The sequence below is a fragment of the Littorina saxatilis genome, linkage group LG9 (genome assembly GCF_037325665.1).
Source record: "Littorina saxatilis isolate snail1 linkage group LG9, US_GU_Lsax_2.0, whole genome shotgun sequence".
Lineage (NCBI taxonomy): Eukaryota > Metazoa > Mollusca > Gastropoda > Littorinimorpha > Littorinidae > Littorina > Littorina saxatilis.
The window spans coordinates 63249443-63321531 of NC_090253.1; the positions used below are offsets into that span (position 1 = coordinate 63249443).

General features: G+C 44.2%; 2 protein-coding genes and 2 long non-coding RNA genes across 7 annotated transcripts in view; all 4 read left to right on the top strand.

The window, feature by feature from the left end:
• Positions 1-1940, top strand: part of LOC138976741 (uncharacterized) — a 3687-nt gene extending 1747 nt beyond the window's left edge. Inside the window, exon 2 of the long non-coding RNA XR_011459133.1 lies at positions 1-1940. This exon is cut by the window's left edge and continues 676 nt beyond it. This is a non-coding gene — a long non-coding RNA (uncharacterized lncRNA).
• Positions 1941-10688: 8748 nt separating this feature from the next.
• LOC138976743 (uncharacterized) lies at positions 10689-13586 on the top strand. Its single transcript, XR_011459134.1, has 3 exons — positions 10689-11627; positions 12415-12505; positions 13486-13586. It is a non-coding gene; the product is annotated as an uncharacterized lncRNA (long non-coding RNA).
• A 6507-nt stretch (positions 13587-20093) lies between these two features.
• On the top strand, positions 20094-50639 carry LOC138976744 (immunoglobulin A1 protease autotransporter-like). Its single transcript, XM_070349627.1, has 3 exons — positions 20094-21028; positions 26142-26353; positions 47319-50639. Exons 2-3 carry the CDS (start codon positions 26251-26253, stop codon positions 48188-48190), a joined length of 975 nt encoding a protein of 324 aa, XP_070205728.1. The 5' UTR covers positions 20094-21028; positions 26142-26250; the 3' UTR covers positions 48191-50639.
• Positions 50640-71246: 20607 nt separating this feature from the next.
• Positions 71247-72089, top strand: part of LOC138976746 (selection and upkeep of intraepithelial T-cells protein 5-like) — a 15075-nt gene continuing 14232 nt past the window's right edge. For 2 of the 4 annotated variants that reach the window (XM_070349632.1, XM_070349633.1), the window contains exon 1: positions 71247-71853. In XM_070349632.1, the coding sequence (XP_070205733.1) occupies positions 71632-71853 (222 nt within the window). In that variant the 5' untranslated portion in view covers positions 71247-71631. The other 2 variants (XM_070349630.1, XM_070349631.1) reach the window with 2 other exon arrangements.

Here is a 72089-nt window from a genome sequence, read left to right on the forward strand (position 1 = left end):
GGGACGGATTGTTTACCACCCAAATTTTGACCACAGCTACCTTGCCGAAGATGGGGTGCATTTGAGCACCAAGGGGCTGGACCAGTTCAAAGCTGACTTTGAACTGCAATTAACAGCTATGATTTTAGGCTAAAAGGGGGCTGGAATGGGTACGGATTGGCGAAAAACATCTATAGAATAGCTGTTTGGTGGCGGAAGATAGGCATGGAAAAGGGGAACACTTTACATGTCTGTCTATTTCAGTTTGTTAAAGTTTTAAAACATGTAATTTCTAGTGAAAATGTAACCTTTTTAGAGCTTTTCGTAGCTGTACTGCAGGACCCCAGTGTGAGCCCTAACAAGCCACGGGATGTGGTGCGGTTCGGGGTCCTGTCACCTCCAGATAGCCTGAAAGCCTAGAATTCCTCTGTGAGGAGCTGGGAGCAGCGCACTTACAAAAGCAGCAGCATGTATGCCTAAAGAAAGCACTGGGTTGGTTTACATCACCCACATGCTAGCTGAGGTAGTGCTAGGATGGTCAGAAAGACCTGTTGCTGGTCAGTCAATCTGGGGCCAGCTAACTGGGGGGGAAGGGGTTGCTAATAGTGTTCACTTTAACCATGTCTATCTGCTACCTATCCGTGCCCATTCATATGCCAAATATGTATAATACAAAGATTGCAACATGTGGAAAACATGAATAAATGTGAATTGAACTGTTCATACCTCTTGTGTCTTCAACTTACCTCCCTTGGCATAGTAGAGCGAATTGCTGATCATCACTTTTGTAATTGCATTGACAAAGTATAATTGGCCCAGCATAACTGTAACGGTTATTTGGATTGGTATCCTAACTGCGATCGCCCAGTTGAAAAAAGGTTATGTGTGAGACCACAACTGGAGGATCAGTGGTAGGATAGTGATTGGGATAGAATGTCATTTGTGATGCCAAGGGTGGTTTTTGTGTTGCATGGTTGTTGTCTCGTAATAAATACATTTCGGCTTCTGCCATAAATGATTTTATGACGAGCTACAACCATCTTTTAGCCTAACATTCGATGGAGGCTAAAGAACACACTTATCCCTAAACGGTTCAGTTGTATGCAGACTCAGTGTCACGTGGGAAGAGTCTAGCTTTAGCCTCTTCGGATCCTGAGTCTACACAGAGAACAACGCTAAACGAATTTGCTACAAGGAAAAAGCCCACCCTCCATCCCCTTTGTCATGTAGTAATGTGTAATAGTCGCGTACTTAGTTTAACACTCATTTGGATAAATATGCATAGTTTGAATGAAAAAGCCCACCCACCATCCCCTTTGTCTGGTCTTGGTGGTAATATTTACTTAATTGCTTTAACACGTGTTGTAGAAATGTATAATTTGTCGTTCTTTAGCGTATCATCATGTTTTTTGCATGCGCGCGTGTGTGTATGTTGTCTGCTCGGCACGAATGGCGGAAGATAGGCATGGAAAAGGGGAACACTTTACATGTCTGTCTATTTCAGTTTGTTAAAGTTTTAAAACATGTAATTTCTAGTGAAAATGTAACCTTTTTAGAGCTTTTCGTAGCTGTACTGCAGGACCCCAGTGTGAGCCCTAACAAGCCACGGGATGTGGTGCGGTTCGGGGTCCTGTCACCTCCAGATAGCCTGAAAGCCTAGAATTCCTCTGTGAGGAGCTGGGAGCAGCGCACTTACAAAAGCAGCAGCATGTATGCCTAAAGAAAGCACTGGGTTGGTTTACATCACCCACATGCTAGCTGAGGTAGTGCTAGGATGGTCAGAAAGACCTGTTGCTGGTCAGTCAATCTGGGGCCAGCTAACTGGGGGGGAAGGGGTTGCTAATAGTGTTCACTTTAACCATGTCTATCTGCTACCTATCCGTGCCCATTCATATGCCAAATATGTATAATACAAAGATTGCAACATGTGGAAAACATGAATAAATGTGAATTGAACTGTTCATACCTCTTGTGTCTTCAACTTACCTCCCTTGGCATAGTAGAGCGAATTGCTGATCATCACTTTTGTAATTGCATTGACAAAGTATAATTGGCCCAGCATAACTGTAACGGTTATTTGGATTGGTATCCTAACTGCGATCGCCCAGTTGAAAAAAGGTTATGTGTGAGACCACAACTGGAGGATCAGTGGTAGGATAGTGATTGGGATAGAATGTCATTTGTGATGCCAAGGGTGGTTTTTGTGTTGCATGGTTGTTGTCTCGTAATAATAATCTTTAATTCACTTCCTCATATATAGAATTGTCGACTATTCTCTTCTTTGCGTATTTCTAAAATCTGGCTAGACCATGAATACAAAATTGTATACACAAAATTTTCCCCGAAATTCGGCAATCGTATCAACGTACAGTATTGTAGGCTACATGCTGATTCTGAGACAGGTTGCTAGTGTTGGAGTGTCAAGCTCCGTCTGGTTCCATCGACAATCTCAGTCTTTAATTATAGTGTCCGACGTTATTAGCTTTAAGGACACACACACAGACACACACACACAGACACACAGACACAGACACACACACACACACACACACACACACACACACACACACACACACACACACACACACACATGGCTGTCGTTCATTCATATTCTGCTAGATCTTGACCTGTCCTTGATGTCCGAAGAAATAAAAATGACGAGAACTTCATGGGTCCTTATACGTAATTACTGTCTATTTGACTTATATTATTATTATTAACGAAGAAGTTTCTCGTCAACAGCAAAGTGGCTGCCCACCTTTACGCACAATCGTTCTGGTAGTAGTAACAACTTTGGGTTCATAGTTACCCCCTTTCCCCCATCCACCGTCTCCACCACATCTAGTGAGCGGGACGTTATACTCGTTAGACTACTACTGTATTATTATTATCATTATAACGTCACTTGATAATTATAACGTCCATGGCTTTCCAAGTAGAGTCACAATAGTGCTTTAAGAGTGCAGTATCACTTTTCTCAATTTGTCGGTTCACTGCACTTAGTGTTTACCTTTGCAATTTAGCCTGAGCGACCTACTCAGCCTGTCGACAACGACCAGTTGAAAGTGAAGCTCAGCCTCCTCGTCGTGGGCAGTTGTAGTCAGTATTCTACGGACCAAAATCCCGCAGTGGGGCACTGCGGTTATGAAATTAAAGGCCCCTCCTGTTTTTGGAACTGCAGGAGCTTTCTAGTTTGCTGTTAGGTAGATTTTTGAGTCACTTGAGAAAAAGTGACTATGTAATCGGTCAGTGTTAGTCTGTCCGGCCGGCCGGCCGGCCGTAGACACCACCTTAACGTTGGACTTTTCTCGGAAACTATCAAAGCGATCGGGCTCATATTTTGTTTAGTCGTGACCTCCAATGACCTCTACACTTTAACGATGGTTTCGTTGACCTTTGACCTTTTTCAAGGTCACAGGTCAGCGTCAAAGGAAAAATTAGACATTTTATATCTTTGACAAAGTTCATCGGATGTGATTGAAACTTTGTAGGATTATTCTTTACATCAAAGTATTTACATCTGTAGCCTTTTACGAACGTTATCAGAAAAACAAGGGAGATAACTAGCCTTTTCTGTTCGGCAACACACAACTTAACGTTGGGCTTTTCTCGGAAACTATAAAAGTGACCGGGCTCAAATTTTATGTGAACGTGACTCATTGTGTTGTGAATAGCAATTTCTTCCTGTCCATCTGATGCCTCATATAATATTCAGAACTGCGAAAGTGACTCGATCGAGCGTTTGCTCTTCTTGTTGGTTCCTCTTTCCTGTCATGCTCTCTTTTTCTTCATGAATTCTTTTCTTTTTTCTGCCTTCTTGCTCATTCACCTGTATTTTTTCCAAAAATCTCTTCTCTTGCCGCTTGTCTCGCGATTCATGTATAGTTTAATCTGTTAGTGTTCTGATGTAAGTCCAGCAGTAGATAGGTTAAGCCTATTTTAACATACTGGAAACTGGTAATCTTCCAGTAGGTATTAATTTAGTTTTACTAAAGCCTGCTGGGACACAAGTAATGGGTTAGTGCATTTGTAAACAGGAATCGCTTGACAAGTGGCCCCCTTCATCCCCCCCTTCCTCGTCCTGATATGGCTCTGCGTAGTCGGCTGGACGTTAAGCAACAAATAAACAAACAAACAAACAAAATACGGACCAAAAAACAAACAAACGTCGTAGTCTGTTCTCGACCTTCTCCTACCGTCATTTCAATAATCGAGTTTTTTTTTATATGCGTGATTGAAGGACAGAAGTAGACAGATCCATTCGCACGCGCTCGCGCAGGAGCAACCATGTATGCTCGATATGAAACTTTTTTTATTTTATTTTTTATTAAAAACCAAGACAGGAACTTACAAAACGAATGAAATGCAACATTTTTCTTTTAATTAAAAACCTAGAACACTGAGGAACCTAAGTAAGGAACTCACAAAGCGAAATGAAATGAAATATTTTTCATTACTGACTAAAAACATAGAACAGGAACTCACAAAACGAAATGAAATAAAACATTTTTCTTTTGATTAAAAACCTCGAACAGGAACTCACAAAACGCATGCAGCAAAAATGATTATGCCTTGAACCTAGTTTTCCTTGGGCCTCTAACAACGGGAAAACGGAAAAACTTGAATACCGTTAACACACAAAACTTGTGACACGTGTAGGGTAAATGAACATGCCTTGACAGTCGTTCACCATGCAAACTGCTGCATATGGGGATTGATATGACGTTATAACCGACATGGATGAGTGACGTTATAACTGGGTGACGTTATATCCGGTGACGTTATATCCGAGGTTAAAATAGTCATGGAAAGAAGGAATGGAGCCGGGACCGGTGTTTGGGTGACGATATAACGGGGTGAAGTTATATCCGGCGACGTTATAAACGAAGTAGACTGTATGTGTTCAGACAGTTTCAAGTATGTGTAACAGGCAGACAACCCGGCACCCTCCACAGCAGGCTGTGCAGAGTTGTCTGCTGGCAAAGGGCGTGGGCAATTTTTATTGAGAATTTTGCCTATATTTTATTATTATTATGCTCATGTTGAGAATGTTGCCTCTAATTTCAAACAAGTTGTATTATTATATTCATAACACACTAAAGTCACAATAAATGACATATCACTGTAAAAGTCATTAATCGCTCTATCTAAAAACCACATACCACTTGTGAATTGTCTCCCTTTGGCTATAACCAGACGATTATTGCCCTTGGTTGCAAAAAAGGGCTTTTTTCCCACAACTTGTAATTTTTGACATGTGTCACTGCAGAGTGGCAGTCAACATGGGTCACCCTGTATAATGGAAGTCAACATGGGTCACCCTGTATAGTGGCAGTCAACATGGGTCACCCTGTATAGTGGCAGTCAACATGGGTCACCCTGTATAGTGGAAGTCAACATGGGTCACCCTGTATAGTGGCAGTCAACATGGGTCACCCTGTATAATGGAAGTCAACATGGGTCACCCTGTATAGTGGAAGTCAACATGGGTCACACTGTATTGTGGCAGTCAACATGGGTCACCCTGTATAATGGAAGTCAACATGGGTCACTCTGTATAGTGGCAGTCAACATGGGTCACTCTGTATAGTGGCAGTCAACATGGGTCACTCTGTATAGTGGCAGTCAACATGGGTCACACTGTATAGTGGCAGTCAACATGGGTCACCCTGTATTGTGGCTGTCAACATGGTTCACCCTGTATAATGGAAGTCAACATGGGTCACACTGTATAGTGGCAGTCAACATGGGTCACCCTGTATAGTGGCAGTCAACATGGGTCACCCTGTATAATGGAAGTCAACATGGGTCACCCTGTATAGTGGCGGTCAACATGGGTCACCCTGTATAGTGGAAGTCAACATGGGTCACACTGTATAGTGGCAGTCAACATGAGTCACCCTGTATAGTGGCAGTCAACATGGGTCACACTGTATAGTGGCGGTCAACATGGGTCACCCTGTATAGTGGAAGTCAACATGGGTCACACTGTATAGTGGCAGTCAACATGAGTCACCCTGTATAGTGGCAGTCAACATGGGTCACACTGTATAGTGGCAGTCAACATGGGTCACCCTGTATAGTGGCTGTCAACATGGGTCACACTGTATAGTGGCAGTCAACATGGGTCACCTGTATAATGGAAGTCAACATGGGTCACACTGTATAGTGGCAGTCAACATGGGTCACACTGTATAGTGGCAGTCAACATGGGTCACCCTGTATAGTGGCTGTCAACATGGGTCACCCTGTATAGTGGCAGTCAACATGGGTCACCCTGTATAGTGGCAGTCAACATGGGTCACACTGTATAGTGGCAGTCAACATGGGTCACTCTGTATAGTGGCAGTCAACATGGGTCACTCTGTATAGTGGCAGTCAACATGGGTCACTCTGTATAGTGGCTGTCAAGATCGGTCACCCTGTATAGTGGCAGTCAACATGAGTCACTCTGTATAGTGGCAGTCAACATGGGTCACCCTGTATAGTGGCAGTCAACATGGGTCACCCTGTATAGTGGCAGTCAACATGGGTCACCCTGTATAGTGGCAGTCAACATGGGTCACCCTGTATAGTGGCAGTCAACATGGGTCACACTGTATAGTGGCAGTCAACATGGGTCACACTGTATAATGGAAGTCAACATGGGTCACACTGTATAGAGGCAGTCAACATGGGTCACCTTGTATAGTGGCAGTCAACATGGGTCACACTGTATAATGGAAGTCAACATGGGTCACACTGTATAGTGGCAGTCAACATGGGTCACACTGTATAGTGGCAGTCAACATGGGTCACCTTGTATAGTGGCAGTCAACATGGGTCACCTTGTATAGTGGCAGTCAACATGGGTCACCTTGTATAGTGGCAGTCAACATGGGTCACACTGTATAGTGGCAGTCAACATGGGTCACCCTGTATAGTGGCAGTCACCCCCCACGGGGTAGGGGGAAGAATTTACCCGATGCTCCCCAGCATGTCGTAAGAGGCGACTAACGGATTATGTTTCTCCTTTTACCCTTGTTAAGTGTTTCTTGTATAGAATATAGTCAATGTTTGTAAAGATTTTAGTCAAGCAGTATGTAAGAAATGAGTCCTTTGTTCTGGAAACTTGCATTCTCCCAGTAAGGTAATATATTGTGCTACGTTGCAAGCCCCTGGAGCAATTTTTTGTTTAATGCTTTTGTGAACAAGAAACAATTAACAAGTGGCTCTATCCCATCTCCCCCCCTTTCCCCGTCGCGATATAACCTTCGTGGTTGAAAACGACGTTAAACACCAAATAAAGAAAGAATAGTGGCAGTCAACATGGGTCACCCTGTATATAGTGGCAGTCAACATGGGTCACCCTGTATAGTGGCAGTCAACATGGGTCACCCTGTATAGTGGCCGTCAACATGAGTCACCCTGTATAGTGGCTGTCAACATGTGTCACCCTGTATATTGGCTGTCAACATGGGTCACCCTGTATAGATGCAGTCAACATGGGTCACCCTGTATAGTGGCAGTCAACATGAGTCACCCTGTATAGTGGCTGTCAGCATGAGTCACCCTGTATAGTGGCTGTCAACATGAGTCACCCTGTATAGTGGCTGTCAACATGGGTCACCCTGTATAGTGGCAGTCAACATGGGTCACCCTGCATAGTGGCTGTCAACATGAGTCACCCTGTATAGTGGCTGTCAACATGGGTCACCCTGTATAGTGGCTGTCAACATGGGTCACCCTGTATAGTGGCAGTCAACATGAGTCACCCTGTATAGTGGCTGTCAACATGAGTCACCCTGTATAGTGGCTGTCAACATGTGTCACCCTGTATAGTGGCTGTCAACATGGGTCACCCTGTATAGATGCAGTCAACATGAGTCACCCTGTATAGTGGCAGTCAACATGGGTCACCCTGTATAGTGGCAGTCAACATGGGTCACCCTGTATAGTGGCAGTCAACATGGGTCACCCTGTATAGTGGCAGTCAACATGGGTCACCCTGTATAGTGGCTGTCAACATGGATCACCCTGTATAGTGGCAGTCAACATGGGTCACCCTGTATAGTGGCAGTCAACATGGGTCACCCTGTATAGTGGCAGTCAACATGAGTCACCCTGTATAGTGGCTATCAACATGGGTCACCCTGTATAGTGGCTGTCAACATGGGTCACCCTGTATAGTGGCAACCAGCATGAGTCACCCTGTATAGTGGCTGTCAACATGGGTCACCCTGTATAGTGGTAGTCAACATGAGTCACCCTGTATAGTGGCTGTCAACATGGTTCACCCTGTATAGTGGCAGTCAACATGAGTCACCCTGTATAGTGGCTGTCAACATGGGTCACCCTGTATAGTGGCAGTCAACATGGGTCAACTTGTATAGTGGCAGTCAACATGGGTCACCCTGTATAGTGGCAGTCAGCAAGGGTCACCCCGTATAATGGCAGTCAACATGGGTCACCCTGTATAGTGGCAGTCTACATGGGTCACCCTGTAGTGGCAGTCAACATGAATCACCCCTGTATAGTGGCTGTCAACATGAGTCACCCTGTATAGTGGCAGTCAACATGAGTCACCCTGTATAGTGGATGTCAACATGTGTCACCCTGTATAGTGGCTCTCAACATGAGTCACCCTGTATAGTGGCAGTCAACATGGGTCACCGGCACGGTTGGCCTAGTGGTAAGGCGTCCGCCCCGTGATCGGGACGTCGTGGGTTCGAACCCCGGCCGGGTCATACCTAAGACTTTAAAATTGGCAATCTAGTGGCTGCTCCGCCTGGCGTCTGGCATTATGGGGTTAGTGCTAGGACTGGTTGGTCCGGTGTCAGAATAATGTGACTGGGTGAGACATGAAGCCTGTGCTGCGACTTCTGTCTTGTGTGTGGCCCACGTTAAATGTCAAAGCAGCACCGCCCTGATATGGCCCTTCGTGGTCGCCTGGGCGTTAAGCAAACAAACAAACAAACAAAAGTCAACATGGGTCACCCTGTATAGTGGCTGTCAACAGGAGTCACCCTGTATAGTGGCTGTCAACATGAGTCATCTTGTATAAAGGAAGTCAGCGTAGGTCACCCTTTGTGTGCACCTTGTGTCACATAGTCACATAGTTATGTGGTGCTTAATTGGCTATGGCCACTTCTCAATTGCAATGCAATGCACATTAGATGTAAAAATGTTTATGCAACATCTGCGTCTTTGTATCTATTTTGTGTGCAAGGCTTTTTTTGGTCTTATTGCTGTTTAACTGTAATATGTTATATGAATGTTGCACATGTGATTACTATAGCCAGATAACTATTGGTGGAGAATGTTTAGGATTGCCTTGTTATGTATCAAATATTCTCAAGATGTTTTGCATCTTATTAAAATATACACTGACAATAATCAGAGAGTGTATGTGTTTTTGTCTGTATGGCTGTTTCTGTGTTTGTGGCAACAGTGACAAATCTGCCCAGAAAGGATTTGCACCAAACCGAAAAGAAACACTTCACTATTTACTTCACACAGACTGAAAGTAACAACATGCACTTGAAGTAGACACCCTTCAACCTACCATTTGGGTGAAGTTTGAACAGTTTGAACAGTTTTTATTCACAAAAAGCTCTTTTGAGCCACATAGTGAAAACAATTTACACTTAATGAACATGCAAAAGTACAAATGGAAAGATGGCATGAAGCGAAAACATGGTTATGATGTAAACGAAAAAGAGATTTTGGGAGGAAGAAACAAGTATAAACAGATCAAGAGCAATTTAAAAGATCAACATGCATTTGTGACATCGATCATACATATCAGTGTCAAAATGTTATAGAGAAAAATCAAAGTTGGAGTGAGTGACAAAAACAAATAAAACTAAAATACTGCACGGTAAGACTAGATTAAATAACAAAGAGATTCAAATTGTAAGACGCTGCACACCCCTCACACACACACCTTCCCTACAAATGAACACATCCAAGGGAAGCAATAGCTGAAAAGAAAATTTGTGTCACTGGTACTCTGCCTTGAGGAGTTGCTTCCCTTGTACCGTACTACGAGAGCTAAGACTTTGATGATAGATTCACTTCGTATTTAAAGATGTTGTTGATTTTGTATGCTGATGATACTGTGATTTTTGCAGATACTGAACACAGCCTTCAAAAAATGTTTGATAACCTAGAAATATACTGCAATGATTGGAAACTGAAAGTGAACTGCTCTAAAACCAAAGTCATGATTTTCTGTGGAAAGAAAGCAAACTACCAGTTTCCCTTTAAGTTCCAAAACCAGAAACTTGATCATGTCTCATCGTTTAAGTACCTCGGCTTAACATTTAATTTTAATGGAAACTTCAAAGTAGGCATTAAAGATCAAGCCCGAAAAGCAATGATGTCCCTCCTTAGAAAGAGTAGACAACTGGATCTCCCAATCAAAACCCAGCTGGAACTTTTCCAAACACTAGTCACACCTATCTTGACCTATAGTTGTGAAGTATGGGGTTACACAGGAATAGAAATAATTGAAACTCTCCAACTTGAATTCTGCAAGTACTTACTACACCTGAAAAAGTCCACACCAAACTGCATGGTCTATGGGGAAACTGGACAGTATCCCTTGTATATCCATGTTTACTGTAGGATGGTTACATTTTGGCATACATTGATAGCAGACCTTACTTGTAGTAAAAAATCATCGTGCCAGATGCTACGCACTCTCAATGAGTGTGCCAAATATGATGTCAAACACTGTACATAAGGAAGACGTGGAACTTGCGAAGAAAATGCGAAAAAGTGTTTGTGGGTTATCGTCCCTAGTTACATGCTGACGGCGAAAACAAAATGGCGGATCGCGTAGGTACCGATCGCGTGCGAGGTGGTGGTAAATTGTGCTCGGCTTTTTGTTGCAAGAACGCCCGTTACAAACAGAGCTGCTTCGGGAAAACTTTCCACAAGTTCCCTAAAGAAGAAAAAAGGTGGGTTGTGCAGTGATTATTTCATCAGGTTTACCTTCTTCAGAATGAGAATGCAATGGCTCGAGTCAACTCACTCAGATAAGCCAACTGTCTCTGGGCATTTTTGTCTGCTATGAATCATGATACTACAGTATTTATAGAACTAATATGCAAATGAAATATTACAAACATAGCATGGATCGGTTCATCCTGAGATTTCTGTACTAGCTGTACTATGTACGCGTGTGTCTGCGTGTGTACCTGTGTGTGCATGTGTACACTGTACTTACGACTGTGAGTGTGAGTCAGCAGTCAGTACAAAACAACAGTTTACACTTGATGACAAACTACCCGTGGGCATATTTGCCGAAACCTTTATCAAACCTTGCTTACGGGAAAACTACAGTACAAAGGTACATCACTCATCCGTTTTGCGTTCAGGCAGAGCGTTAGATTTAGACTGAAGATCTGATTTAGCTTTTTTTGTCTTTCCTTTTTGCTTAGTTTAACAATAACATTGTTGTTTTTATTGTCAAACTAGGTGCAGAATATGGATGCAATTCACAAGGCGAGAGGACTTTGAAAAGCTGCAGCCAGCTGATGTTCAAGGTCTCAAGCTTTGTACTGATCACTTTGAGGCCAACCAGTAAAACAATCCTGCAGAGAGGATCACTTGTGTGGAATGCTGTCCCGACATTGTTTGCAGTGCCCAATCCACCACCGAAGGTTATTTATTTATTGGTTTTAGGTTTTTGCAAACCAATGAAGCACACTATTAAATGCAGGCTGAGTAATGACAAGTTTGAGGCTGATGTAAGAATTGAAAAAAACCAGCATTGTTCCCATCAAATAATGCCTGTTTGCATTTAGCGCAAAAAAATGATAAGGCCAACAAAAAAAAGTTACTTATTTTGGATCGACGTCTTGATTATGATGATATGATGAACTTATTTTGCCAAAAAACAGCCCCAAATGGCAAAAAAAGTATAGGGTCGGCGTCAACAACAAAAAAGTTGTATGTTTCTGGTCACCTGACCCTACCTATGTTTTCCTGACGACCCTAGACTTTTATTTTGCATTTTCAAAAATAAAAGGGGTATTCGAAAATCAATTGTTTTCCTGCTTTTCAACAAAATAAGTTAAAAAGATGGTTTAAAAAAAAAAGTTTAGAAAAAAAATCTCCACCTTTAGTCATGTTAGGCCACAAAAAAAGTCTGTTTAAGGTAACATAGGCCCCCCAAAAATAGCGTCGGTAGGTCGGCTTTTTATTTTTGTATTTTAGCCATCTGAATATTTTAATTTCATTTTTTAATGCCCCAAAAAAGTCTAGGGCCGGTGGGAAAAAAATAGGGTTGGTCCGGATACTGTAAACAGATTATTTTTTGTTTTGCCTTACGAGAAACATACACTTTTTTGTGTGGCCTAAGACCAATGCCATGAAATTGGGAGAATTGTTTCATTGTGACTGGGTGTTGGTTGTGAGTTTGTCAGTTAAAGAGCTGTGCATTTGCAGGTTGCTAGTGGGAGGAAGCCACCATCGCAAAGGGTAGCTACAAATGAAGCCAGCACCGACCTGTCGCCTGATGCACAAATTGTTCAACCAGGTAAGAGATTTTTAACCATGAAGAACACCCTGACATCAAAAAATGTTTAAACCCATCCATTACATAGTTGATAATTGCTGTATAGGGTGACGGGCGGGGTGGTAAGACGTCGGTCTATTAACTCGGAAGGTCGAGGGTTCGAATCCCGGTCGCGGCCGCCTGGTGGGTTAAGTGTGGAGATGTTTCCGATCTCCCAGGTCAACTTATGTGCAGACCTGCTAGTGACTTATCCCCCTTCATGTGTACACGCAAGCACAAGACCAAGTACGCACGAAAAAGATCCTGTAATCCATGTCAGAGTTCGGTGGGTTTTAGAAACACAAAAATACCCCGCACGCTTCCTCCGAAAGCGGCGTATGGCTGCCTAAATACGATCATACACGTAAAATTCCACTTGTGCAAAAAAAATGAGTGCACGTGGGAGTTTCAGCCCACGAGCGCAGAAGAAGAAGAAGAAGCTGTATAGGGCGGATGCATGGATGGATGAAATTGTACCTGTAGTTCCAACACGTAAAGATGGGAAACATATCCTGTTAGAGGCATGGTGTAACAAGAAACAATTAAGTGGCTCTATTCCCATCTCCCCCCCCCCCCCTCCCCTTTCCCCGTAGCGATATAAGCTTCGTGGTTGAAAACGACGTTAAACACCAAATAAAGAAAGAAAGAAAGAGGCATGGTGTGTGAGGAGTTTACCTGGTACTGTTGTCCTAATCAATCAATCAATCAATCAATCAATATGAAGCTTATATAGGGCGTATTCCGTGGGTACAGTTCTAATGGCCTCACCCATTCAGTACCAAACAAGGTCAATTCCATCATTGTTCCACATCGTATCCATAGTTGCTAACACACTTCATTTCTGGCCTGCCTTCCTACGCTATTGTTTATTTTCATTTTGTGATTTAATTACACATGTTTTAATTTCTTCCAGGTTGTAACTTGTTATGGTTATGTTATTTTATGTGTGTTTTCTTTTTTAGATGACATTCAGGCGATCCTGGAGGACATAGGATGTAAAGCATCAAAGTCGTCATCCTCCCCATCCCCTCATGAAGCGGAACTTCGGCAGAAGGTCAACAAACTGAGGAGCAAGGTTTTCCGATTAGAAAAGAAAACGATGGAACCCCGTGTAAAACGAGCGAGTAAATTAGCCAAGCCTCCCAAGAAAGACTTTGTAGTAGAACAGTTGTCTCATATATTATCAGGCGAGGCGAGCTATTTTGCCATTTATGCCTGTTACATATTTACCGGTTATCTGCTGCTGTGTCCAATCCTGGCAGAGACGGGAACGCATGTTACCAAGGAGCTGAAGGAGAGTCAATGAGATGAGAGAATGTGATTAACAATTGCCAACTCTCTCCGTACAAAGAGGGTCCAAAATTGTATAAAAAAAAATTGATGGTAGGCAATTCAAAATTAAAAAAAGGACTCTCGGAGCATGGACTTAATGAGTCAAAAATTAAAGAAGGCTCTATGAGCCGAAGTACATGTTTTGTCTATTGTCTTTTTTATTTTGAATTCCCTACCATCTATATTTTGATACAATTTTGGACCCTCCCTGGTGTGTTGTTTCTGATGTACCTTTTAGTCTGTTTACAGTAACATAGGCACACAAAAAGAGGGTCGGTAAATCGGCTTTTCTTAATTTTTTTTTATAACCATCTTTTTAAATTATTTTGCAAAAAAACAGGAACAAAATTGATTTTTTTTCTTTTTCTTTTTCTCCAAATGCCCAAAAAAAAAAGTCTAGGGTTGGTCTAGAAAAATAGGGTTGGTCGGGATACCGTAAACAGGCTATTTTGCTTTGTTTTGCCTAAGCAATGACTAACAAACATTCTTTAGGGTCTGACATTGTATATACTATACAATTTTTGGGGTATTAACTAAATACATGTATACAGTTTTCGATTCCTTTTATACTTTTTCACAAATTAGCCCCCCCCCCTTTTTTGAGTCACTTGAGAAAAAGTGACTTTATGTAATCGGTCAGTGTTAGTCTGTCCGGCCGGCCGGCCGGCCGTCCGTCCGGCCGGCCGGCCGGCCGTCCGTAGACACCACCTTAACGTTGGACTTTTCTCGGAAACTATCAAAGCGATCGGGCTCATATTTTGTTTAGTCGTGACCTCCAATGACCTCTACACTTTAACGATGGTTTCGTTGACCTTTGACCTTTTTCAAGGTCACAGGTCAGCGTCAAAGGAAAAATTAGACATTTTATATCTTTTCTCGGAAACTATCAAAGCGATCGGGCTCATATTTTGTTTAGTCGTGACCTCCAATGACCTCTACACTTTAACGATGGTTTCGTTGACCTTTGACCTTTTTCAAGGTCACAGGTCAGCGTCAAAGGAAAAATTAGACATTTTATATCTTTGACAAAGTTCATCGGATGTGATTGAAACTTTGTAGGATTATTCTTTACATCAAAGTATTTACATCTGTAGCCTTTTACGAACGTTATCAGAAAAACAAGGGAGATAACTAGCCTTTTCTGTTCGGCAACACACAACTTAACGTTGGGCTTTTCTCGGAAACTATAAAAGTGACCGGGCTCAAATTTTATGTGAACGTGACTCATTGTGTTGTGAATAGCAATTTCTTCCTGTCCATCTGATGCCTCATATAATATTCAGAACTGCGAAAGTGACTCGATCGAGCGTTTGCTCTTCTTGTTTTGTGTAGTCTGCCCTGGGGGCGGGAGGTCTCCTAATTTCGGTTTCTAGGGTCACCTTATGCTTCCCCATGAGCTGAGAACTTAATTTAAAATGAGCCTCGATTTTTTTATTTGTATTTTGTAATTGTGCCTTTGTCCAGTCACAGGATTTCACTTTGTACTTAAAAACTTGGCGCTGTCATCATTGTATTTATTGCTATTGGGCATCAGTTGTTCAGTTGCCCTCTTTCGAATGAGCCATGCATGCATTATGGATGTGTTTAGCGAATTGGGATACCTCAAGCAATGTAAAAGAAGAAACAATGTGAAGCAAACATATAGCACCAAATAAAATAACCGAATCAGAATGGAAACTTCTTCAGTGTATGTGTGTGTGTGTGTGTGTGTGTGTGTTTGCTGTTTTAAATACCGAAAATGTGAAAATAAAGCAAGTCACAACATGAGAAAGATCGACTGTACTAGTCATAACAAAGCAGGAGACAGCCTGATCAGCATGCAGCAAAGGGGAATAACTCGTATTTAGCCATTCTCATTTCTAAGCATGCCCAATGAGGAAGTTATCCTTCTTCCCATTGTAGTTTCTTTGATGATGTGTACAAGAGTGAGTGGCTAAAAAAGATAGAATCTATTCTAAATGATTGTGGTTTATCATTTGTGTGGTTATTCCCTAATTCCGTGTCAACCAATTGGCTGGCAAATACTCTTGCGCAAAAGCTCAAAGACATCTATATACAAGACTGGACCAAGGCCTGTAATGAATGCAGTAAGGCTGATAATTATTCACTCTTCAAGATGAATTTTCATTATGAGAGCTATCTCGATAAACTACCTAATTGCTACAAAATCGCTCTAACAAAATTTAGAACGAGTAACCACAAGCTTCCAATTGAGAAAGGCAGATACACCAACCTCCCAAAGTATGAAAGAGTCTGCACAAAGTGCAACCTGAATAGAGTTGGAGACGAATTTCACTTTCTTTTGGAATGCCCTGCCTTAGCTGAAATCCGTGAGAAATTCATTCCCCCTCATTTTAGACAACATCCCAACTTTTTCAAGTATTCTAATCTCATGACCACCCCGAATCGAAAAAAGCTGCTAAACCTGGGTAAATTTGTGGCAGAGGGCTTTAAACTTTATAAGTAAGCTGCATAAGGAAAGACTTTAGCGGGTTTTTTTCCCCCACTGCATGGGATTAAAAATCAGTGTACAATGTGTAAATATATACTTTTTCTGTGAATGTGTGTGTGCGTGTGTACACGACTATACCTAAATGTGCCAACTGAAAATATGTGACATGCAATTGAAGATCTTGTCAGTCAATTTTTCCCCTGTAAAGAAAAAGAGCTAGCAAACATGACTTCCTACTGCATGTGCTTTACGCTCTCGCTGAACAACTGCATGCTACATTCTTTGGTTTCCAGTTTTATGTCACGTCACGCAAGAGGTTGCGACGCTGTGATGCATCAACACATGCAAATTGTTGCGAACAAAGCTCTCGTAGTACGGTACAAGGGAAGCAACTCCTCAAGGCAGAGTACCAGTGACACAAATTTTCTTTTCAGCTATTGCTTCCCTTGGATGTGTTCATTTGTAGGGAAGGTGTGTGTGTGAGGGGTGTGCAGCGTCTTACAATTTGAATCTCTTTGTTATTTAATCTAGTCTTACCGTGCAGTATTTCAGTTTTATTTGTTTTTGTCACTCACTCCAACTTTGATTTTTCTCTATAACATTTTGACACTGATATATGATCGATGTCAAAAATGCATGTTGATCTTTTAAATTGCTCTTGATCTGTTTATATTTGTTTCTTCCTCCCAAAATCTCTTTTTCGTTTACATCATATTCATAACCATGTTTTTGCTTCATGCCATCTTTCCATTTGTACTTTTGCATGTTCATTAAGTGTAAATTGTTTTCACTATGTGGCTCAAAAGAGCTTTTTGTGAATAAAAACTGTTCAAACTGTTCAAACTGTTCACCCCCAAGTGTTCTCAAACACTGGCCTTAGTTAACTAGTAACTTGACCTGCTACTACGTGCAATATCTTTATATATCCGCCAATCATCCATGTTGAACAAAAAATAAAATAAACAAGACAGGTAAGTTTTTGAAACGTTTGTTATTTGACAAAACAATACGTTACGTTCACAGATATTTCGACCCAGCGGTCTTTTAAGTGCACAGACAAACACAATTAATATTAATCAAACAGAAAAAATACTTAGCTCGCAGAAAGTGCAGCTGCTTGGGGAGAAGACACAAGCTGGGTGGAAATATCTGTGAACGTAACTTATTGTTTTGTCAAATAACAACCGTTCGACTGAACAACTTAGTTTTCTTGTTTTTTAATTCTGAATTTTGGAACGTTGGCAGTCTCTTTGTTTTTAGATGTTTTGCATGTTGAATAAGTTATCAGACATGCTTTTGGTGAGGTGATTAACCAAAGAAGTGATTGATTACGTAAGTAATCCGAAACACCCCCTTGTTCGTTTGTTGGGCTAGTGTCACACGTGGTAGTTTTGCCCGAAGGCCGAACTAAAAGATGTTACACGAGTCCTGATGTGTTATTGCCAGTGAAGACAGATGGCACTGTACTTGATTCTAATTAAAAAAAAATCTGTGTTGTGCGGGATATGGACTTTTACGTGTGTTCAAAATGTGTACCTGTGACAGAATGATACACTGTAATTGCGCCCGTGTCTGACAGGGGCTTGGTGACTACCACTGATGTTGACGGTGAGAGTTAATTTGGCAATCTCAATATCCATGCATACAGATATATATGCATCATTGCAAGAACGAATGTGAACTTAATATTAGCATTGCTTACAAAGGTAAAAGTTTACAGTGTTGGTTCCCGGATCAGGGTGAGATTAAAGCCATGCCAGTATACCCTAATAAAAAGTTGGCCTTTGGGACTTCGGGTCAATTATCATATCATAACTATCAAATTATATGGAGTACCTGTAGGCCAGATGAGCATTTTGCCTTCTATGCGATGTTATTTGTACTTTTTTTTTATTACTTTATTTTTGTGTAATAATTTCCAAGCATTGTCAATTTCATTATTTTACCTTTTGGTTATAATTTTATTTCTGTCACGTCCACCTTACTATGAGAGACACATTGTTTCTTTGGTTTAGGAGACACCACAACATTTCCTGAGACCAGGTACCTGTGAGTGTCCTTGTTCACAGACGCTGACCGGTATTGTTTACAGCCACGCAGCTGACATACTCCAGGCGCCTGTGCACAGCGAAAGGTACTGAACTCTTGGCCACACTGATTAAAAGTTGACGGAGAATACAGTCCCCTATTTCTTAGCTCCAATGGCGATCGAACTACCATCAAATGTAAGTTTTGAAAACATGCGGCTTTTAGTGGGACGTCAGCCTGGTTTCTGCCAAAATGAACTCAAGGCTGAATGCTTCCCCGGCAAATTCAACAAATAAGGGTAATGTTGAACTTGAGCGTAGTCAATTCAAAGATCATAATCCATTGCAATTTAAAATTAAAGTCGCCAATTTCGCAGAATTACCTGCTTTGAACATAAAAACATTTCAGCTTGAAACACAGCTCCCCCAAAAGCGGCGTATGGCTGCCTAAATGGCGGGGTAAAAACGGTCATACACGTAAAATTCCAATCGTGCAAAAAACGCGTAGTGTACGTGGGAGTTTCAGCCCACGAACGCAGAAGAAGAAGAAACACAGCCACAATTGTTATGTGCTTGAAACAGCCATTTTGAGTGCGCTTGAGACACAGCCACAACTTTTCTGCGCTTGAAACACAGCCAGTTACGTGCGCTTGAAACACAACCACAATTTTTACGTGCTTGAAACACAGCCATTTTGCATGCGCTTGAGACACAGCCACAATTTTTCTGGCTTGAAACACAGCCAGTTTATGTGCGCTTCAAACACAGCCACAATTTGTAGGTGCTTGAAACACAGCCATTTTGGGTGCGTTTGAAACACAGTCACACGTTTTTCTGCAGGAAACTCAGTTAACCACGTTTATTTCAGTTGCCGGAGCACCAATAGTCTCATGGTGTTAACCACTTTAATTCCAGTTGCCTGGGCACCAGCAGCCACAGCTCCAATCGTTTTGTTTTGTGTGCGCTTGAAACACAGCCACCAGTTTGCTGCGCTTGAAACACAGCCAGTTTAGGTGCGCTTGAAACACAGCCACAGTTTTTATGTGCTTGAAACACAGCCACACGTTTTTCTGCATGAAAATCAGTTTTAACCACTTTTATTTCAGTTGCCTGAACACCAACAGCAGGGTTGGGTTAACCAATTTAATTCCAGTTGCCTGAGCACCAACAACTTGGTTGGGTTAACCAGTTTAATTCCAGTTGCCTGAGCACCAGCAGCCACTGCGCCAATCGTTTTTGGTGGGCGCTTGAAACACAGCCACCAGTTTGCTGCGCTTGATACACAGCCAGTTTATGTGCGCTTGAAACACAGCCACAATTTTTATGTGCTTGAAACTCAGCCACACGTTTTTCTGCATGAAAATCAGTTTTAACCACTTTTATTTCAGTTGCCTGAGCACCAACAGCCGGGTTGGGTTTGTTTGTTTGTTTGCTTAACGCCCAGCCGACCACGAAGGGCCATATCAGGGCGGTGCTGCTTTTGACATATAACGTGCGCCACACACAAGACAGAAGTCGCAGCACAGGCTTCATGTTTCACCCAGTCACATTATTCTGACACCGGACCAACCAGTCCTAGCACTAACCCCATAATGCCAGACGCCAGGCGGAGCAGCCACTAGATTGCCAATTTTAAAGTCTTAGGTATGACCCGGCCGGGGTTCGAGCCCGCGACCTCCCGGTCGTGGGGCGGGCGCTTTGACACTAGGCCAACCGTGCAGCCGGGTTGGGTTAACCAGTTTAATTCCAGTTGCCTGAGCACCAACAGCCTGGTTGTGTTAACCACTTTTATTCCAGTTGCCTGAGCACCAACAGCCTGGCGTGTTAACCACTTTAATTCCAGTTGCCTGAGCACCAACAGCCTCGTTGTGTTAAACACTTTAATTCCAGTTGCCTGAGCACCGACAGCCTGGTTGTGTTAACCACTTTAATTCCAGTTGCCTGAGGTGGCGTCGTAAAAATCAAGTAAGTACTGAGCCCCCCTGAGGTTTGCCTAGTGGCCAGCCAATCTGCGGGCTTACTTGTTAGTCCGTCCCGCAGTCACAGGCGCACTGTTCTTACATTTTAATGGTAAGCCCCTGTCCAGTTACCAGTTTCAGGCGGTCCTGAAAAAAGGAGCAAATACCCTGGGTTGGTCAGCGGATAAATTCACCTCCCATTCCTTTCGGATTGGGGCTACAACTACGAGGCTAGGCCGCTGGAGATCTGCAGTTGTTAAATCATACGTGCGATGTCCTAGTTCGTAAGGGAGTGGGGGTACGTGTGTTGGTCCCGCTGATGATGGTGTGCACCTCAACAGCTGGGGTGGAGTTAAATCATGTTTCACTTGATTAAAATTTTCTTTTTCTTTGGATGCAAGTGTACAGACTGCAGCGGTTGATGGTGTGCGCCTCAACCGGTAGGAGATTTCAAGCTTGTAAATGTTGTATAGCCTTAGCTTACTCATTTTAATCATTTTCTTGACACTAATGGTGGGTTTATATATTACAGAGGTCTTAATCCTGGGGTCCAGCATTGTGCGTAGACTGGAGCGGGACCTGGTGCAGTGGGGACGCACGCTGCGACTTCCCCTGCCGGTGCGCTTTGCCGGCCAGTCGGGCCTACAATTCTCCGGCCTGCGCACGCTGTTGGAGTGTGCAATTGAAGGACCACCCCCAGCCTACCTGGTTCAGCATGTAGGAGCCAACGACATAGGTAGGATCAACACGATTGAATGGGCCCAGGAGCTCCAGTTGTGGCTCACATATATCGGGGCTAGGTACCCCACCACTCGGGTCGTCTGGTCAGACATGCTGCCGCGGCGCGCCTGGCGCTATTCAGTAGACCCAGCAGGGGCAGAAAGCGCGGCACGCGCAGGGCCAGGCACCTGGTGGCAGGGGAACGGGGGTGGTTTATTAAACACCCCCGCATTGTTGCTGACGACGCGTGTCTGGCTGCTGATGGTGTACACCTCAGCAGCTGGGGCACCTGTCTGTTGGTGAGGAGTTTGGAAGAGAGCCTTACGAATATAATTTTGGGGTCACCGGTTTGGGGAACCTGCTGGTAGGCCAGCTGGTTTGTGGCTGAAGTTAGGCATGGTTATGGTGAAGATGTGGTTCCCAATGGGGAACATTTTTATTTGTAGTTATATTTTGTAAATTTTGGAGCTTATTAAGCTTGTCTAGCCCCCTGGACCATGGTTGAGCCCAATACAAACCACAAAAGTGGCCTGGTTCAGTGGTCCAGTGCCTCCAGTTTGTCAGTAGATGTAAAGCAGTGAGTGACGGATGGAGGCCTGGGTGGTAGGACAGCCGCGAGGGCAGTAAGATACTGTGGGTACCGCGGTGTGAGCAGTGGATTCTGTTCACAGTCAAAGTAAAGCCACCATAATAAAGGTTTCTGGTCACGCTTAGCTGGCAGACTGGGGGGGTCGGGAAAAAATTGATATTTTGTCTGATTGGTGTCATCTTCACCTAACCATGCCTTACTTCCCAACCAGTGCCCGTACTACAAGATACATGCCATAACGGAAATTGTTGTAAATAAATAATGAAGAACCTAATTCTCCTTGTGAAGCTTGGCTGTTTCAGTCACGGTATTGTTATGTGTGGAGGTGTCTGTTTTGTATGGCCATAAAAACATTTCAGCTTCTGCTTAAATGCTGTTATGAACTTCAAGGCAGACACAGTTGTCTCGAGTAGAGTGGGGGCGATTCTCGAGCAGACGATTAGTGCTCTATATATGGGTCAATCTTTATTTGGTTTAGCCTCTCGCCAGTGTGTCTAAGTAGCCCGGATGTTCAAGTAACAACGGTCACTCCAAGACTAATTGTTGTGCCTCATCCAGTCCGATTCTTATTTGGTCGAGTCTGGCATCTTAAGACCCGTATCAGACGCCAGGCTATCATCGCTAGCAGCAAGTCACTTTCCAAGTATCCTCAGCGTTTTCAAGAAACAAGTCCTTTCTTCTGAACGGTTTGGGTTTTGCACTGTTCTAATTTTGAATATGTGGTAATTAGACTCTGAGCAATTGTTTACGAGGCCTGGGGAAGTCTGAAGTTTAGTTGGCGATTGTTTGATCTAAAATGTTCGCATCCTGCCTTGCCGACTCGACATTTGGTCAACTTGGTTCTATTCATCATGTTTTGAAAATCTTGTGAATTATTTCTAAGCATAGGCTATGCAGGTTCGCTACCCACCTTTATTTGGCCCAGTAAGTTTGTTTAGTTTTTCCACCCACCATCCCCTTCCTGCTTCCGCTAGGCTTGACATCCGGGCAGCTTGTTCACTTAACGGAATTTTAGTGGTCACCAGTTATCCTTCACTTGTGGGAGAACTAGAATTATCTATGATGTTCTTTGCAGTATGGTCATTTCATCACTTCATTTTTTATTGAGTCAATTCCATCGGAGTCCCTTGTCCATGATTACGCTTACTTCTGGTTCTACCTGGTGTGTGTATGTTTCGATCAGAATTTCTAGTCCATCATTCAGCTCTATCCTAACTTGTGTATATATGTGTGTATATATAGCTTGCAATTTTGCCATCATTCAGCTTAATTCTAACCGGCGCATATGTATTTTTTCTTTGTTGTTGTTGCTTTGTTTTTGGTACAGTTGGCTGAAGTTAGGCATGGTTATGGTGAAGATGTGGTTCCCAATGGGGAACATTTTTATTTGTAGTTATATTTTGTAAATTTTGGAGCTTATTAAGCTTGTCTAGCCCCCTGGACCATGGTTGAGCCCAATACAAACCACAAAAGTGGCCTGGTTCAGTGGTCCAGTGCCTCCAGTTTGTCAGTAGATGTAAAGCAGTGAGTGACGGATGGAGGCCTGGGTGGTAGGACAGCCGCGAGGGCAGTAAGATACTGTGGGTACCGCGGTGTGAGCAGTGGATTCTGTTCACAGTCAAAGTAAAGCCACCATAATAAAGGTTTCTGGTCACGCTTAGCTGGCAGACTGGGGGGGGGGTCGGGAAAAAATTGATATTTTGTCTGATTGGTGTCATCTTCACCTAACCATGCCTTACTTCCCAACCAGTGCCCGTACTACAAGATACATGCCATAACGGAAATTGTTGTAAATAAATAATGAAGAACCTAATTCTCCTTGTGAAGCTTGGCTGTTTCAGTCACGGTATTGTTATGTGTGGAGGTGTCTGTTTTGTATGGCCATAACATAACATAACATCTTATGCGGCCTAGGCTTTCCAGCCTTTTGACTGCTATGTTTTTAAATGATGATTTGAAATATCATTGTTCATAATATGCGCGCTGCGTACGTCCTAGGACGATATCAGTTGAGTTTTAAATTCGTAGAGGACATAAATTGTCTCCAGCAAGTACATTTTTAATTAAACGTATTTAGTGTTCCTGCTGACAGTGACACAATGTTGGTTGGTAAATTGTTCCAGTTATTCAAAACACGGTGCGTAAAAAAAAAGGTTTGCATACAGGTCAGGGTAATCTTGAACTTTAGAGTGTTAAATTCATAGCTCAGAATAACCGGCACGGTTGGCCTAGTGGTAAGGCGTCCGCCCCGTGATCGGGAGGTCGTGGGTTCGAACCTAAGACTTTAAAATTGGCAATCTGGTGGCTGCTCCGCCTGGCGTCTGGCATTATGGGGTTAGTGCTAGGACTGGTTGGTCCAGTGTCAGAATGATGTGACTGGGTGAAACATGAAGCATGTGCTGCGACTTCTGTCTTGTGTGTGGCGCACGTTATATGTCAAAGCAGCACCGCCCTGATATGGCCCTTCGTGGTCGGCTGGGCGTTAAGCAAACAAACAAACAAACAAATAGCTCAGAATCCAGTGACATTCTTCACTTATTTTTGATACAACTACAAGTCCCAAGCCAAAGAACATTTGTCGTGAAATTAATTGACGGATTGAGCTCCAAACTTAAGCACAATTAATTAATTTGGTTGTTCAATCGACGAAAATGGCGTACGTAAAGTCAACCATGCGACATCATTTACACAAGAAGAGTTGTCTCCCTTGTGCGCTCATACGGATAATTCCTTCTTTGACCCATGTACACGAAATGCATTCATACAGGTCATCGGAGTCCATTCCGTAACTTCAAAGGGATCTAAAATGACTTGTTATGATTACAAGTGCAGGACGTTCTACAAATTTGGAGACTTAAATGCCTCTGAATTATGAGCTATATGAATTTAATAGCTAAAGTTCAAGATTACCGGTTAGTCTCAACAGGTTTTTTTTAAATTAGTTTATAATCATGTCCTCTTGAGCTGGAACCCTCATATAACTGCAAGGAGTGAGTTAGCAGCACGTTCATCATAGAGTTTGTGTAGTATTTTGTAAGTCTCGATCATGTTGCCTCGCAACCTCCTGTGCTCCAGACTTGGCATATTAAGAAACTTCAATCTTTGTTCATAGTTTAGCCCCTGGCTGCAAGCAACTTTTTTCAAAAATCGCTATTGTACACTTTCTATGAGTAATATTGCTTCTTTAAGGAAGGTTACCACACTACGTTCCCATACTCAAGAATAGGACGAACAAGTGATTTGAAAAGTCTCAGGGACCATGATGTCTTTTGGCTTGTACTCCATATTATGGACTATCAATATCATGCCAGAGACTCAGAGCTTTTTTTACTGAACTTCGTGTTTGTGGTCCTCAAATCCTTCTCAATCTCAGCATCAATTTTTCTTCTTCTTTTGCGTTCGTGGGCTGAAACTCCCATACATGTACACTCGTGTTTTTGCACGAGTGGAATTTTACGTGTATGACCGTTTTTACCCTGCCATTTAGGCAGCCATACACCGCTTTCGGAGGAAGCATGCTGGGTATTTTTGTGTTTCTATAAGTATAACCCATCAAACTCGGACATGGATTACAGGATCTTTTCCGTGCGCTTTTGGTCTTGTGCTTGTGAATACACACGGAGGGGGATAAGCCACTAGCAGGTCTGCACATAAGTTGACCTGGGAGATCGGAAAAATCTCCACTCTTAACCCACCAGGCAGCCGTGGCTGGGATTCGAACCCTCGACCTTCCGATTAAGAGGCCAACATCTTACCACCCCGCCACAGCGCCCGTCAAGCATCAGTGATTTCCAGATTAAGACCATCCATTATATTAACAGCTATTGTGTTTTCAGCGTAGCGATATGGTCCGATATTTAGACGAGACAAGTATAATGCCGATGAGTCGAAGACAAGTCGCATTATACTTGTTCGAGTATAAATATCGGACCCTATTGCTACGCTGAAAATACAATAGCGATTATATAGCTGTTCTGACCTTGATTTGTTGTTCCAAACTTACAAAATGACAGTTTTTGCGTCGATGCGTTGATCTCAGGTTTTGTAAAATTTAATTTGCTGTTAAATTTAATTTGCCACTTGTCTGTCCACTGGGTTGACTTATTTATACTGTTTTGTAAATGGGCAACATTTTCAGTAGATTGCACCTCGATCCATATGAGCCTTTGTATGGTCTGCGAGAATGTTCACCAGACATTCCACAATATCAGGCATATTATTTACAAAGTAAACAAAGACAGTAGGCCCTAACACACTACCCTGTGGTACCCCGCTGGTTACTGGAGCTTAATTCATCAGAAGTACTTTGGCGGCGGTCACATTAGTAGAAATCTTTGATACGAAAAGTGTGCCAGATAGCCCAATGCAGGGCCTTTAATGGCATATAAAGTTTCAATGAAATGACACGGGAATGAACGTTTTAGTTGGGGTACAAAATTGGGTGCAATAATGTTTTTGCTCAGTTTATATATCCTGGAATACCTTTACCTGCTTTGCTGTAAATGTTGAATCTGACAGTTTTGTTTTTGTTTTGTCACAGCAGTGCCTTGAACAGTGAACAGTCAGGGATTGTCAGGGGTCGGGAACAGTCAGGGATCATCAACACCCTAAAAAGTGAACAGTCAGGGGTCGGGGCTTCTCCTAACAGCATGGAGGAAGGAGACACAGGCGTTGTGTCAGACGTCAAGATAGAGATTGATGTGGCTGAAGACATGCCACAGTGTTGTTACAGGACTGAACAACTTCAATATGGTAAGCTTGCTTCTATTGACTTACCTGAGTAATCAGTGAGTCTTTGTAATGAGCAGTGTCAGTTTGTCCATCCGTCCGTCTGTCAGCAAAGATCTAAACGTTGAGGTTACATATTTCAAATGTTTTTGCAGCTAGAGCTTTGAAATGTTTTGGGTTTGAAGGTTTCTAAACTGCAAGTCTGGCATCAAATTTCAAGGTCACAGTGTGTCACGTTCATGTCATTAAAATTTACTTTTAGGTTTTCTCAGATGTTTAAACTGAGAGCTTTGTAACTTTACTGGCTTCTAGGGTTGGATGACCACCTCCCATCATGATACAGGTCTGGTTAAAATCAAATGCTGAGGTCATAGTGAGGTCGTGCTTGCCCCATACAATGAAAAATTATCAATTTCTTGGATAAGATAACAAGGAAAAAAATGTTCACCAGAATAAACAGCAACACGAACAACTTCACAGTGGGCCGGTTTTGACATGTTCTCTTCTTCAGCACATAAAATACATAAAACTGAAGGGATGACATAGGTAGACATGTACTCTTCTTTAGCACATAAAATTAAATACATAAAACTGAAGGGATGACATAGGTGGACATGTTCTCTTCCTCAGCACATAAAATACATAAAACAGAAGGGTTGACAGAGATGATCTCTTCCTCAGCACATAAAATACATAAAACAGAAGGGATGACAGAGAGAGACATGTACTCTTCTTCAGCACATAAAATACATAAAACAGAAGGGATGACAGAGATGATCTCTTCCTCAGCACATAAAATACATAAAACAGAAGGGATGACAGAGAGAGACATGTACTCTTCTTCAGCACATAAAATACATAAAACAGAAGGGATGACAGAGATGTTTTTTCCTCAGCACATAAAATACATAAAACAGAAGCCGCCGGATGACAGAGAGAGACATGTACTCTTCTTCAGCACATAAAATACATACAACAGAAGGGATGACAGAGATAGACATGTTCTCTTCCTCAGCACACAAGATACATAAAATAGAAGGGATGACAGAGAGAGACATGTACTCTTCTTCAGCACATAAAATACATAAAACTGAAGGGATGACAGAGGGAGACATGTACTCTTCTTCAGCACATAAAATACATAAAACAGAAGGGATGACAGAGAGAGAAAGAGATTGAAGAAAAGAAGAGGACGGACAGTGTTTGATGTTCAACTTGAACATTTATTGGTACAGTGGTCGCCACTTAATAAAGCCACATCGGGACTGACGAAAAATGGCTTTAATATGCGGCGGATTTATTAACCGGCGGTCCAGGAATACGTCATTTTCGAGAAAAAAAATCTTCTCTTTTGTTTACGTCACTCAGTCACTTTCTTTCGTCATTTACACTTGTTTGAATCTAAACAAAACTTCACGAAGGATGTTGAACTTTTGTATTAATTATGTACATACATGTACGTTTACTTTGATCACTTCGGTACATAAATAATTTCACTGTCACCGTCACGAATCATTACACGGCAGAGAAGAACGATTTTATGAGTGTTTGTTTGTTGGTCGTCTTCCACATCAGTTCTCTCACTGAGTCTGCGAATGGTTCAAATTCCATGCGGTAACCACGACTTTCTAGACCAGATCGAAGGCGGGTCATTATTTGCCTCATCTCTGTGTTTGAAGGCGGTGGGGGTGGCATCTCTTCATCCTCCTCGTCATCTTCATCATCACCTGTCAAGTCCGATAGCCCGGCTTCCACATTCGCACGTTCACGCAAATCAGTGACGATGGTGTGAAAATAAATAGGCCTATGACTTGAGCGATTACAAGAACAAGCTAATGTGAGTTTTAGTCACAAACTACGTGATTTCTCTGAGAAAACTGGCTTTAATAAGCGGCGGGTTGGTTTTATTAACCGGCTTTTTCTAATACATAAGATAGAGTGATAAATCCGGACCGTCTGAAATCGGCTTTTTTAAGCGGTGTTGCTGATGAATTTTCGGGTAAGTGTTTGTGTGTATTTATGCTATATCAGAAAATATGCGTGCTCTGCTCTGTTTACTAACTAACTGTTACTCACACACAACACTCAAACAAGGCACAAAGACTAAACACAGTTAATGCCCTTTGCCCTCGTACCTGTATTGTAACATCAACACAATAATACAAATATGTTATTTCTCATGCATTCTACAAATCACTTGCATTCACATATAAGAATAATAATATCTTGAAACACGTCGGAGACCAACCGTCGCACGATTGATGAAGTTCTCGTTTCACACAATTCCTCTAACGTTTTGATTTCCTGTTTAACACAGTTTCACTTTACGCACATTTCACATGTCACGTAATTCTTAGTTGACGACGTCTTCGTCTCACACAATCTTTCTGACGATTATGTTCCTTCAGTGGCAGTTCACACATACAGTGACTCCACAATCTTAAGCGGGTACATACCCTGGATCCATATCACCCACGACGAAATACAGCTCGTGGTGACTATGGGGTGAGGCTCCACCAGTTTCCAGTACTCCAGCGCTGTTACAACCCTGCGCCCACAATCAACGATTCGTAGCGCTAACGAGGGAATGCCCGTCTCTCTCTCTCCCGCTGCCGAGTGGTGCCATTCGTCACTCCGACCGGGGTGCTGCGTAAAAAGTTTAGGCTACCATAAGTCTCAATTCTTAGATAAACTTTTCTACGAAATAATACTGCTATTCTTTCTCAATACTGTTCAACTATCCGTCCACCAACTTATGCTGTTATATTATTTACACCAGCTCATTTACAAGTAACTTCATTACCAAAAGAACATACAACCTTCCTTTTCAAAATGGCTGACACAGCTCACGCTTCTCCAACCCAATTTACAACATGACTCTCACAGTCATTTCACCAGTCAATATTACTGAGCAAAATACAATTCAATAAATACCTGTATCTTTACAGCATAGAACCACTCATGATTCTTCCACAACACGAGTCGTACGGTGTTCGACCTCAGTGTTCGGTGAGCAGCGTTACAGCCCAACGTGGAGACATCAGTCAGAAACACGTCTGTTCTCTGCAACTGTCGGGCACGCTCTACCCTTCACATCCAACAATGCTAACCTCTTTTCTCTCATTGGTCACAGCAGCCAATGGAGATACGCCTAACAAAAATAGGTCACCTCATCTCAACAGGTGCCGCTGGGATCACGCGGTCAAGCCGTGATAACTACAAGTATGGCAAGCCAATCTGTACACATTTGTTTAAACCATCTAATACTGAATTAAATTACATATCTTACCCAACTCACATAGCAATTAACCCATAGTTCAGTGCTGATACCGCTGTACGCGTCCCCTTAGCAACAAGGAAGACGCCTCTAAAAAAGAGTGACCGAGACCCGTAAGGGTATCCAGGCCAGCCCGTAAGGGAGGCTGCCTTCCATATGCGCGCGCATATGCCGCCATCTTGTCATTCTACTCTCAGCGCTCAGTGGAGCTGGTCGTGTTTGGTACGCTCCGGCTGTGTTTTCAGCCTACTTGCTTGGTCTTCCAGACCTGGTTTGTGTTCCCCTTGGTGTCTTCTTGTCTCCGGACTTCGCATTTGCTGTTGAGGTGAGATCTTTCCATTTTTTACCTGAATTTTGGCGGCATTGTTGGCTTGTTTTCGGACTTACAAAATTTTTTCCAAATTTGTTTGTGAGTTGTTTTCATCATGGCCGACAATGCGGACGGGAAGAGGTCAACATCTAAACATGTAGCTGCTTCGCCCTCTCCTGTTAAGAAAAGTTCTAGAAGTTCTAGAAGTTCTAAAACGCACGGCGATACGCCCGTGTCTCTTTCGGGTTCAGAATCCAAAAAATGTAGTGATGTTGTTGTTGGCGTGCCCGGAGTTTCCGGTTCGTCTGCTAAACCTACGGAGAAGCCCTTGCTCGGGGTTAAGCATGTTGTAGGGGATGTCTCGCCTGTAGGTTCTGGGCTTGCATCTGCGGATTTTGCTTCTTTGCTTTTGACATTAAGCTCTCAGGTTTCGGCCTTAGCGGCTGAAGTTTCGTCAACTAAGGCGGAGATACGTGCGCTGCCGGCAGGTGTCGGGGGTACGTCTTCGCTGGCCAGTGTGCGTTTGCCTCCTTCTGCTACTTTTACGAGGGCGGACGTGCATGCGTCTCAGGATGGGATCTCTCAGGCTCCCGTGGGGTCTCCGGCCGGTGTCCGTTCTTCTTCACAAGGTATGTGCACTCCACGTGAGCGTTGTCTTGAGGGAGTAGCCTCGGGTCTCATCCCAGGTGAAAGTTCTGAAACATCGGCTGATATCCACCGCTTAGTCGGGGTGTCAGTGGGTGCTAAGGGCCCTGACAAGCGAACAGATGTTCCTATTCTTCCCGACTGTGGTCAGGTTGAAGGGCATCTGCTTCCGCCCAGGGGGCAGGAAGTTGGTGGTAGTATGGCTGGCTCTGGACTTGACTCTGTTAGTCAGTACGGGGACCAGTCTCCGGAGTGCATGGAAGGGCACGAAGGCTACCTGGATGACGGTGCCGCCTCTCAGGCTGAAGGTGCTGGATTCTTTTTGCCACGGCAGCTGCCAGATGCGGTGGCTCTGGCGGCTGGAGTGGCTTCGAAATATCTCGAGGAGGAGGTGGCGGTGAACAAATCTCAGTTTGTCCATCCTCCTTCTGCCTTAGGGGATTTCAGGAGTGCTAAGGAACCGAAAAGTTCGTTCCGATTCCGGGAGTCCCCCTCTGTGGCGGTCGAGATGTCGAAGGTTTTTGCGAAAGGTCGAGCTATGTCCGATGCCTTTCCGCTGTTGTCACAGCATGGGGAGGCGCCGGAGGTGGTGGGCCCCTGGTTGGCTAAAGCGGGTCAACACGTTCCTTGTTCTGCGCTCTCAAAGAGCTCTAAACTGTCGGTTCGTCCCGTCGCTCTACTTGACTCTTTCGCTTTGCCGAGATCAGTTCTACCGGTGACTCCGGAACTGCTTTCTCTGCGGGAGGACGGGTATGCCAGGGATAGAACAGTCCCTTACACGGAGTCTGCTCTTCAGGCTTTGGAGGAGACGGGTAGATCTCTGCTCGAGTTGGGTTCCGTCTCTAGTTCTCTCCAACGCTCTTTGTCTAGGTCTATCGCTTCATCGTTAGACCCGTTTGAGTTCCGTTACGACGCCTCCCAGGAGGATGTGACAACTCTGTTGGCGACGCTTGCCAAGGTCTCTCAGGAACAATTGAGCTTGGCAGCCAGGCTTTACGGGCATGCTGTACATTCCCGCAGAACTGCCTTTTTGGCGGGTTCAAAGATCCGAGACAGGGGTACCATTGACAGACTTAAGGTATCCCCGTTTACGGAAGGGTCGCTGCTGGGTACTTCCTCTTTGGACGCTTTGCAGAAGGAAACCCAGGACGCTAGGGATCTGGCTATTGCAAGGATTGCTCACCACGGCTTTCAGAAGGTTCAGAGCAAGCCTACCTCCCAGAGTAAGGCTCAGCCTTCTTCGTCTGGGGGGGGCAAGATGCAAAATCAGTCCACCTCTTTTCGGGGTAGGGGGCGAGGCGCGCCTTACCAGAAGAGAGGCTCCTTTGGGGGTTCTCGGGGGTCGGGGCACAAGCCTCACCCCCAATGAGGGTCTCCCGAGCCACTATTCCCAGTAACCCCCGCCATGGTGGCGGCGGGTGGCCCCTCCAGGGCCTTGGCCGCCTGGACACGCCTGGTGTCCAGCCGGTGGATTTTGGGAATAGTGCGTTCGGGATTCCGTCTCCTCTGGGCAGAGGGGAAGGCACCTCTGTCCAGGATACCTCCGCCTTTCAGATATCCCGTGGACCCGGAAGCCAAGTCAGCCGTTCATGCGGAGGTGGCTTCCCTACTCCTGAAGGGTGCGATAGAGGAAGTTCGAGATCGAGAGTCCCTCGGCTTTTACGGCAGGCTGTTCGTGGTGCCCAAAGCCTCAGGGGCATGGAGGCCTGTTTTGGACCTGTCCACCCTGAACAAATACCTACGGGTAGTCAAGTTTGTCATGGAGACTCCTCTCTCTGTAAGGGAAGCTCTGCGTCCGGGAGATTGGGCCACGTCGGTGGATCTCACCGACGCATATTTCCATGTGCTCATGCATGTTCAAGACAGGAAATGGCTGCGCTTTCTGTGGGGCGAGAAAGTGTTTCAATTTCGGGCACTCCCCTTCGGGCTTTCCCTGGCCCCCTGGATCTTCACGCTGGTCGTTCGCCAGCTTTGCTCCCTTGTCAGACAAGAGGGGGTACGCCTACGGGCGTATTTAGACGATTGGTTGAATCTGCATCAGGACCAGTACATGTGCAGATCTCAGACTGCGAGGGTTCTCGACCTGGCGGCTCAGCTGGGCTTTACAGTCAATCTAGGGAAGTCAGAGTTAGAACCATCCCAACGCTTCACTTACCTGGGCATGGATTTCAAAAGAGGGTGGACAAGCTTCAGAACTTGGTTCGCTCGTTGAAAGGAAAGAGTGTGTCCACGGCCCGGGAGTTGTCCTCTCTACTGGGGCAGATGGAATCGATGGCTCCCCTTGTGCCTCTAGGCAGGGTCCACAAGAGGCCGTTTCAGGCGGCTTTGAGGAGGCAGTGGGACCAAGCCTCTCAGGGCTGGAATGTTCGCATAGGACTGGGGAGTTGGTTCAGCAACACTACAAGTGTTTGGCTGCTCCCCTGGGTCTCTCAGGGTGTTCCGATCGTTCCTCCGGCGCCGGAGAACATTCTTGTTACAGATGCATCCATGACAGGCTGGGGTGCTCATCTGGCCGATCAGACAGCCTCAGGTCTGTGGGATCTCTCCCTAGCTCCTCAGCACATAAACGTGCTGGAGCTGGAGGCTGTGTCTCTGGGTTTACAGGCTTTCCTGCCTCTTCTGGGGGGCAGTCATGTTCAAGTCCACACGGACAATACGACTGTGGCCGCTTACATAAATCGGCAGGGGGGCACACGCTCGCAGAAGCTGTCGGAGAGCGCTTGCCGTCTGTTGGTTTGGTGCAGCTCGCACAACATACTTCTCTCAGCGAAGTACCTGAAGGGCACGCTCAATGTTTTGGCGGATGCCCTCAGTCGGGGGGACAAGGTTCTGCACTCAGAATGGACCCTCTCCCACCAGGCGTTGGACCGCCTTTGGGTTCAAGTAGACAAGCCTTGCATAGATCTGTTTGCAACGAGATTCTCCACCAGGCTTCCCCTTTTCGTCTCACCGTTCCCGGACCCTCTGGCGTGGGCGGTGAACGCGTTGGATCTGGATTGGTCAAATCTGCAGGCTTACGCTTTTCCTCCGTTTTGCCTGCTAGGGAAGGTAGTAAGAAAAGTGGATCTGGAAAAGCCAGCGCTGGTGCTGGTTGCTCCTCTTTGGCCCAGCCAGCACTGGTATCCGGACCTTCTGCGGTTGGCAGTGCGCCCACCCATTCCTCTAGGCGTTCGAAGGGGCGACCTGTTACAGCCCAGGTCAGGGGTCCCGCACGAGAATCCGCAAGCGTTGCAGCTTCACGGCTGGATTCTGTCAGAATCGCTCTGCGTCGTGCCGGGGCCTCGGCCACAACTTTGAAACTGGTACAGAAAGCACACAGAGACTCAACTAGCTCCGTTTACTCTTCTCATTGGGCTGCATGGGCCAAGTGGTGCTCTGAGAATAAGGTTCAACATCTTTCCCCAAGGTCCATGGAGGTAGCCAACCACCTCTCTTGGTTGGCTAGTAGGGGGGTCTCTCCTTCTTCACTGCGAGTTAGAAGGTCTGCGATTTCTTCCACTCTTAGACAGCTCGGTCGCAAGATCAATCTTGACGGTGTCATTTCAAGCGTGCTTAAGGGAGCTGCCCTTGACGCAGCTCTCTCAAGATCACAGCTCCCTGCCTGGGATCTGTTTGTGGTTCTCCGTTTCCTTGCATCGGAGGACTTTGAGCCTCTCCGGTTGGCTAGTTTACCTAATTTGACGAGAAAAACTCTGTTTTTGGTCTTGCTTGCCACGGCTAGGAGGGGTAGCGAGGTGCACGCACTTTCTGGTCTCGCTAAAGATATTTCCCTGGAGAGGGATGGCTCCTACTCTTTGAGATTTACGTCTAATTTTCTCGCTAAAAATCAAAAGCCCGGTCAGGCTTCGCCTTGCATTCGTATTCCACCCTTGAGCGATATACTCGCTCCTGGAGACCCCGATCTGTCAAATTGTCCTGTCAGGGCGTTAAGCAGCTACCTGTCTAGGTCTTCGCCGATTCGCTCGGAAACTCAGAAATTATTGTTTATATCCCTCAACACTGTGCGAGCGAAGGATATCTCGAAGGTCACCTTGACTAAATGGGTTTCACTGACCATTAAGCAAGCGTATGGATGGTGGCAACGCCAGTCTGGCGAGGTCAGGGCGGTGCTTCCTCTTACGTCAGCCAGGACGCACGAAGCGAGGGCTTGGGCGTCTTCTGTGGCCGTGCTTCGCTCAGGGCGCCTATCAGAGGTCCTGGCGGCGGCTTATTGGAAATCTGAGGACGTGTTCATCAATTTTTATTTGAGAGACATTGCTGCAAGGCGGCAAGATGGCAGTGCGGCTTTGCCGGCTCTCGTGGCTGCAGGGCAGGTCCTGCGGTCTTAAGTTGGTAAGTACCCTCCTCCTATAGTAGCAATCTGCTATATGTGAGTTGGGTAAGATATGTAATTTAATTAAAAATTTTAGTAATAAATTTTCATTTGATTAATATACTTACCCAACTCACATCGTTTATTCCCTCCCGCCTCCCCGCTGTGGGGGGTATGGGGGTCTAAAAAAGTAGTGAGTTGGGCTTCGTGTAGAATGACAAGATGGCGGCATATGCGTGCGCATATGGAAGGCAGCCTCCCTTACGGGCTGGCCTGGATACCCTTACGGGTCTCGGTCACTCTTTTTTAGAGGCGTCTTCCTTGTTGCTAAGGGGACGCGTACAGCGGTATCAGCACTGAACTATGGGTTAATTGCTATATGTGAGTTGGGTAAGTATATTAATCAAATGAAAATTTATTACTAAAATTTTTAAATTATGTACAAATCCATTTGTCACAAGCGGCTGGCTCTATTAACCACGGTTTTATTAAGCGGCGACCACTGTACTGATTGCCATCCTCTGTTCTGATTTTCTTCATTTGAATTTTAACCTGATAACCCAACAGACTGGATTTGCCTTATGCATTGATAACTCAACAGACTGATGACCTAACAGGCTGAATTAACTTCATAACGCAACAGACTACTCAGAATTTACCCTTATAACCCAACTGAAAGGATTTTTCTGACAACCTACCAGACCTAATCCAACAGACTGAATTAAATTGATAATCCAACAGACTGAATTAAATTGATGACCCACCAGACTGTACATACTTGATATCCTAACAGATGTTAACCAGGGAGTGTGAATAATAGTGTGGCGGGAGAGCCATGTTTGAAAAAGTTAGCATTAGATGAAGTAAATATTGAAGGTTCGGGACAGTCATGGCATACAGAGTTCCCTCTGTCATGCTATCGCTGGCCCCAGATTTTAAAAGAAGTGTATTTAGTATCGAAACCAAAGCTAGACGACGCAAGGGAGGTAATCGAACTTTCGGTTTCTGTTTTGGACGGTACCGATGCGGTCTAGCAGTAAAGATTCATAAACATTGGGAAAATGTGTTTGTTAAATATGATAAATGGTAGAAATGTGGATGAAAGTGTTTAAAATATGTTTTGAAGCCATTGAAAGGTAGTAGTCAGGCAACGCGAAAGTCATAGCGACTCGTCGTTGTGGCAATAACGTTAACCGCTAGTCGTTCAGTGATCTTACTTGGAGAGACAGCATCCGTAAAAGGGAGGAGAGACAAGGTTTCTTTGATGAAGATAGTGTTGTAGGTTGCTTCAATATGGCCAACAGTTATTAAAAGAGCGTTTGTTGTGACCAGCAAGTGTAAAGATAAAGGAAAAAGGACGGACTATATTGTCCGCATTATGTTTTGAAACTGAGTAGTGCGGTTAATGTTCTTTTTCGGTCAGCCAATATGCCTTTGGTTCGGTGTGTTTGTTTACGTTGCTATGCAGATTGGACAGTGTAAAATGAAGTTCCTACACGCATCAGGACAGGCTCTAGGACAGAATAGAATGGGTTAGAATAAGGACATAGACTGAGGGCGCTAGGTTAGGGATTAGAATAGGGAGAGAGAAGAGGCAAGGTAGAGTAGATCAAGATTTAGATTGGGGACAAGAAGAGGAGACTTCTTTCAACAGGATAGCACAGGGAAAAACGTAGAGTAAATGAACTTAGAGAATCGTACCACTTTGTCATAAAGTCAGGACAGCGTAGGAGTAATTCAGTTACAAAGGATAACCCTGCATGCGACTGGCTTGTTTACCTCAAATACCAGTAAAGGTTCAAAAGATACATAGGCGAGAATTCGTAGATAGTCAGAAATAAACAACTGGACTGTTAGAACGTCAGCCTCAGGTGACGTTTGATTGAACGGTCCTAAAAAAGCTAGCTAGGTGGGGAAATTAAACCTAGGTGACCTGCGCACACTCAGATAAGCTCCTTTTGGTGTCCCGTCTGTTTTGCATATGGTACTTCTAAAAGGGGGAAACTTGATTTTGGTGTGGGCCACATAGGTTGCAGCTCACATGAAGGGGGGGTTGGGAACCATCACGCAAACACCAGTTGTCCTTTCACAACTTTATTTCACCACCTAGAACCTAAATGACATAATATATACTATATAAGTACACACGTCATAAAACAATAACATACACAAATTATCAATTGCATTAGAGCATAATTATAAACATTAAAATGACAAGCAATACTAGAAACAACGTTAACCGGAACAAAAGAAATAGTAAGGTAGTAAGGTATCCTACATGTGTCAAAAAAAGGAAAATATTAAGAAGTCAGCATTTCAGGGAAAAGTTTATGAACCGAGTCATAGTTATGAGTCCCTTGCTGCCATGGTTTAGGTTTAAGCACGCTCGACCAAAATTCACGTCCAAAATTACCAGGGGACAGAAATAGTTTGCGGTCGCATAAAGCATGTGACTGTGTACTTCCCTACCATCGCCGGACTTTATACCTAGCATGTTATGTGATGGGGACAAGGGTACAAGTCAAACCAACAATACATTAGAATGATATTACCATTTCAGGGTCACCATGAGTACTTCATTTGGGGAAATTATGAGACTCATGAGCGGGTAATAAAAAACAATAACTGCATGAAAGGACGCAGCGAGTGCACAATAGTACAAGGCATAACCAATAACAGGAAAAAGAATAAAGCTCTCATTACATTGTTTCGTAAGAAGCAGACGAAAAAGGTTAGAGTCCATTGGAGCTACCAAGGGCTTATAACCATTGCATGGAAAGGGGAATAACTCATGGACGAATAACCAGAACGCAATAACTGCATGAACGGATGCAGTGATTACATGGTAGTACAAGGCATACTTAATAAAATAAAACAGGAACAAAAAACCTCATTACATTATTACATAACCAAACAACAGCCAACAAAAATAGAGTCCATCAAATACAGAGTGTGCTAAACCTATCAAGGGCATGTGTCATGCAACTATTTCATAAAAAGGGGAATAACTCAGTAAACACACACTGATGATAAAAAATAACAATAATACACCCACAAAAAACCAACGCGCAACCTCTCACAGAAGGTGCATACCAACTGGGTACTTGAGCCTTACCACAATGAATGTGATCAACAATCAATAAGTTGGTCGCAGGTGTAGATTGTATTAGTTGTTTATTAGTTGTTGTGTTGCGTCATTAAGACACTTCCTCTCCGCAGCCATGCTTGTATCTGAAGGAAGCTATGATTAAAAGGCTCTCAACAAATCCAGCTATCTGCATGTTACCTTGCAAGAATGAGAACCTTACATGGTGTCAGAAGTGACCAGAATCCACGAACTCTACATCGTGCAGCTCATTTTCAACCAAGTAGGTAGAATCTTTGCAAAGAACTGAAACAATCGAATCGACGCGCTGTTCGTTCAATTCGTTATTTCCGTCCCCGACACATACGCAAGCTGTGTGGGAGTGGACACGTCGTTAATTGACAGAACATTTGAAGTCAAGTGTGTGGCGCAGTGGTTAAGATTTAGATCTGAATCCGAGTCATGGAATACTTACGAAAGCCAGACCCACTATCATTTGACGGCAACGTTGCTGAAAACTGGAGACATTTTCAAACTGAATTTGACATCTATATCGAGGCAGCGCATGGCAATACAAACGATCGCACTAGATCATACATACTGTTGAATCTTGCAGGGAGAGAAGCTATTGAAAAAGCAAAGACCTTCACCTATGCGCCTGAGGTGAAGAATAACGATGGTGACGTCATTCAGGCTGCCGAGAATCCAGAGAGTGTGGCAGTGCTGAAAGCGAAGTTCCGCGAACTTTGTGATCCATTGACTAATGTCATAATTGAACGACACAGGTTCAACACCAGATTTCAAGGAGAATCCGAGCCTGTACAGAGCTTCATCACATCACTGAAGATCATGGCTGACACCTGTGAATTCGCAGCTTTGAAGGACTCTCTCATTCGTGATAGAATTGTCTGTGGATTGAGATCAGACTCTCTGAGAAAACAGCTGTTGAAAGAGAAAGACTTGACACTTCACAAGGCAGTCCAGATGTGCCACATCCACGACAGTGCAGAGAAACACAGCACGCAGATGTCACAGAGCCATGAGGTGAATGCTGTCACTCACAAAGCTCAACCATCGCAGAACAACTCAAGGCCATGTTTGTACTGCGGCCGCAGCCATGCACGAAATAAAGAACTTTGCCCCGCACTTGGAAAAAAGTGCTCTGCCTGTTCCAAGATGAACCACTTTGCGCAAGTATGTAAGTCAAGTCGGACTCAAAGGCGACAAGCAAGTCAGAACGTGAATGTTGTTGATGACGAAGAAGATGCTACTGAAGATTGGGAGGTCCATGCCGTCATGCAGACACAGCATCAGAATGAAATACACTGCACAGCAACCATAAATGCACGCAACATTAGACTGAAAATTGACACCGGAGCAAAGTGCAATGTCCTTCCGCTGTCACATTTTCAGAAAGTGAAAGCGACTGAGAAGATCAACAAGTCAAAAGCGGTGAACCTTGTGGCTTATGGTGGCGATCGTTTCTCCACTCTGGGAACCGTTGATCTTCACTGCAGGATCGGCGATACGATGCAGATGATCACGTTTCAAGTCATTGATCGACTGGCCACCCCCATCCTTGGTTTAAATGATGCCCTCCGCCTACAGCTCATTGAGCTTGACAAATCGGTGTACGAGCTCAAGAACGAGGACGAAACTCAGCTTCATGCAGAGATTACTACAGAGTTTCGGGACCTGTTTGATGACGACAAGCTAGGGACACTTCCACCCAAGTACGTCATGAGAGTAGACCCCACCGTCGCTCCTGTAGTCAAACCAGCACGCAAGATTCCTCAGGCCATGGAGACGAAGGTCAAAGAAGAGCTGGAAAACATGATCATGAAAGGCGTCATAGTGCGCGAAACTGAGCCCACAGAATGGGTTTCGCAAATGGTTGCCACAAAGAAAAAAAATGGTGACGTCCGAATTTGCTTGGATCCCAGAGACCTCAATAAATCTCTTCTACGACCACACTATCCCATGCGTACAGCAGACGACGTAGCATCACGCATCGGCAACGCAAAAGTCTTCTCAACCCTAGACGCAAAGGCTGGATTTTGGCAAATCCGGATGGACAAACATTCCTCACTGCGAACCACATTCAGCACTCCCTTTGGGAGGTACAGGTTCCTTCGCATGCCTTTTGGCATCAACACAGCCTCAGAAGTCTTTCAGCAGGCTATGGAAAGACTGTTTGAGGGCTACCCATGCGCAATCATCGTCGACGATATTCTGATTTGGGGCTCAACCATGGAGGAACATGATGCAAACCTGAGAAAGATTCTGGAAAGAGCGCGTCAGATTGGACTGAAGTTGAACCTCAGCAAATGCAAGTTTCGAGCAAAGAGCGTGTCTTTTGTTGGACACAGATTCACCGAGGATGGTCTGAAGCCTGACACTGAAAAAACTGATGCTATCCGGAACATGCCGCCACCGGAGAACCAAGCTGCGCTTCAACGTTTCCTCGGCATGACGAACTATTTGAGCAAGTTCATCAAGGACTACAGCGAGAAGACATCCATATTGCGCGAACTTCTGCACAATGACGTTGTGTGGAACTGGACTGAAATGCACCAGCAGGCGTTTGACCGACTGAAAGATGACCTTGCGAATCCTCCAGTGCTGAAATTCTTTGACCCTGCAAAGCCTGTGGTTTTGTCTGTGGATGCTTCCAAAAGCGGACTTGGTGCAGCATGTCTCCAGAACGAGTCCCCTGTTGCTTTCGCTTCACGAGCTCTTTCAGATGCCGAAACCAGATACGCACAGATTGAAAAGGAGCTCCTGGCTGCAGTTTTTGCTTGCAAGAAATTCCATGATTTTATCTACGGTCGGCAAGTGACCATAGAGACTGACCACAAGCCTCTGATCAGCATCGTAAAGAAGCCTCTGAATGATGCCCCAGCTCGTCTACAGAGAATGCTCCTGCAGTTGCAGCGATACCACCTGCAGTTCGTCTACAAGAAGGGAAAAGAACTGTTCTTGGCTGACACGCTATCCAGAGCTCACCCTGAAGGACCGGCCGAAGGAGCAGAATTTGAGCATGACGTCATGACCGTGCTATCCATCTCGCCGTCCAGAATGACGGAGTTGCAACAAGAAACACTGGCTGACGCGACCATGCAGAAACTAGCAAAGTTCATCACAGAAGGTTGGCCTGCACACGAGCGTAGTGTGCCGCCTGAGCTCAAACCTTACTTTTCTTTCCGCGACGAACTGGTGATTGAAAACGACATCATCCTGAAAGGACAGCGGGCAGTGATTCCGCCAACGCTACGGTCAACATATGTTGCTGTCCTACACAAAGGCCACATGGGAGTTGAGCGCACCAGAAAACTCGCTAGTGACATCGTTTTCTGGCCAAGAATGCGCCAAGACATTGAGCACGCTGTCTCACAATGCTCCGCCTGTAACAGCAACAAAGCCCACCTGCAGAAAGAACCTCTCATCAACCATCCTGTTCCTGAGCTTCCATGGTCAACCGTTGCTGCCGACCTGTTTGACTGGAACAACCACCAGTACCTAGTTGTCGTTGACTCGTACTCTGGATGGTTTGAAATGGATTCTTTGCCTGACAGCACTTCACGCTCAGTCATTGGCAAAATGAAACGCCTCTTCGCGACTCACGGCATCCCAGAAAAACTCATGACCGACAATGGCAGTCAGTTCGTCAGTCATGAATTTGAACAATTCGCAAAAGAATGGAACTTCGTACACACCACCAGCAGCCCTTACTACCCAAAGTCCAATGGCCTGGCTGAAAACGCTGTCAAACAGGCCAAGCAGTTGCTAAACAAAAGCAAGAAAGACGGTTCCGACATGATGCTAGGTCTTCTGAACTTGCGCAACACCCCAAGAGACGCCATGGGGTCACCGGCACAGCGCCTACTATCCCGACGCACCCGCACCACCCTGCCAACCTCAACAAAGCTTTTGAGACCCAAGCCCTTGAACACCACCTCCGTCTCAAAGCAGTTAAAATCCGCCCGTCAGCAGCAGAAATGTCATCACGACAAGTCAGCAAAAGACCAAAGACCACTGAGACCCAGTGAAGTGGTGCGCATGCAAACTAAAAAAGGATTTCAGAAGCTTGCTGTTGTGAAGTCCGCCCGCGGCAGCCCTCGGTCGTATGTCGTCACATCCGACGGCGCAGACTATGTCCGCAACAGACAACATCTCCTGCCTGTCCGTGAACCCAGACCGCAGTGGACCATCTCTAACGACAGCGCTTCGAACAGTGAACAGAGGCAGCTAGACTCATGTCCTCTGCCACAGGCAACTCTTCGTCACTCAGTTACTGTTCATCCCACAGCAACTAACCCAACCCCTCCCATGCCACAAGTGCCCAGGAGAATCTCTACCACCCCACTTCGCCCCGTGTCGCACACAACCCTCTCTTCCAAATCTCTGTCACCTCCACATCCTGCGCCACCAGCATTGCCAGCCAGCCCTGATCTGATGCCTCCTTCAGTACCCAGTCAGCCCAAGGTCCAGTTCGAGGATACTCTCACACAACCCACGGTGACGCGCTGTGGAAGAGTTGTGAAGCCAAATCCAAAATATTTTGACACTTGATCACATTGACACTGACCGATGTTGGCAACAATGCAGTCAGAATCTGTATTCGAACACAGAAACAAACAATCAAGACAGTGTGAAGTCATTGCAAAATCAAAATCGTAATTTACTTGTTTTCTTTGTTTTTCTCAGAACCGTTTAGTTATTTTCTTTCATTCAGGAAGAAAGGAAAGAGACAGTTGACAATTTACTTGTTTTCTTAGTTTTAATATTTTATTATACCTTGTATGAAGAGCAGAAATTAATAACTTTATGTTTGAGTTGAGAGTTTCATGCTACTTTTGTTTTAGTATTGCTTTGTTTTGTTACATCTCCATTGAGAAGGGAGATGTAGATTGTATTAGTTGTTTATTAGTTGTTGTGTTGTGTTGCGTCATTAAGACACTTCCTCTCCGCAGCCATGCTTGTATCTGAAGGAAGCTATGATTAAAAGGCTCTCAACAAATCCAGCTATCTGCATGTTACCTTGCAAGAATGAGAACCTTACAGCAGGGGAATTGGACTTATTCCCACGAAGGTGAACACTACCCACAGATAAAGGGGAGCAACTTATGCCTGTCTGGCCATGTTACTGAACAGGGCATGAAAGGTCATGTCTCAACACAGACAGGGGTCGGCTTGTGCTTGACCCAATGAACTACCGCCCAATTTCTCTCACAAGCGTTTCGTGCAAGGTGATGGAGCACATTCTGGTCAGCAGCATCATGAGTCATCTCGAGTCCAACAAGATACTGTGCGAAGAACAACATGGGTTCAGAAAAGGTCGTTCATGTGAAACCCAACTGCTTGAACTCTTTGAGGAACTCACAACCAACTTAGAAAAAAGCCTCCAGACTAATATAGTTGTCATGGACTTTGCCAAGGCATTTGACAAAGTCAACCACAGTTTACTGTGCCATAAACTCCACCACTATGGTGTCCGAGGAAAGGTCAACGACTGGATCGGGAGCTTCCTCGGTGGGCGCCGCCAGTCAGTCGTCGTGGAAGGGGCAGAGTCTGACTATACTGACGTCAAGTCAGGAGTACCCCAAGGATCTGTGCTGGGCCCATGCCTCTTCCTAGCCTACATCAATAACCTACCGGACAGAGTCACTTCAAGCTCGCGCCTGTTTGCAGACGACACCATGCTGAACAGGCCAGTGACTTCTCAACAAGACCACGAGAGTCTCCAGGACGATCTGCGAAGCTTAGAAGCATGGGAAGAAGAGTGGGAAATGTCATTCCATCCTGACAAATGCAACACCCTCCCAATGACTCGAAGCAGAACAACCAAGCCCCACGACTACGTGCTCCATGACCACCAGCTGGAGTCAGTGGACGCCATCAAGTACCTGGGCGTCACCATTCAGAAAGATGCAGGTTGGGACAAACACATCAACAACGTGTGTGCCAAAGCCAACAGTGCACTAGGCATGCTGAGGAGAAACCTGAAAATCGGATCTCCAAAGACAAAAGAACTAGCCTACAAATCACTTGTCCGACCAATAGTCGAGTACGCTTGCACAGTCTGGGACCCGCACAAGATCAAAGAGGTCAGTCAGATTGAAAAAGTGCAGCGTAGGGCAGCTCGTTTTGTTCTCAACAGACACAAACAGACGGCCAGCGTGGACGACATGCTCAACGAACTAGAGTGGCCCTCGCTAGAAGAACGCAGGAAAGAGGCCAGGCTCTCCATGCTGAAGAAGATCACATCGGGATCCGCACATGTGAGGTGCGAGGAGCTACACCTACTCGCCCCAAGGGCTAGAAGAGGAGTCCCCACAGAGAGACAGCAATTCAAGCGGATCCCAGCGAGAACAAACTACAGAAAGAACAGCTTCCTCCCAAGAACAATCAGGGACTGGAACGAGACCCCGTCATCCCTCCTCCTCTCACACCCCCAGACCCCAGACTCCTGCACTGCGCAGGAGTCGAGTTCCTGCATTGTGCGGGAACTCCCCAGCCCCCAGTAGATTCTAGCTAGGTTGGTTTTTTTTTATTTTTATTTTTTTTATTTTTTTTTATCACTCTTTGGAATCTGCAACCCTCCACAATGTGACATAATGGCCAGCCAAAATGACCGTGGTCACAATATGGAAGAAGAAGAAGAAGAAGAAGAGGAAACAATTAGCGCTCAAACCCTGGGCTTCCCATTCAGTGTACTATCGGCACCACATGTGTGGAAGGCGGGACATAGCATATAAACAAAGCTGGCAATGTGGCACCGAATGGGCAAAGAAAATACCACATTAACAGTTGCCTGGGCATTGAGAGGGGACTTTGTACTCAATATTGCAACGCTCAAGTACATACCATATTCAAAACAACATAATTGTAGTCACTAACTAATAGAATACATGTACACAAAAAATACAACAAACCTCGGAGAAAAGGGGATTTGGCCTTTGCTCATGTCATCACTGGCCGCTGTTACTCCCACGTATCCACCATCTGTGGTATAATTATAAGTTCTCATGAAAATCGGGTTCTAACCACCAAACGCCTATTCTTCATGGCCTAACACATTCTCCAACCGAAATTCAGCTTTCCAATCCAACATTATGAATGTACTGCTGGATCTCTTTTCTTTAATCATAATACCTTTCACTTTCACGGCATTCCTAGTCTAAACTCTTCTGTCTTCAATATCCTGTCTTCTCCACAACTTCAATCATTATCCGGACTGGCGCTGGTACATGTATGTAATGTACAGATCTCTCGCACATACCTTGTGCTCTGAAGTCAGCAAAATACACTTAGTTTGGCTCCACTATTACCCCAACCAAAACAACGATTTCTTCGGCAAACTGACGAGGATTAGTACGTTCAATTATATTTACAGTAATCCCGCCGACTGACGTACACAGTGTTGGGTCCTGGCTTCATCAGCCTTTATCCCATTATGACAACAAACAAAAAGAAGGTTTTTCGTCAGCAAACTGGTAATTCTTAGCACGTCACATAATATACATTAGTAGCAAAAATGAAAGCATCCAGTGTTCTAAATTTAACTTCATGGGCCTTTGTCCCGTTATGCCAACAGCCAAATGAAATAATAGCTTATTTATGTAACACGTGGTCTCTGCCAACCACGCGGTCCCTTTGCGTTAATTCCAACACAATTTACCTCACAGTCTCGGCCTTAACTCCATTATTGTATCCTCACAAATCTTAACATCGTTATACGGCCCTTGTAAAAATACCCACTACATAGAAATATAAACTTGTCTTTCTTCCAGTAAAATCGCCGATCATTGTCTACACAAAAGTCTGGAAAGAACATTATAAGATATGTAATTTATTGAAATGCATTATTGTTGGTAGAAAAATGCGTGTAGACAATTACGTGTACACTGGATGCTTGCTAACTAAATTGCACACCCTGCCTTTTCAAATAAAGTACGAAACCGGTTTGTGCCTACCATGTGGTTCCTGGAGCTCAGCTGCACACCCACGTCTTCCCTCTCTAAAGTCGTGGAACCAAAAGAACGCACGCTACCGAGTTTGGCGGGACTGCGCCGGCACTGACCACTAGTGGCCAATGGGCAGGCAGTGATTTCAAAGCTCGCTGCGTGTGTGGCAAACGGACCCACCGTGAACCAGGTCACTAACTGGGATGGGCGATCGGGGCGCAGCCCGAATTAACTATGGTACCAGCGTGGATGCTCTTTTAAAGGGGCACTCCTGGGGAAATATTTATAATTTTAAAAACAATAGTAACATAGATAAATTGCATTCCTTACAATGGCCGGCGTGAGTTCGAATCCCGGTCGCTACCGCCTGATTGGTTAAGAGTGGAGATTTTTTCCGATCTCTCAGGTGAACTTATGTGCAGACCGGCTAGTGACTTAACTCCTTTTGTGTGCACGGGGTCAGTGTTCTGTATTGTTTCAGTATTGTTGATTTTGTTTTGCATTCTACTCTCTTAATCTTAGACAACATGTGATAACCGGCAAGGTGCTGACTTTCTTTTGTGCATTGTTGATTGTGAATGCATGTTAATTTATTTTTAATATACTTTCTTATGTGATAACCAATGTGCTATATTTTCTCAGGACAAAGAACAAATGTTTATTTTGAATGTTTTATGTATGTTATTATTACGGACACAAACGCTCAGCAATGTAATTTCTCTTTTAGAGATTAATAAAGTTATTGTATTGTATTGTATTGTAAGCACAAGACCAAGTGCACACGGAAAAGATCCTGTAATCCATGTCAGAGTTCGGTGGGTTATAAAAACACGAAAATACCCAGCATACCTCCCCGAAATTGGCATATACATGTACTGCCCAAATGGGGGGTTCAAAACGGTCATACACGTAAAAGTCCATTTTTGCTAAAACATGAGTCCAAGCCCATGAACAAACAGGAAGAAGAAGAAGAAGACAGACTTTGTGTCGTCCATCACCCAGTAAGCACAGTGAATGTTAAACACAAATAAATGGAATGCGCTTTTTCTGAGCTGTTCTAAAATAATTGTGTTCACTTGTTAGAAATTTACATACATACACACACACACACACACACACACACACACACACACACACACACACACACACACACACACACACACACACACACACACACACACACACACACACACACACACACACACATACATACACACATACACACACACACACACACACACACACACACAAAACACACACACAGTCACACACACACACACACACACACACTTCTACCTGCAGATAAGTAATGTCAAACGCATTGCAAAGTTTATATCAAATGATCATGGATTATGTTCAGCACCTTGATGTAAGAGTCTTGCTTTTTTTCCAGTGCCTTTCATGGAGGTTGTGGTCACAGACAACACAGCTACCATGCCTACAGTGCAGACATTGGAAGGACAAGCTGCAGTCAACACTCACAGGGATATCTGGCTGAAACAAGAGATACAGACACCAGTAACACAGACTGCAGTCAGCACTCACAGTGATACCTGGCTGAAACAAGAGATACAGACACCAGAAACACAGACTGCAGTCAGCACTCACAGTGATACCTGGCCGAAACAAGAGATACAGACACCAGCAACACAGACTGCAGTCAGCACTTACAGTGATACCTGGCTGAAACAAGAGATACAGACACTAGAAACACAGACTGCAGTCAGCACTCACAGTGATACCTGGCTGAAACAAGAGAAACAGACACCAAAAACACAGACTGCAGTCAGCACTTACAGTGATACCTGGCTGAAACAAGAGATACAGACACCAGAAACACAGACTGCAGTCAGCACTTACAGTGATACCTGGCTGAAACAAGAGAAACAGACACCAAAAACACAGACTGCAGTCAGCACTTACAGTGATACCTGGCTGAAACAAGAGATACAGACACTAGAAACACAGACTGCAGTCAGCACTTACAGTGATACCTGGCTGAAACAAGAGAAACAGACACCAAAAACACAGACTGCAGTCAGCACTTACAGTGATACCTGGCTGAAACAAGAGAAACAGACACCAGAAACACAGACTGCAGTCAGCACTTACAGTGATACCTGGCTGAAACAAGAGAAACAGACACCAGAAACACAGACTGCAGTCAGCACTTACAGTGATACCTGGCTGAAACAAGAGATACAGACACCAGAAACAAGAGAAACAGACACCAGAAACACAGACTGCAGTCAGCACTTACAGTGATACCTGGCTGAAACAAGAGAAACAGACACCAAAAACACAGACTGCAGTCAGCCCTCACAGTGATACCTGGCTGAAACAAGAGACACAGACACCAAAAACACAGACTGCAGTCAGCACTCGCATTGATACCTGGCTGAAACAAGAAATACAGACACCAGCAACACAGACTGCAGTCAGCACTCACAGTGATACCTGGCTGAAACAAGAGATACAGACACCAGCAACACAGACTGCAGTCCACACTCCCAGTGATACCTGGCTGAAACAAGAGATACAGACACCAGCAACACAGACTGCAGTCAACACTCACAGCGATACCTGGCTGAAACAAGAGATACAGACACCAGCAACACAGACTGCAGTCAGCACTCGCATTGATACCTGGCTGAAACAAGAGATACAGACACCAGAAACACAGACTGCAGTCAGCACTCACAGTGATACCTGGCTGAAACAAGAGATACAGACACCAGCAACACAGACTGCAGTCAGCACTCGCATTGATACCTGGCTGAAACAAGAGATACAGACACTAGAAACACAGACTGCAGTCAGCACTTACAGTGATACCTGGCTGAAACAAGAGATACAGACACCAGCAACACAGACTGCAGTCAACACTCACAGCGATACCTGGCTGAAACAAGAAATACAGACACCAGAAACACAGACACCAGAAACACAGACTGCAGTCAGCATGTTAACCCATACAGGAGAGAGAAAACACGTATGTACAGAGTGTGATGCTAAGTTCACACGGTTTAGTAATTTGAAGCAACACATGTTGAGACATACAGGAGAGAAAAAACATGCCTGTACAGTGTGTGATGCTAAGTTTACAGTGTCTTGTTATTTCAGGCGACACATGTTAACCCATACAGGAGAGAAAAAACATGCTTGTACAGAGTGTGATGCTAGGTTCACAGAGTCTGGTTCTTTGAAGCGACACATGTTGACACATACAGGAGAGAAAAAACATGCTTGTACAGAGTGTGATGCTAGGTTCACAGAGTCTGGTAATTTGAAGCGACACATGTTAACCCATACAGGAGAGAAAAAACATGCTTGTACAGAGTGTGATGCTAGGTTCACAGAGTCTGGTCATTTGAAGCGACACATGTTGACACATACAGGAGAGAAAAAACTCGCCTGTACAGAGTGTGATGCTAAGTTCACACGGTTTAGTAATTTGAAGCAACACATGTTGAGACATACAGGAGAGAAAAAACATGCCTGTACAGTGTGTGATGCTAAGTTCACAGTGTCTTGTAATTTGAAGCGACACATGTTAACCCATACAGTAGAGAAAAAACATGCTTGTACAGTGTGTGATGCTCAGTTTACAGTGTCTTGTTATTTGAAGCGACACATGTTAACCCATACAGGAGAGAAAAAACATGCTTGTACAGAGTGTGATGCTAGGTTCACAGAGTCTGGTAATTTCAGTGAAGCGACACATGGTGAGACATACAGGGGAGAAAAAACATGTTTGTGCAGAGTGTGATGCTAGGTTCTCATTGTCTTCTACTTTGAAGAGACACATGTTAACCCATACAGAAGCGAAAAAACATGCATGTACAGAGTGTGATGCTAGGTTCATACAGTTTAGTGATTTGAAGCAACACATGGTGAGACATACACATGCTTGTACAGTGTGTGATGCTAGGTTCACACAGTCTGGTATTTTGAAGCAACACATGGTGAGACATTCAGGGGAGAAAAGACATGCTTGTACAGTGTGTGATGCTAAGTATACACGATGCTGGTGTTTGAAGCAACATATGCTGAGACACAGGAGACAAAAACAAGAAGTGCATGTACAGAGTGTGAGTGTTGCTTCACACAGACTGATACATCAAAAAAGCACATGTTGAAAAATACAGCAGAAGATACAAAGTGCATGTACAGAGTGTGAACTGTGATGATAGGATTTCAAGGTACGGTGATATGAAGAGACACATGTTGGCACATACATACAAGAGAAGAAAACAAGTCGCGTAAGCACCCCCCGCGGGTTAGGGGGAGTCCCATATTAGTTGGGACGAGAAAGAACTTGACTAAATGTAAAAACGTATGCACGGGGTGTGGTGTGCGGTTGACCCAGTCTGACCCTTTGAAGTGACACATGTTAACACATACATTTCAGCAAAATAGATGCATTGACAGGTTATGATGCTCGATTTAAAGCAACGCATGTTCACCATACAAAGCTCATGCGAGCCTGTTTGCTAAAATGGCTGGTTGATATCGATTTAAATGTTATGGAATAGAAATGGGATTGACTGAGTCAGATAGCATTTAGTAATAGCAATGAAAAAGTGAGTACCATATATAGGGAATTGTCCTCCCTGGCTGGTCAAATGTCTTTAGATAATTGCTCTGGCAGACTTCCCTGAAGATGTATTATCTTCCTGTTTGAGTGACCACAAAACATGTCATAGTTTGGCCATTTGTATTTTTTGCATAGTTGTATATATATTTGTAATATTGTGTGTGTGTGTGTGCGCGTATGTGTGAGTGTTTGTGTGTGCGTGTGTGTTTGTGTGTGTGTGTGTGTGCGTGTGTGTGTGTGTGTTTGTGTATGTCTATGTGTGTGTGTTTGTGTGTGTATGTGTGTGTGTGTTAGTGAATTCAACTTACACTCACGATTGCCACTCACCAAGCATCGAAAGCCAGCAGTCCACACGTACCCTCTGTCACCAGGTCACATCAAGCATAACAAGTCGCGTAAGGCGAAAATACAATATTTAGTCAAGTAGCTGTCGAACTCACAGAATGAAACTGAACGCAATGCCATTTTTCAGCAAGACCGTATACTCGTAGCATCGTCAGTCCACCGCTCATGGCAAAGGCAGTGAAATTGACAAGAAGAGCGGGGTAGTAGTTACTAGTTGCGCTAAGAAGGATAACACGCTTTTCTGTACCTCTCTTTGTTTTAACTTTCTGAGCGTGTTTGTAATCCAATCATATCATATCTATATGTTTTTGGAATCAGGAACCGACAAGGAATAAGATGAAAGTGTTTTTAAATTGATTTGGACAATTTAATTTTGATAATAATTTTTATATATTTAATTTTCAGAGCTTGTTTTTAATCCGAATATAACATATTTATATGTTTTTGGAATCAGCAAATGATGGAGAATAAGATAAACGTAAATTTGGATCGATTTATAAATTTTTATTTTTTTTTTACAATTTTCCGATTTTTAATGACCAAAGTCATTAATTAATTTTTAAGCCACCAAGCTGAAATGCAATACCGAAGTCCGGGCTTCGTCGAAGATTACTTGACCAAAATTTCAACCAATTTGGTTGAAAAATGAGGGCGTGACAGTGCCGCCTCAACTTTCACGAAAAGCCGGATATGACGTCATCAAAGACATTTATAAAAAAAAATGAAAAAAACGTTCGGGGATTTCATACGCAGGAACTCTCATATCAAATTTCATAAAGATCGGTCCAGTATTTTAGTCTGAATCGCTCTACACACACACACAGACACACACACACACACGCACGCACATACACCACGACCCTCGTTTCGATTCCCCCTCGATGTTAAAATATTTAGTCAAAACTTGACTAAATATAAAAACATACAGCCAATACTGTGGTCTCAACACTGTTTTATTCTTTAACGTTATAACTCACTAGAACACTCGCTGGTATGTTATAAAGACGCTAAGTCTAGCTATAGGCCTAGTTTAATGTGGCGTCTTTAGTGAATTTCTTGTCTCAACGTTTGATGGTATTTCGAGAACATTCAATTATGGCTTTGTGTTTATGTAACTAAATAAAAAACTGTTTAAAAAAAACATTTAAAGAAAACCTTAATTATTCTCACAGCGGGTTTTTTTAAACCCACAATGGGGAGAGAAAAACACAGGGATACTTCTGACATCATGAACTGAACTAAAGTAGGGGCTTATTGTCCGTCAGGTCTAATTACCTGTGTTGGACATGACTTTTGAATATGATTGAGCTGACATCATGAACTGAACTAAAGTATAGGGGCTTATTGTCCCTCAGGTCTAATTACCTGTGTTGGACATGACTTTTGAATATGATTGAGCTGACATCATCATACGTATTAAGACCTATGTTGCCCTATAAGGTCTGCATCAGGTGGCTGACCTCTGACCCGGACGTCCCATGACTGACCGAGCCAGGTACCTCCCGCATTGTTCTGCAAAGATATGGTTTATGTTCTGGTTTATAATGAGGTACTTGTACGAGAAGGATGATGTCACACCGCCTCAGTTCAGGTCTGACGGGTCAACATGGGTCACCCTGTATAGTGGCAGTCAGCATGGGTCACCCTGTATAGTGGCTGTCGACATAGGTCACCGGCTGTATAGTGGCAGTCAACATGGGTCACCCTGTGTATAGTGGCTGTCAACATGGGTCACCCTGTATAGTGGCAGTCAACATGAGTCACCCTGTATAGTGGCTGTCAACATGGGTCACCCTGTATAGTGGCAGTCAACATGAGTCACCCTGTATAGTGGCTGTCAACATGAGTCACCCTGTATAGTGGCTGTCAACATGTGTCACCCTGTATAGTGGCTGTCAACATGGGTCACCCTGTATAGTGGCAGTCAACATGGGTCAACTTGTATAGTGGCAGTCAACATGGGTCACCCTGTATAGTGGCAGTCAATATGGGTCACCCTGTATAGTGGCAGTCAGCAAGGGTCACCCTGTATAATGGCAGTCAAGATGGGTCACCTTGTATAGTGGCTGTCAACATGAGTCACCCTGTTTTGTGGCAGTCAACATGAGTCACCCTGTATAGTGGCAGTCAACATGAGTCACCCTGTATAGTGGCAGTCAACATGAGTCACCCTGTATAGTGGCAGTCAACATGAGTCACCCTGTATAGTGGCAGTCAACATGGGTCACCCTGTAGTGGCAGTCAACATGGGTCACCCTGTATAGTGGCTGTCAACATGTGTCACCCTGTATAGTGGCTGTCAACATGGGTCACCCTGTATAGTGGCTGTCAACATGGGTCACCCTGTATAGTGGCAGTCAACATGAGTCACCTTGTATAGTGGCTGTCAACATGAGTCACCCTGTATAGTGGCTGTCAACATGTGTCACCCTGTATAGTGGCTGTCAACATGAGTCACCCTGTATAGTGGCTGTCAACATGAGTCACCCTGTATAGTGGCTGTCAACATTGGTCACCCTGTATAGTGGCAGTCAACATGGGTCAAATTGTATAGTGGCAGTCAACATGGGTCACCCTGTATAGTGGCAGTCAATATGGGTCACCCTGTATAGTGGCAGTCAGCAAGGGTCACCCTGTATAATGGCAGTCAAGATGGGTCACCTTGTACAGTGGCCGGCTGTCAACATGAGTCACCCTGTATAGTGGCAGTCAACATTAGTCACCCTGTATGGAGGTCTCCCTTTTGCGTACTTCGGAGCGGTGTCACGTGATACGCAGAAATGGTTTGGAGGGCAAGAAGCGGAACGGCTAGCGTCAGTGCGCCGCTCGATGATTCGGGAGTGTGTGCATGAGTTTTCATTTTGTTATTATTCAAGAACTTGTAGTTCTATTTCTAACTTTGTATACGTTTATGTGTGAAGCTCTTTAGTTTTAGATTACCTATTATTTCTGCTTCAGTGTGTGTGTTTTCATTTCATTGTTATTCGAGAAATGGTATTTCTAACTTTGTATGTTTATGTTTGGAGAAGCGATTCTTTTTTCCTTTTTGGGATCAAGTCTGGTGTCTGCTTTAGTGCTTACTTTGATATTACCTTAGAACATTTATTGTGAACCTGTAAATGTGTAATGTGTGTGTGTGTTTTTTGTTCTTCTTTTTTATTTTTTCTATTTCGTTTTACTTTAGTGCTGCTGAAGACAGTAGCTAAAAATTTCCCTGAATTCAGTGTTATGTGTTTTTTGTTTTTAATTTTTATATATATATGTTGACAATGACAGTTCAGTTAAATAAAGCGTTGAACACATTATATGTATTTTAATATTTACCAATCTGTCACTCTGTCAATGTGAAGCTGGTGTGAGTGTGATATTTAACACATTACTTTTGATTTGTACCTAATCTCTGCCTTTGTTAGCCTGACAGTTTTGTTCAATTTTGTGAAACGTTACTGTTTTGAGACAAACCAGACACATATTTTTCCGTTTAGGACAGCTGGGCTCAACATATTAACTTTGTTGACTAAACAAAGGAGCCATTACACAGATACACACTCATTCTGACAATCACTCACCAGATTCTTCACAATTAAGAAATGTCTCAGATAAGACACACGCAAGCTTAAAAAAAAAAAGTCTTAAGAACAAAAACGTTACGGCAACAACAATGTATTTATTAGTTCTTACTAAAATCACATGCTTCAATTAAAAAAAGCATAAACTATACAGACATGCTAACCAGCATTGATTAAGGCACACACTTGAGTCAAAAAGCTATGGCATTAACATAAGCCGTGTTGAATCTTGTTTCAAACTACACATTTCAGTCAAAAAGCGAGTGAATCGGTGTTTCAATCATTAGCAAAATTAATACTGCTGTTGAGGTTTGGAATCAATGAACAATAACTGTTCACACATCAAAGTGTAAAAAGAAAAGAACTGTACATGCACCCACATACTAAGCATCATATCTCAAGATCAAATAAGGAACAGTGTTGAGCCCTTGAAAATGTTTTCAATAATACACACTTCAGTCAGAAAGCAAAAACAAAAAAGTAACTGCACACATTCCTGCCAGCACAAATCAGATAGATACATAAGTAAAATTAATACTGTTTTTCTGGGTTGGCATCCACAGAAGTTATGTTTCTGTTTTAAAGCACACACTTGTCAAGGTATTTATTAGTTCTTACTAAAATCAGATGCTTAAATAAAAAATCATAAACTGTAAAGACATGCTAACCAGCACTGATTAAGGCACACACTTCAGTCAAAAAGCTATGGCATCAACATAAGCAGTGTTGAATCTGTTTCAAATTGCACACTTCAGTCAAAAAGCACATCTCAGACAATAAGTGAATTAGTGTTTCCAATCATTAGCCAAATTAATACTGCTGTTGAGGGTTAGAATCAATGAATGGTAACAGTTTACACATCAATACCGTCAAAGTGTAAAAAAGAAAAGAACTGTACACACACCCACACACTTAGCATCAGATCTCAAAATCAAATAAGGAATAGTGTTGAGCCCTAGAAAAATGTTTTGAATAATACACACTTGAGCCAGGAAGCAAAAAAAGTAACTACACACATGCACGCCAGCACAAGTCATACAGATACATAAGTCAAATTATTACTGTGTTTCAGGTTTGGCATCCACATAAACAGTGTTGTTTTTGTTTAAAATCACACACTTGTCACGTTTCAATATATCACTCAAGGTGATTATGAACCGGTTAATTACTACTAATTAACTAACCACACCACGATCCACTCTCGCAGTCATACAATTAAATAGAGTCAACAAAAGTATAAGTTTCAGACGCCTGTTTATGTATAAACTCTCCACCTCCCTCGAGCCTTCACTCAAAATATGTTCCTTTTACGTTCTCAACACGTAAAAAACCAGTGTTCACTGACAAAATGCCAGTAGTATGTAGAAAATTATAGGAACACGCTGAACCCGTGTAAATATAGTTAAATGAGAATGTTCTGTCCGAAAAGCCCTAGTTCGTGCAGGTGTCACACACCCCACGTTGTCACTACTCCAATGAAATCATAGATACGAAAAGACAACGGTGGTCAACGGGGTGCGTACGACATGGTGCACTTAGCTTTATCTCTGCTGCTGCTGCTTAGCCGGTATGCTGGTTAGTCGGTTCGCTGGTTAGCCGGTCCGCTGCCGGTTAGCCGGTCCGCTGGTTAGCCGGTCCGCTGGTTAGCCGGTCTCCTGGTTAGCGTAGCTTCAACAGTTCCCGCCAGAGTCAGCCGTGCAGATGTTACAGGAACGTAACGAAGCGAGGCGAACGAAACGAAGGCTCAAAAGCCTATGATTGTACTCTCAATGGAAGCAAAGTCCGCTTCCTCCCTGGAACAGCCTCTGTTCGTCAACAGTGACCAAAAACGTCCAGAACCCCTTGTCGAATCCTTATGCGAAAGCCATCGCCGACGAAGGAAAGTTGACGACTTGTCCTCAGCAAAATACGTGGCAGAGAGAAGAAATAACTCGTGGAAGTTCCCCTAGAGTGCCGAATATAATACTCGGTGAAAAACCATCATACTCTAGAAACTGTGTATACGATCCTTCCCCTTCTGCCGCTGGGTGTCAAGTGTGCCGTCCTTGAGTCTCTGACAGACCACCTAGCCAAATACACGTGACTGACCTTGTCACCAAACCAGTCCAGCTATACACAATTCTGCCTCCCAAGCAGAAAAAGACACGAGAAACTCAATCCGTGAAAATCCCGTGTGCGCTGTCAGCGAAAAACCGTCAGCCCTAGCTATGACAGCAGAAACCTCCACTGTAAAACTCGTGCGATACAAAACATCCGTGCTCGTAGAGCACCGTCAGCAAACTCTGCTGTAACCCAATATCACGCACAGGCGCTTTCTATCATACACGACCAAGAACAGGCACTCCACTGAGTGACACTTTCTTGGTCTCTGTCACCCGATCGTGACACACCTCCCCTCTTCAAGACGAAACCTCGGTTTCGCTCACAGTCATGTTCTCCTCTACTGCCCGAGAGAGAAAGTCAGCTCCAACATTGTTGGCGCCCGGAATGACGCGTACCGTGAATTGGTACGGTTGGAGAATCAACGCCCAGCGCATAAGTCTGGCGTTTGCCAACCTTGCAACCTGAAGATATTGCAGAGGTTGATGGTCTGTTTCCAGACAGAAAGGTCGTCCTCAAGAACGAGCAACCCCTCGTTTCACCCCTGATGACTGCAACCTTCTCTGTCTTCTTGTCTTTGTTCTTCTGGTCTTTGTTCTTCTCCCCGTAGGCTGTCCTCTCTATGTAGGCGCGCAGCAGGTTGGCGTGGTACAGGCGTGCTTTCCCGTGCATCATGATCCTGTAGTCGTTCTGGCCCACTTTCGCTGTCACCTCAAAAGGTCCTTGCCACTGCAGTTGTAGCTTGTTGTGTTTGACAGGTAGAAGTAGCAACACCCGTTCTCCAATCTTGAAGCTGCGCGGCCGTGCCTTGCGGTCGAATCCTCGCGCATAACGCTGTGCTGCTCTCCCCAGGTTCTCTTGAGCCAGTTTGCAGGTCTCTTCAATCCTGTTCCTGAGTTCTACGATGTAGGTCGCTGTCGTCTGCACCTCCTCGTCGGCTTCTTCGTCCGTCCAAGCCTGACGCAGGATAGCCATGGGACCGCGTACCTGTCTGCCGTACAACAACTCAAATGGGGAAAAGCCCAAGCTCTCCTGAGGAACCTCGCGGTATGCAAAAAGCAATGCTGGGATGTACCTGTCCCACGTGCGTGGCTTCTCCTGAGCTAGTTTCCTCAGCATGGTCTTCAAGGTGCCATTGAACCTTTCCACCAGTCCGTTGCACTGAGCATGGTAAGGAGTGGTGAAGTGCTGCTCCAGTGATAGCAGTCGTGCTGCCTCCGCCATCACTCCTCCCGTGAACTGCGTGCCTCTGTCGGTGAGTACCTCTGATGGAATTCCCAGCCGGGACCACATAGTAACCAGAGCCTCAGCTACTCGCGTGGCTTCAATCGATTTCAGAGGGATCGCCTCTGGGTATCGAGTAGCGTAGTCCACCATGGTCAAAATGTATCTGTTTCCGTCCTCAGACGCAGGCAAGATGGGCCCGATGATGTCCACTGCCACCCGACGAAAGGGTTCGTCGATGAGCGGCATCTTCTCCAAGGGGACCTTCCTCACCCTTCCTTTGGCAACCACCTTCTGGCACTTATCGCAGGACGCACAGAAACGTCGGACATCCGTGCAGATGCCTGGCCAGTAAAAGTGGCGCCAGACACGATCCGTGGTCTTCTTGGTACCAAGATGACCTCCCAGAATCGAGTCGTGTGCCGTTGCCATGACACCCTCGCGAAACTCGCGAGGCACGACAACCTGTTTGAATGTACCTTCTTGGTTGCTGAACTCACGGTAGAGCAACTTCTTGTCCCTGAGGAACCTTGACCTCCCATGCTTCCCGCTCAGCTTCACCTTCCCCGACTTCGCATGCTCCCGAGGAGTAGCTAAGGTCGGGTCAGAATCCTGAGCCTTCGCGAGAAGCGCGGGGGTCACGTTCCCCAGGGCAGCTCGTGCAGCAGGTAGGGGTTTGAGAGGTTTGTCCTCTCGCTCCGCCTGTGCCCGCGTGAGCACTGAAATGACGTCGGGAGCCCGATAAACGGGAACCTCCCTGGTGACGCCGTCCACAAACTGGACCCGGTTTCCAATGAGCAGGTCGCATGGAGGATCGTCCATGACGACGGCCACAATGGTCCCCGTGAACAACGGGGTTACGACCTTGATCACTGCCGTGTTCAAGTCGTAAGCGTGAGATGCCTCGGCCATTCTCACTCTGATGCTGTCTCCTGTGTAGGCCATAGCTGGAACCAGACTCGCCCGAACCACTATCATGTCTGCCCCTGTGTCCCGCAGACCTTCGCCCTTCACTCCGTTAACGTAGACGTTGCAGTGGGGCTGGAAATGTTTCCTGGAGCACGGAACGCAGAGTTGTGGAATTGTGCATGAGCTCGTGACGTCCCTTAACTCCTCACTGCCAACAAAGTGAACGCCCTTCTGGTCAGCCTGTCTCCTGTGGCAGTCCTTCTTCACGTGGCCCCGCTTGTTGCAGTAGTAACACTGGATGTCAGATCTGGAACTCGATCCCTTGTGTCCCTGATCGTCCTTCCCGTCCTTGGGTCCTGAAGAACCCGAATTTCCCGATTTTCCTGGCCGTGAGCCTGAAGATTTGCCGGAGATCGCCTGGGCGTCCTCGTGCACTCTGATCCAGTCGGCTGCCTCCTGAGTAGTCTTTGGCTGGTGTTCCTGCACGAAGGTCACCACCTCAGGTCGCAGGCTGGACATCAGTTGTTCCATGACAATGAGGTCGGCAAGGTCGTTGACGGTCCAGTCCTTTTCGGCCATCTCCACCCAGCGCCGCAGGTAGAGATTAAGGCGTGCCACAAACTGATGACTCAGCTCGCCGCTCAGTCTCTTGCTGTTACGCAGACGTCGTCTGTAGGCTTCAGCAGTCAGGTTAAAGCGCTGGAGTAACGCCTTCTTAAGTGCCTGATAGTCTCTCGCCTCGTCGTCATCCAAAGCATTGTAGAGCTGTAATGCGCGTCCTTTTAAGCAGGTGCTAAGGCGGCTAGCCCACGTGGCCTCTTCCCACTTCTGGTCAGATGCAATGCGCTCAAACCGGCGTAAAAAATCGTCGAGCTCGTCCTTGTCATCGTCGAACGTCGGCAGTCTCGTACGGTCGGCAACAAACGTCGGCGCGCTAGCCTGAGTAAGCGTACCCTTCTCGGCCTGTAGCCTAGCTAGCTCTAGCTGGAGATCGCGATCCGCCTGCTCTTTCTCTTTCCGTTCCTGTCTGTCACGCTCGGCCTGTCGTTCCTGTCTCTCAAGCTCGTCTTTCTTTTCTTGTCTGTCTCGTTCTCTTTCTTGTCTGTCAAGTTCGTCTTTCCTTTCCTGTCTGTCTCGTTCTGCCTGTCGTTCCCTTTCTTGTCTGTCAAGTTCGTCTTTCTTTTCCTGTCTGTCACGTTCTTCTTTCCTTTCCTGTCTGTCTCGTTCAGCCTGTCGTTCTGCCTGTCGTTCCCTTTCTTGTCTGTCAAGTTCGTCCTTCTTGTCCTGTCGGTCACGTTCTTCTTTTCTTGTCAGTCGCTCAAATTCTTCCTTCCGTTCTACTTCTAAGCGTTTTAGAACGCTTCGGGCTCTAACGCGTGCGTCTCGCTCAGTCGGTTGCTCGCTCCCAGGAGTCTCGAAAGTTATTCTCCTCGTAGGAGATCCCCCTGTAGCCATGGTTAGTTTTAGCAAAGCTTTATTACCAAAATAAGTCTAACGCAGCTATAGCTAGAACACGCGGTGATGAAAGCGGTGGATACAAAAATCCAGCAACCGGAAAATGCAGAAGAAAAATCCAAACGGTGTAGAACAAAACGCGTAGCCTACTTTATGGCTGCTTTTTGCGGTGAAACAAAGTGTTTCCCACAGCCGTGGCCTACTTTATCGGCTGCTTTTTGCGGTGAAACAAAGCGTTTCCCACAGCCTTGGTTAGGACAGAAGTCCTCGGACCCTTCCCCCCCAAAATTCCAACAAAGTCAAAATATGGAGAAAAATCCAAGTAAAACAAGACGGTAGAAATGTAACCTGTTACAGAATGCGAAACAACAATGTAGAGAAAACTGAGTAAAACGAACAACAAATCCGTTAACCCCGCTCAGCTCTCTGCAACGGAAAACTCTGAACGTACAACAACAAAGATTCACAAACAAAGGAAAGGGAAGTAATCACAGTTAGCGCATACAATAACTCACAAATTACAATTTACATTTCCTGCAAGATGTGAATCGCTTAAGGTGTGGTATATGATCAAAACTATACAAAAAAGGGTAGCACCAAGCAGAAAATAAGTCGAGCACTGACGAGATTATCTGCTCTTAGTTATCCTTAATTGGTGGGTCTTTATCAGTCAGAAATTAACTGAGTAAATCCCGGACGAGCCCCCATGTGTCACGTTTCAATATATCACTCAAGGTGATTATGAACCGGTTAATTACTACTAATTAACTAACCACACCACGATCCACTCTCGCAGTCATACAATTAAATAGAGTCAACAAAAGTATAAGTTTCAGACGCCTGTTTATGTATAAACTCTCCACCTCCCTCGAGCCTTCACTCAAAATATGTTCCTTTTACGTTCTCAACACGTAAAAAACCAGTGTTCACTGACAAAATGCCAGTAGTATGTAGAAAATTATAGGAACACGCTGAACCCGTGTAAATATAGTTAAATGAGAATGTTCTGTCCGAAAAGCCCTAGTTCGTGCAGGTGTCACACACCCCACGTTGTCACTACTCCAATGAAATCATAGATACGAAAAGACAACGGTGGTCAACGGGGTGCGTACGACATGGTGCACTTAGCTTTATCTCTGCTGCTGCTGCTTAGCCGGTATGCTGGTTAGTCGGTTCGCTGGTTAGCCGGTCCGCTGCCGGTTAGCCGGTCCGCTGGTTAGCCGGTCTCCTGGTTAGCCGGTCTCCTGGTTAGCGTAGCCTCAACAGTTCCCGCCAGAGTCAGCCGTGCAGATGTTACAGGAACGTAACGAAGCGAGGCGAACGAAGCGAAGCGAAACGAAACGAAGGCTCAAAAGCCTATGATTGTACTCTCAATGGAAGCAAAGTCCGCTTCCTCCCTGGAACAGCCTCTGTTCGTCAACAGTGACCAAAACCGTCCAGAACCCCTTGTCGAATCCTTATGCGAAAGCCATCGCCGACGAAGGAAAGTTGACGACTTGTCCTCAGCAAAATACGTGGCAGAGAGAAGAAATAACTCGTGGAAGTTCCCCTAGAGTGCCGAATATAATACTCGGTGAAAAACCATCATACTCTAGAAACTGTGTATACGATCCTTCCCCTTCTGCCGCTGGGTGTCAAGTGTGCCGTCCTTGAGTCTCTGACAGACCACCTAGCCAAATACACGTGACTGACCTTGTCACCAAACCAGTCCAGCTATACACAATTCTGCCTCCCAAGCAGAAAAAGACACGAGAAACTCAATCCGTGAAAATCCCGTGTGCGCTGTCAGCGAAAAACCGTCAGCCCTAGCTATGACAGCAGAAACCTCCACTGTAAAACTCGTGCGATACAAAACATCCGTGCTCGTAGAGCACCGTCAGCAAACTCTGCTGTAACCCAATATCACGCACAGGCGCTTTCTATCATACACGACCAAGAACAGGCACTCCACTGAGTGACACTTTCTTGGTCTCTGTCACCCGATCGTGACACACACACTTGTCAAAAAACATAAAAGTAACTGTACACAGTTCTGTTCAGGTTTAGCATCACTGTAAACAGTTTCAAATCAGGTAGATACCAGTCAAATACAAAAATAACATAAAACTGCACATTGGTCCAATTAAAAAAAAAAAGATTCAGACTTGAGATCAAAAGTAAATAGTGTTGCATTTTGTTTTCAATTACACATTTCAGTCGAATTGCATAAAACTGTACACACATGCTTGGCAGAACATCGCAGACAATGAAAAATGTGTTTCTAGTTGTACATAACAACCCCATCAAATCAAATTAATACTGTTTCAGGTGTCGGATAAAAAGGAAACATTATGCAACAAGTATTCACCATCTTGAATGAAATTTAACCAAATCGTCGACGCAAATACGGAATCGCCGCAGCGAAACTTCGCGATCGGCACCACGCTTACATGTTTTCGCTAAGCGGCGCGGTGACCTCTTGCCCTCCAAACCCCGGTGCGCACGAAGTGATGACGACGTCAATAGGGAGACCTCCATAGTGGCAGTCAACATGAGTCACCCTGTATAGTGGCAGTCAACATGAGTCACCCTGTATAGTGGCAGTCAACATGAGTCACCCTGTATAGTGGCAGTCAACATGGGTCACCCTGTATTGGCAGTCAACATGGGTCACCCTGTATAGTGGCAGTCAACATGAGTCACCCTGTATAGTGGCAGTCAACATGAGTCACCCTGTATAGTGTCAGTCAACCAGAGTCACCCTGTATAGTGGCTGTCAACATGTGTCACCCTGTATAGTGGCTGTCAACATGAGTCACCCTGTATAGTGGCTGTCAACATGAGTCACCATGTATAGTGGCTGTCAACATGCATGAGTCACCCTGTATATTGGCTGTCAACATGGGTCACCCTGTATAGTGGCTGTCAACATGAGTCACCCTGTACAGTGGCTGTCAACATGAGTCACGTACCCAGTATAGTGGCTGTCAACATGCATGAGTCACCCTGTATAAAGGAAGTCAGCGTAGGTCACCCTTTGTGTGCACCTTGTGTCACATAGTCACATAGTTATGTGGTGCTTACTTGGCTATGGCCACTTCTCAATTGCAATGCAATGCAGATTAGATGTAAACAAGTTTATGCAACATCTGCGTCTTTGTATCTTTTTTGTGTGCAAGGCTTTTTTTTGTCTTATTGCTATTTAACTGTAATATGTTAAATGAATGTTGCACATGTGATTACTATAGCCAAATAACTATTGGTGGAGAATGTTTAGGATTGCCTTGTTATGTATCAAATATTCTCAAGATGTTTGCATCTTATTAAAATATACACTGACAATAATATGTTATTCGTTGTAGCCGCGTATGTGTAATCAGAGAGTGTGTGTGTATGTGTTTTTGTCTGTATGTCTGTTTCTGTGTTTGTGGCAACAGTGACAAATCTGTCCAGAAAGGATTTGCACCAAACCGGAAAAGAAACACTTCTCTATTTACTTCACACAGACTGAAAGTAACAACATGCACTTGAAGTAGACACCCTTCAACCTACCATTTGGGTGAAGTACGCAGTCAAATCAGTATACGGGAAGTAACCCAGTGTACATTCTGGGTCGAGCTATTTAGGTAGTTACTTCCCTTGGATATTTCGCTGCTGTCGCCCTCAAGTGTTCTCAACCACTGGCCTTATAGTTAACTACAGTGAAACCCGGCTATATTGAAGTAGGCTATATTGAAATCCCGGCTATATTGAAGAATTTTTCAGGTCCCGGCTGAAGCTCTACTTTTTCTTTGTTAAAAAATGTTGGCTACATTGAAGTCGGCTATATTGAAATCCCGGCTATATTGAAACAAAAATTCAGCCCACGGGACGTTTTTACCTGGCTATATTAAATGTTTGCTCCAAAGATTTGTTTAACTTTTTATTTTTAAGAACAATGACAGCGCGGGCGCCGAATGATATGACACGCCTCTGTCAGCGCAATCAGTTGAGTTAGGGGAGAGGCCAGATCAGCATCAACTTTCGAGTCAGGAGGTCTCTGATAACAATTACAGTCTAACAATGCCGCGGGCCTCTGACAGCTACGCCATGTATACGTCTTGTGGTGCGTAGACTTAATTTCTCTTGTTCATGCGAGTAGTTTCCCTTTGTACACTAGCAAAAATGGCTGCAAAACAAACAAGACTCGTAAGGCAAAATAACAACATTTAGTCAAGCTGTCGAACTCACAGAATGAAACTGAACGCACTGCATTTTTTTCACAATGACCGTAGTCCGCCGCTCGCATAAAAGGCAGTGAAATTAACGAGCCTGTTTAGCGCGGTAGTGGTTGGGCTGTGCTGCAAAGCACGCTTTTCTGTACCTCTCTTCGCTTTAACTTTCTGAGCGTGTTTTTAATCCAAACATATCATATCTATTATGTTTTTGGAATCAGGAACCGACAAGGAATAAGATTAAATTGTTTTTAAATCGATTTCGGAAATTTATTTGTAATCATAATTTTTATATTTTTAATTTTTAGAGCTTGTTTTTAATCCGAATATAACATATTTATATGTTTTTGGAATCAGGCAATGATGAAGACTAAGATAAGGCCCCCACCCCCCCAAAAAAAGTTTACGGTAACATAGGCCAAAAAAATAGGGGTCGGTAGGTCGTCTCGATTCCCCCTCTATGTTAAAACATTTAGTCAAAACTTGACTAAATGTAAAAAGGGTGAGTCTGACAATTAAAAGAAAAATCGAGCTTATTCAGAAGCTGGAATCTGGCTGCAAAAAAAGAAAGGAAGTAGCTGAGGAATTTGGAATGTGTGTTTGTGTGTGTAAGGGAGGGGGGGTGCGTGTGTGTGTCCGTGTGTGTGTGTGTGTGTGTGTGTGTGTGCAGAAAAAAGCAAGGAGGCTCGAAGAACAACAGCCAACAGGTGAAATATTAATGGGAATATATCTCACATCAAACACAATGTGTGGACACAGAAATGAGAACGTATAGTGAAAAAAAGTTCGGTTATACTGAATTTCTGAAGGAAGAAGGAGGGAAATTCAATATAACCGAAAATTGCCTATATTGAAGTTCCGGCTATATTGAAGGTCTTCCCGGGTCCCGTGCCACTTCAATATAGCCGGGTTTCACTGTATATACATATATATATACACATGTAAATAATTTACAAAATATAAACATAAAAGGAGAGAGAGAGAGAGAGAGAGAGAGAGAGAGAGAGATCCGCCAATCATCGATGTTGAATAAAAATTAAAATAAACAAGAAAATTAAGTTGTTGAAACGTTTGTTATTTGACAAAACAATATTCACAGATATTTCGACCCAGCGGTCTTTTAAGTGCACAGACAAACAAAATTAATATTAATCAAACAGAAAAAAATACTTAGCTCGCAAAAAGTGCAGCCGCTTGGGGAGGAGACACAAGCTGGGTCGAAATATCTGTGAACGTAACTTATTGTTTTGTCAAATAACAACCGTTCGACTGAACAACTTAGTTTTCTTGTTTTTTAATTCTGAATTTTGGAACGTTGGCAGTCTCTTTGTTTTTAGATGTTTTGCATGTTGAATAAGTTATCAGACATGCTTTTGGTGAGGTGATTAACCAAAGAAGTGATTGATTACGTAAGTAATCCGAAACACCCCCTTGTTCGTTTGTTGGGCTAGTGTCTAAGCTAGGTGGTAGTTTTTTTTCCTGAAGGCCGAACTCAGTAAATGGTGTTACACGAGTCCTGATGTGTTATTGTCAGTGAAGGCCGAACTAAATGATGTTACACGAGTCCTGATGTGTTATTGTCAGTGAAGGCCGAACTCAGTAAATGGTGTTACACGAGTCCTGATGTGTTATTGTCAGTGAAGGCCGAACTAAATGATGTTACACGAGTCCTGATGTGTTATTGTCAGTGAAGGCCGAACTAAATGATGTTACACGAGTCCTGATGTGTTATTGTCAGTGAAGGCCGAACTAAATGATGTTACACGAGTCCTGATGTGTTATTGTCAGTGAAGGCCGAACTCAGTAAATGGTGTTACACGAGTCCTGATGTGTTATTGCCAGTGAAGGCCGAACTAAATGATGTTACACGAGTCCTGATGTGTTATTGCCAGTGAAGGCCGAACTCAGTAAATGGTGTTACACGAGTCCTGATGTGTTATTGTCAGTGAAGGCCGAACTAAATGATGTTACACGAGTCCTGATGTGTTATTGTCAGTGAAGGCCGAACTCAGTAAATGGTGTTACACGAGTCCTGATGTGTTATTGCCAGTGAAGGCCGAACTAAATGATGTTACACGAGTCCTGATGTGTTATTGTCAGTGAAGGCCGAACTAAATGATGTTACACGAGTCCTGATGTGTTATTGTCAGTGAAGGCCGAACTAAATGATGTTACACGAGTCCTGATGTGTTATTGTCAGTGAAGGCCGAACTAAATGATGTTACACGAGTCCTGATGTGTTATTGTCAGTGAAGGCCGAACTAAATGATGTTACACGAGTCCTGATGTGTTATTGTCAGTGAAGGCCGAACTAAATGATGTTACACGAGTCCTGATGTGTTATTGTCAGTGAAGGCCGAACTAAATGATGTTACACGAGTCCTGATGTGTTATTGCCAGTGAAGGCCGAACTAAATGATGTTACACGAGTCCTGATGTGTTATTGTCAGTGAAGGCCGAACTAAATGATGTTACACGAGTCCTGATGTGTTATTGTCAGTGAAGGCCGAACTAAATGATGTTACACGAGTCCTGATGTGTTATTGTCAGTGAAGGCCGAACTAAATGATGTTACACGAGTCCTGATGTGTTATTGTCAGTGAAGGCCGAACTAAATGATGTTACACGAGTCCTGATGTGTTATTGTCAGTGAAGGCCGAACTAAATGATGTTACACGAGTCCTGATGTGTTATTGTCAGTGAAGGCCGAACTAAATGATGTTACACGAGTCCTGATGTGTTATTGTCAGTGAAGGCCGAACTAAATGATGTTACACGAGTCCTGATGTGTTATTGTCAGTGAAGGCCGAACTAAATGATGTTACACGAGTCCTGATGTGTTATTGTCAGTGAAGGCCGAACTAAATGATGTTACACGAGTCCTGATGTGTTATTGTCAGTGAAGGCCGAACTAAATGATGTTACACGAGTCCTGATGTGTTATTGTCAGTGAAGGCCGAACTAAATGATGTTACACGAGTCCTGATGTGTTATTGTCAGTGAAGGCCGAACTAAATGATGTTACACGAGTCCTGATGTGTTATTGCCAGTGAAGGCCGAACTAAATGATGTTACACGAGTCCTGATGTGTTATTGTCAGTGAAGGCCGAACTAAATGATGTTAAACGAGTCCTGATGTGTTATTGTCAGTGAAGGCCGAACTAAATGATGTTACTGACACGAGTCCTGATGTGTTATTGTCAGTGAAGGCCGAACTAAATGATGTTACACGAGTCCTGATGTGTTATTGTCAGTGAAGGCCGAACTAAATGATGTTACACGAGTCCTGATGTGTTATTGTCAGTGAAGGCCGAACTAAATGATGTTACACGAGTCCTGATGTGTTATTGCCAGTGAAGGCCGAACTAAATGATGTTACACGAGTCCTGATGTGTTATTGTCAGTGAAGGCCGAACTAAATGATGTTAAACGAGTCCTGATGTGTTATTGTCAGTGAAGGCCGAACTAAATGATGTTACTGACACGAGTCCTGATGTGTTATTGTCAGTGAAGGCCGAACTAAATGATGTTACACGAGTCCTGATGTGTTATTGTCAGTGAAGGCCGAACTAAATGATGTTACACGAGTCCTGATGTGTTATTGTCAGTGAAGGCCGAACTAAATGATGTTACACGAGTCCTGATGTGTTATTGTCAGTGAAGGCCGAACTAAATGATGTTACACGAGTCCTGATGTGTTATTGCCAGTGAAGGCCGAACTAAATGATGTTACACGAGTCCTGATGTGTTATTGTCAGTGAAGGCCGAACTAAATGATGTTACACGAGTCCTGATGTGTTATTGTCAGTGAAGGCCGAACTAAATGATGTTACACGAGTCCTGATGTGTTATTGCCAGTGAAGGCCGAACTAAATGATGTTACACGAGTCCTGATGTGTTATTGTCAGTGAAGGCCGAACTAAATGATGTTACACGAGTCCTGATGTGTTATTGCCAGTGAAGGCCGAACTAAATGATGTTACACGAGTCCTGATGTGTTATTGCCAGTGAAGGCCGAACTAAATGATGTTACACGAGTCCTGATGTGTTATTGCCAGTGAAGACAGATGGCACTGTACTTGATTCTAATTAAATATAAATCTGTGTTGTGCGGGATATGGACTTTTACGTGTGTTCAAAATGTGTACCTGTGACAGAAGGATACATGTTGTTGCTGTGTCTGACAGGGGCATGGTGACTACCATGTTGACGTTGAGAGTTAATTTGGCAATCTCAATATCCATGCATACAGATATATGCATCATTGCCGTATTGATCTGGTGAAGACAAACAGCCAGCGTGTGTTCTGCCAGGCCTGCAAGCTTGTCTTTTTTATTCCCCCCTCTGCTTCTTTACCTCTGTAAACTTGTAGGGGTAGTTATTTTTCGATAATCACCCAGCAACCAAACAAATAACGACCCAGCAACAGCCTGAATCCTCGATAGTGCAATGGGTTGAGAGGTTGTTCTGTTTCGGTACTACTTTTTGCGACTGAAAAGTTCCGAACGCTCTAATGTACGAAGTATACATCTCTGGAGCAAATAATACAAACATACCGCATTTAAATTAACAACTACAGGCCTGAACACATGAATCTCCATATAAAATCCATGAGTTCGGTTGTTTTCTGAATCTCATCTGCCGTGCCGTCAAGCCGTTCATCACAAGCAATTTCCCAAGGCAAGTAACTCATACTTTGTCTAGCGACAAGAGTAGTTCCCCTTCTTTTCACTCAGTTCCTTCGACAACAGACTGCAATCCGACGGTCAGTTTTCAACAATATTTCATTTAATAAACAAATCACACGCAACCAAATGCACACATCTCATCAATTTAAACAACATAAAGGGGTTTCATACACTATTTTCCCCAGAAAACTGAACTTCATACTGTTTTTAACGTTGGAACACGGGTGCAAAAGTTCGTCTGCTAGTCCCATTTGACGAAAAAACATTGGTAGTGACTATATCCACGGTTCCGTGCCTCTAGTCCCCCATGCTATATCCACGTCAGTGACGTCATTTCCGCGGAATCTCGGAATCGTTCGGAATCACTCGGCAGTCGAAGCCTCGCGTTGGCACTCGGGACTCTTGGCGCCATTATTGTTGAGATGGATGAGGAGGAAGTTGCAATTTGTTTTCATAAAATAACAGACCCTGTGTTGGGTCTTGTAACAATAAAGAGAAGTAACTGAATTCACAAACTCATTGCTGAACGACCGCTTGATCTTCTTAGATTTTAAGAGAGCAAAAAATGGTGAATTCAAAATCATGGGAGTACTGTGGACAGTTGTGACTTACGGAGTTCAGCCCCTCAGCACCAATCTAGCGAATAGGGAAGACCAATACATCATTCTTCATCTTCCGGTTGGTAGCTTTAGTCCACACGTTGACAACATTCACTTAAACATTTGAACAATCGACACATGCTTCACACTGCATCACAAATCACCGCAAACTAGGAAAGTGCAAATCCCGAATAAACATGCAAGTTCAGGTGAGGTTCGTATTAAGAGGGGGGGGGGGGGGGGGGGGCTGCAATGTTGCAATGTCACCACAGAGAACGCTGTATACTGCTCATAAAGTCTAAACATGGAATTATGACATTGATATTTTACAGCTAACGTCCAAGTCATGTCTGTAAAGTGCCGAACCGAAAGCAGGAAAATATTGGGCAAGAGTAGCGTCCCTTGTCAGTGACGTGGATTTAGCATAGGGGACTCGAGGCACGGACCCGTGGATGTAGCCACAGCCAAAAACATTATCCTGAGCGATACCAAAACATATATACAGAACACACAATATCTGCCTTTGCCGCCACAGCAGAATAACAGCATATCTGTGTACTTGATTTTAGCCCAAAATAGGAAAACTGACAAGAAGTGTTAACAGAATGGAATGATTTGCACGGAACTATACAAACGCGCATTAAAGCTGTGGTCTATTTATGACTTTCCGGGGCTACGAGGTTGAAAAATAGGGACACAATCATGTACAGAATTCTGTACAGCAAGCGCTACCCGAAACTCCACCTATACGGTGTGTATGACCTTGAGAGCTTCAGTCAACGCTTGAATTTTGCAGGGATAACATCCGGTTTGCTCTCTCAAGACTGATCATATTTTATCTTCAAGAGAGATCAAGGGGAAAAAATAAACGCCCCGGCGAAGATTTGAACTCTCGACCTCGAGACTTCGTGTCTCATGTCCTAACCACTAGGCTACTGCGCCAATTGAGAAAAAGCAGGAAAAACATTGATATGAATTCATGTTATGTTATTCTTGAAGCAGCATGATTTATATCTCTATCCGCCCGTTGTTCAGAAGTGAATACATGTATAACCATTTCTTAGATGTCTGGTTTCAACTGCACAGAGCTTTGGAGAGATTCAATTACTGTTCTTGTCATTTTCTTGCATGTTGTAAATAGAGATATCGCAGCTATTTGCATGGCGCGAATGTCATGTAGCATGACGATGTAATGTACTGCGATTCCGTAAAACATGTTTGCAAATAAAGGCAAATATTAATGTCAATTTTTACGTTTTTGCAACGCATGAATGGTAATTGAAGCGTAGAATTATATAAAATTATCAATTTTTTATCTTTGACAACACTGGTGAAGTGGCCTAGCGGTTCAAACATCGGACCCGACATTTCGAGGCCCCGAGGCCTTGAGTTCGAATCCCTGCCAAGTCGTTTATTTTTTCTGCTCGATCCTTCTTGACAAATATGCTCAGCTCTGCGAGAGCAAACCGGATGTTACCACTGCAAAATTCAAGCGTTGACTGAAGCTCTCAAGGTCATACACGCCGTATAGGTGGGGTTTCGGGTAGTGTTTGCTGTACAGAAATCTGTACATGATTTTGTCCCAATTTTTCAACCTCCTAGCCCCGGAAAGTCATAAATACACCACAGCTTTAATCGATCGCCTGCGCAGGTTGACTGATTGAGAGAATAGGATTCGATCAAACTTTCGCAAAAAAACTCCTCTTTTCTTTGAATAACTGAAGAAAGGAGGAATAAAGAGGTTACATACCTCGTCTCAGTGATTATCAAAAATAATGGTCTCAGTTCGCGGTCATGAAAAACCTCGCTAAAGCTCGCATTTTTCATGATCCGCTAACTTCGACCATTATTTTTGATAATCACTGAGACTCGGCATGTAACCTCTACATATTCCTCCAATGGCAAGACAAGATTAAATCATGTGATAGCAACAGTTACGTCACGTCCGCCCAACACTTTTCCTGGTGCTGTGGTGGTGTGAAGACGTGTTTTCTGTGAGAAAAGTGTTTTGCCTGTCTCAAACATACATGTCTCCAGAATCTATAGAGTTAGCTCAGGAAGTTAGAGAAGTAAACGCTGCACAACAAGCTCTGTTGGATTATTCTAGACAATCAACTTATTCAATTCTTCCTGAAAATATGAATCAGCAAACAGAACAGGAAGTTAGGAATTTATCACAGTCAAACACTTCTTCTAGTATGGAGCAGGATGATTATGGACTTCATACTGGGCTCAGTCAAGACTTTGTGGTGATTGATTTAGAAAGTACCGAATGTGATCAATACATTAACTTTGAAAGTGTGCAAGTTAAAACAGAAGTTGACTCTGAAAAACTAGAGAGTTTAAAAAAACACATTGAGTACCATACAAAACTTCTTGAATTTTACAAACAACTTGATTCAATTTTCCAAGAGAGAGGACATAAGGCTGCAGAAGAGTTTGAATTGAAAGCAAATCTTCACAAAAAGCCAATACCTGTTACCTT

Coding starts and splice junctions, on each gene's coding strand:
- LOC138976744 (XM_070349627.1), top strand. CDS start 26,251: ATGGAGGAAGGAGACACAGGCGTTGTGTCAGACGTCAAGATAGAGATT. Junction 26,354..47,318: donor GACTGAACAACTTCAATATG/GTAAGCTTGCTT, acceptor CTTTTTTTCCAG/TGCCTTTCATGGAGGTTGTG.